Below are 72,089 nucleotides of genomic sequence, written 5' to 3' on the forward strand. Positions count from 1 at the left end.
AATTATTATTATACAGTATAAACTTCCATTAATAGATTTAATCTCATATGAGTCAAATAAATCTAAGTATAATAATTCAATTATTGAATTGGTTTGAGTTTGATTAGTTAGTTTATGAGTTGATTTAGTCTTTTTTTCTTGTTGAAAGCATTACAAATTGTTGAGTCTAAGTTGGATAGTTTTGGTAATCCTCTAACTAAGCCATTTAGTTTGGTGATGTTTCTAAAGTGAGTGTGGGACAATCTTTTATGTCATAGCCAGTTTCCTCTTTTTGTGTCAAGTGACACTTAAGTGAGGAGATGGTTACGTTGATTGCATAGATATTGTCCCTTCTAAACCCTTTAAGTCTTATGTTAGGATTTTCTATGTGCTTAATTAAGCATTCAGAGGATAAAAACTTAACCTTATAGCCAGTATCACACAATTGACTTATACTAAATAAATTGAATTTAAAATTTTCAACAAGTAAAACTTTGTGAACAATAAAATCTGATTCAAGTTCTATGTTATCTATTTCAATTACCTTAAGTTTGTCATTGTTTCCAAAGGTAGTTGTTCCTAGTCTTTTGAATGATAATTTTATGAATATTATTTGATCCCCGGTCATGTATTGGGAGCAATTATTGCCCAATATACATTTAGATTGCTACAAAGAATAGGAGTAAAAATTTAGCTTAAGTATTAACTTCACTTTGTTTAAGTTGTTATTTAGAGTTTTGCTTATGCTTATTGAAGTTAATTTAAGTTTTATTTTAATATAACTTTGATTTTAATTTAATTTTCTAATCATCTCACATAGTCTAAGTTTTTAAACAAAGGTATCCTATCATTTTGTGAGATGAGTTTAGTTAACTTTTAGGGATTGGTTTAACTTGTTAGAATAACCACATGCTTCGAGATTTTTCAAATAGTCCTGTCCAAAGAACTTAGTACAAAACTTTGATCTAATCAATTTAGATTGGTAAGGGGTAACTTTAGTTAGTTCCACTAAGTCAAATGCATCAGGTTGAACACATATGATTCTTCCTAGCTATGTATAGACAGAGCTTCTTTAACCTACTATCATCCCAAATTTTTTTAGTATTGTTTGCCAAGTTAAATTAGTCCCTAATTTATCTAGTCCTAATTACCCAGTCGAGTAAACTATTATTTTAGAGGTGCCAACTAGTTTGGTGCCTCCCCCTGAATTATTAAATTTTATTTTTAGTTTTAGGTTTGTGTCAATTTATTTTATAGTTATAATAAACTTGATTATAGTTTGAGTTTAAGTTGAATTTGTAGTTCTTTGATTTTATTTTATATTTTAGGTTTGTATTTGAATTAATAGTTTTGACTTTTATTTTTGAGTTTTAAATTATGTGGTTTATTTTGATTTGGTTTTAGGTAGTGAATTTTCTTTTTGGGTACATAGTATTGATTGGGGTCCTACTTGCTTGGTTAGACAAGCTTTTGGAACCCAAGCTTGGTTGGTTTGTTGTTTTGGGTTACGAGTGATAGAAAGGTTTTATTTGAGTTGTTTATGTATCCAAGTCTGGATTTGTTATAGACAACTATTTGTGATCCAAGTATAAAGTCTAGATTTTTAGATCTTGTTGTAAATTTTTCAAATAAGTTTTTAAGGTTTAATATTTCAGATTTTAGTGTGGAATTTTCTTCTTCAAGTTTAGTAACTTGAGTTGAATTTTCAGATTGATTTGATTTAGTTGTTAGGTTTGATTTAAGTTGTTTTTTTAGTTCCTTATTTTATTTACTGAGTGTATCTATTTGACTTTCAACAAATAATTTCTAATGTAGGCATGAAATAATTTTTTAAAAACATAGAGAGCTTAGAACTGAGTTTACTTTGGTGGAACCTTCGGAAATGAGTACGGACTCGTGGCTCGACTCGTATTCTGACTCTTCATCTTGTTTTGATTAGCTTTTCGATTCTGGTCCAGTTGTCATCAGTGCTAGATAGTTGTGCTTTGGTTCATCGTTGTCTGATTCCTCCGAAAATGACTTATCCCAAGTTGCCTTGAGTGTCTTCTTTTCTTGAGGTTATTGGGTTTATCTTCCTTGATGTTTAAAAACTCGTGCTTGTAAGAAAGTTCAAAAAGTTTGTTAGAACTAATAAATTCAATCAAACGCAGACTAAAAGAAGAAAAAGAAAAGTAAGATGCTATCATTGCAATGAAGAAGGGTACGCCTAAGACAACTGTCCAAAACTGGAGAACAAGGACAACGACAAGGATAAAAGACCAACTCAGAAGAAGCACAAAAATCTAAAGACGACGTGGGACGAAACGTCGTCATCAGATTCGGAAGTCATAGTCTATGCCGAACTTACACTGATGTCAAGTCACCAAGAAGACGATGAAGCAAGCTCATCTGAAATGAGCATCGAGAGTATCGACACAGGGGGAGCTACTTCAAAAGGAAGTAGCAATATAGGGGGAGCATCAGACAACTAGATTGATAAGGTAAGTTAGGTACAATCTCTACCTCCTGATAAATTATATAAGTTCATAAAAACACGCTTTCAAAACATTCTTGTCATTTAGAAATTGGAAAATGAAAATTTTAAAAAGGAAAATGAAGAAGTAAAAATAATTTTAACAATATCTTGTCGATTAGAAGATTTTGACAAGATAAAAATAAAAAATTAAAAATTAAAAATAGAAATAGAAAATTTGAAGAATTATACATGCTCACATATGTAATAAATCAGAAATTATCATGAACTAAATTAATATTTTAAATACCATAAGGCCAAATTAAAAAATTATCAAAAAATATATTTCTAAAATTTTTTTGAAAATCAGAAGCCGCCTTCATCTTCGCTTAATTATTTTTATATATGTGGCAAAGATGATAATACTCTTCGTACCCTGATTAAATGTAGATAAATAAGTTATGAGAGCTTTATATACAGGGAGATAAAATAACCCACGGAACTTTCACTTTCGCTGAGAATCTCTCAAATTTATGTGTGACAACACCTATTAATCATTTCTTCCCGGCCAGGGCAATTATTTATTTATATCAAACCATGTAAACAATTAAGACCTCTCAAATAAATCTACACGCGCGTTTGGCTATTCAAGCGGTCAACTTATCGTGCGAAAAATACCATGCAGCTGACAAAGACTTTTGGCATTAATTAAGTCATCGAGCTTTCATATTTATGGTCTTTAATTATATTTTCTTCAATTGAGTACGAGTAACATCAGCCGGATCCAATCAGAGGAAAAACTATAGATAAAATAATTTAAAATTTGTTGGAGGAAAAAAAACATTTATAAAGAAGTTGAAAAAATAATAATTTTATACAAATAGAAGAAGAAAAAAATAAACAGCTTTTTACTTTTTATGATAAATTACTAATAAAAATATTAAATTATTTAGTCAGCGGAGTAGGTTAAAGATGTTGAATGAAACTGATCAGTTGATCGGATAAGGTCTTAAATTTATAGGGGATTACTAAGAGAGATACGATTACATTTTTAATACATGAAGCTAGTTATATTATGTCATTTCCCGCTCAGTTATTTGTACGGCCAGAGTATATATATTCGTCAGGCTTTAAAACAAGACGGATATACATGCGCGCACTGTCACTTGTAGTTGGTCTGTTGTAGGGTGATTCACATTCCAATCAGCACGTAAGGTCGATCGACCTTAATCTTGACCAACCACCTTGAGATCGAGCTTCCCTTAAGACACTAAACTCTCTAGTTCACTCAGACCAAGGATTGATCATCTCTTCTCAATTAGATTATAACTCGATCTGGTTGAATTTAAGAACCTTAACACCGAGCGATTAATCAATGTCAGATGAAGGGATGTTACTCTTTCTCGAATATGATTACCACCTTACTTTGACTTTGACCATCCAATTATCTTGACTTTAATTATCATATCATCTTCTTGATCCATTCATCATAACTCGTATCAATGGTCGTTAATTATATTTTCTTCAATTGAGTGAGAGTAACATCAACCTGATCCAATTAGCAGGAGAAAAAAATATTGATAAAATAATTTAAAATTTGTTCAAGGAAAAAAAATATTTCTAAAGAAGTTTTATTATTTTTTATAAAAATAGAAAAATGTTTTTTTAAAAAAATGTTTTATCTTAAATTACTAATAAAAACAATAAATTATTAAGTAGGTAGTGTAGGTTAAGGTATTGAATGAAACAATCAGCGGACCGGCCGATAAGGTCTTAAATTATTTGTTGGGTGAATTAAGAATCGAATTTGCTAGAGGTAGCCAATGAGCTTTAATGGAGTGAATGGATGAAACATAAAGGATGAATTGGACAGGTGAACTAATATATTAAATAAAAAAGAAATGTGTGAATTGCGCATGTCCAATTGGCCAACCTAATAAAACAGAATATGAAAAAAAACTACTAATCTTTGAAATGATATATATATACAGGTAAAATAACTATATAAAAATAATTTCATTTCCATTAAATTAATTTTATTTGTATTGTGTCCTAACAAACATATATATATCTATGACCGAAGACTTGATGTTCCTTCTCATTCTAATTTTAAAGAATGACTTATCATGACCCAAAGCAAGTCCTGTTGCGAAAATAGTGGTCAAATTAAACAGTCATGTTTTGTTAAGTTTAAATCGAAAATCAAACAAAAGAAATTGGTTCGGTTTAATGTCAACTGGAGAATTTGTTAAAGCATCGGAAAAGTCAATAGCAAAATTTAGGTTGATTGATTGTCAAGATTTGTTATGGATAATTTAATATTTATAAATGACGTCGCGGTTAGCCCGACACTGAAGAATAGGTTTCCCGCAAATTCGCGGGGAGGTCAGGTCTCCTTCTCGGTGCTACACCATCAGTTTCTTCCTTTAAAAGAGTACTTGTCCTGCCTCGTTTGGGTTGCAATTGCGAAGGAAGAAAACATGAGAATCGCAACAGAGAGAGCAATCCGCCTTCTCCTGCTGTTCTGTACCATTGCTGCTGCGGCAGCGTGGGCGGCGGCAGCGAGTGTTAATACGACGTTACCAGGCCCAGGTTGCTCGCAGTCGTGCGGCCAACTTGCTCTCTCCTTTCCCTTCGGCATCGAGCCCGGTTGCTACAGAAACGGCTTCGCCATCTCCTGCGACCGCTCCGATCCATCCTCCCCAAAAGCTTTCCTTGGCTCCGCCGATTCCACGATCCAAGTAACCCACATCTCAGCGGAGCAGAGCCAAGCTCGAGTCCTCGTAGTCAACTCTTCAATTCTGATCTTCTTCTTCTTCTTCTTCTTAATTACATCGTAAGTTCTAAATCGGTAAGAAAAATCATAGGGTTTTTTTTTTTTAATAATTTTACAGGTCCCGATAACGTGGGAGTGCTACAATCGATCGGACTACGTCGTCGGCTCCCAGTATCCATACATTGATTTCAACATCGACGGAGCTGGAGTCTTCCGAATGGCCACCGGTCGAAACAAGCTCACTGTCATCGGATGCAACTCCGAAGGACATATCCAAAGCCAGGCCGATGTGAACGGATCCTATTCCTATCGATACTACACCGGCTGTGTTACGTACTGCAGGGACGCCGGCAGCGTCGTCGACGGCGTCTGCGCAGGCATAGGGTGTTGCCAGATCAGCTTCCCGTCCAACCTCAGCGACAGCAGCTTCCGGTTCAGCGGTTACAGTCATAGCGGGGACATGGCGGACTTCAGCCCCTGCAGCTACGTCTTCATCGTCGATAAGGACTACTTCAACTTCACCTCGGCGGATTTGAAAATGAACACCACCAACGCGTCGATGCCGATGTGGTTGGATTGGGCCTTTCGGGACGCCGCGACGTGCGAGGAGGCGAAGAACTCCTCCTCCAATTATGCGAACAATACGTGTCGAAGCCAGAACAGCATGTGCGTCGACTCCGACAACGGTGCGGGGTACCTCTGCAATTGCTCGCGGGGCTACCAGGGCAACCCTTACCTCGATGATGGATGCTTAGGTCTGCGATTAATTAGTATTTATAATGAATTTATCTACCCAATCTTCTCTTGATGCTTAGGTCTGAGATGATTGATGCTTAGGTCTGCAATTTGTATCTGAATGCAGATATCGATGAGTGTTTGTCTCCGGAGAATTATCCGTGCCATGGTGTGTGCACTAATCTTGAAGGGAGCTATCGTTGTGAATGCCCTTCCGGTAAGCATGGCGATCCATTTATTGCACCGTGCACCTCCAGAATTCCCATGATAGGGTGGTTGTTCTTAGGTACTACAGCATGTTTTCTTTCCTAATTAGTTAATCTTAGTGAACGAACTTCTATTCAACTGGTGCTTAAATTAATACGGTAGAATATATGCTTAATTACTTGTGTAGGCATCGCCTCCTGCTTATTCATCGCGATCTGTTTCATTCTGATATGTTTATTTGGGCAAAAGAGGCGATATGAAAGCATGATTAGTAAAGAAAATCAGCGACTTCGCGAGGAGAAGAGGAAGTTGATATGTTACAAAGATATAGTATCAAAATACGTGAGTACGATGATACTTTTTTCTCTGCAAGATCTGCAGAAGGCAACCAACTACTTCAACGGCCCTATACTTGGGGAGGGAGCCTACGGCGTGGTATTTAAAGGAAGATTGGAGGAAGGCCCCAGAGACGTGGCCATAAAGAAGACTCGGATAGCCACCGAGAGGCAGAGCGACAAGGACAAGAAAGGTTTCTGGAACGAAATTAACCTTCTTTCGCATATTAAGCACAAGAATGTGGTTGTGCTCTATGGCTGTTGCTTCGAGACGCCTACTCCTTTGCTGGTCTACGAGTTTGTTCCTAATGGGTCTCTCTTCGACTTGCTCCATAAGAAAAAAGGGATCATCTCTTTGAAGCGTCGCCTGAAAATAGCAGAGGAATCAGCCGAAGCATTAGCTTATTTGCATTCATTCAAACCACACCCAATCGTTCATGGGGACGTGAAGCCGCACAACATACTGTTGGACCATGATTGGGCCGCCAAAGTAGCTGATTTTGGCATATCAAAGCTGTTGTCCGAGAATCAAACGGAAGCTCTGACGCATGCGGAAGGAACTCCTGGCTACGCGGACCCTGTTCTCGTAAAAGAAGGGCTTCTCTCCACCAAAAACGATGTGTACAGCTTTGGGATTGTTCTCTTAGAACTAGTTACGAGGAAGCAGCCCGCAGACGGACTAGCATCGATGGGCAAGGAAGAAGCCGCAGCTGCCTTGGATAAACAAATTTTGAATGAAGAGAACATCGGTTTGCTTCAAGCTGTTGTTGACCTTGCAGCTCGATGCCTGAGTCCTGAAAAAGAAGATAGGCCGACGATGGAGCAAGTTGCAATAGAGCTGAAAGGATATAAAGAAACATTATCATATCCAAAGGAACAAAGAGAACAGGATGAGTTTGTTGATCAAAGCAGCAGCTTGCTAAATGGCCGTCGAACTTTTCGTCAATGATCCTCCAGATAGCCCTCCAAGCAAATGGCCGAAACTAAGATCGTTGAAGATAACTTAACCAGCCATTTGGTTGGCCATGAATTAGTCTATTGCTGCAATGAGTCTTTATTTGTAGTTATATATTCTTTATGCTGCTCTGATTATGCATGCGTTTGTATCTTGTAGTTTTGAGATAAGATGTCGAATTTCCTAATAAAGTTCAAATTTTCTGTTCAAAATTAGCTGGTGATAAAAATCAAACTATCTGATTTTATGTATGGGTTTCATATCACAATAGATGATTGATATGGTGTGTAATGGAGGACCCAGTGATATTAGAAAGTCAATAGTTAAAGGATGTTGAAGTCAAAAGTCAAGAAGAGATAACCATCAAAGTCGAGAAGTTCTTGGCCTGATCCAAAAGGAAATCAATGGTCAAGATCGGGAAATCCTTGTGGGACTTGACTCTCCCACCTTAAAATCACGATTCTTGAGATAACTCCTAGTTGGTTCCATAGCCAACCGGAACATTAGGGCTAAGTCCCCTCATCTCTCTAGGACATCGCTCCTAGTCTACTTGTTGGTTCCTTTACCGGCTGGGCCATCAGAGCTAAGTCCTCTCATCTCTCTTAGGCATCGCTCTTAGTCTACTACTAGTTGGTTCCTTAGCCGACCGGGCCATCATGGCTAAATCCCCTCATCTCTCTTGGGCACTGCCCCCAATCTATTACCAGGTAACTTCTTAGAGGGTTGAGCTACTACTAGGAGACAACATTGTCATAGAATCAAAACTATTTGTTAGAGAATAACGACTATCCGCCAGAGAATATTCCAACGCTCTGACACATGCGTAAGACGGAACTTTCCTTTACCCAATGAGAGTTCGCCGTACTTTATCCATCATTTGACATCCCCTGACACCTGATATTCTTTGATGACTCATGATTGCAGAGGTTATGAGAGGCATTATAAAGAGGGAGATCCTCTTTGTTGTCCAAGTACGCGCACATATACACACATCTACTACTGTTCATCTTCTTTTCACACTCTTTCGCTTTGCGTGGATTCTGACTTGAGTATCGGAGGGTCTGCGCCAGAGACCTCTTTCCTGGTTTTGGGCTCTAACGCTCACGTGTGATCTATTTGTGTGTGCACAAGCTTGTGCATTGGTACCCCCCAAGGGACGATCCTTCCTTTGCCTAGTGTGAAAGTCCGAGGAAGCCGACACATCTCCGAGTCCTAACCACAAAGTCCTCCCCTAGTCAACGTTTTCACCCTCGTCACTAGCTCTCTGTTTGACTCAACGTCTAGACGTGATCAAATTTGGCATCGTCTGTGGAAATCTTTTTCAATTGTTTCAAAATGTGAAGATAGATGATACTGGCAGAATCAACATGACCATGACACCTGAAGAATATGATCTATTCAAAGAGGTCAAGGTGCGAGTGGCCTTAGAAAAACAGATAGCGAATTCTCACCTACGTCGTGCACTTGCTACCTCAAAGGATGGATCTTCCACCTCGGATGGAAGGTCCAAGAGAAAGCAGCCATACGACTTCCCTTGAGCCTTCTCTCAAGCTCCGAGAGAGGGCTGTGCCAAAATGGAGCGGTCCCAGTCTTCCTCGGTCGAGAATTCGCCCCTAAGGGACCCGAAGAGACGGAAGGCTCCAGCTATTCGGGAGACGCCCGAACAGTCCAGCATGCCTTTCTCTCAAGAAGTGCTAGATAAGAAATTACCCAAGGGTTATAAGCCCCTATCTATTAGAGAATAAGAAGGTAGCAAGGACTCGGAGGATCACCTCTACAAATGCCAAAACGTCGTCCTACTGGACTAGCGATACCATAAAGTACCGAGTGTTCCTAACAACTCTGTCAGACTTGACACAAAGATGGTTCAATAGACTACTAGTCAGATCTATAACTTGTTTCAAGGATTTCAAGAACGTATTCCTGCATTATTTTATCAATTGCAGGAGGTACTAGAAGACTAATCATAGTCTATTCACCATCAAACATGGATCCATGGAGTCTCTGAGGGTATACATTAAGCATTTCAACCAGATGACATTGGATGTTCTGACCACCACCTCGGAGATATTAATATGCATTTTTTTTCTCAAGGTCTACTAGAAGGGGATTTATTCCGAGCCCTCATTCGGAAGCCTGTAAAGGACTTGGATGATTTGCTAGGGAAAGAGACTAAATATATCAATGTGGAGGACGCTCAGGTCACCTGGAAGAAAAAAAGTAAAGACCACCCACATCAATCGGTCGGACAGAGAGGAAGCCACCACCGCCTCTTGTCCACCTTAAAGATCCCCGAATGAACAATCCACCAGTCCGAGATGCTAGAGTGGCGCAATGGGTCAAAGTCGTTCAGACCCCTGTCAACAAACTTGCCCCATGGGAGGCTCGGTACTATACTTATCATCAGTCTCATATCATGATATGAGAAATTGTGTCTAGTTTTCCTGGGATTCTCGTTGAGCAGTTGAACTAGGCCTGCCCCCACCCAAAATTGTGCCAAAACTCTCAAGGCAACAGGTCACCAACCCAAATACCTCTGGCCACCCGACCAACCCTCCTCAAGGAAGGGAAGGTCAAGACGGGTGACTAGCCGATAAAGGAAAATAGCCAATGGAGTGTCAGGAAGAGGAGAACCGAGAAAATGGTGCTATCTGAGACATTGGCATGATCTCAAGAGGCCCCACTGATGGGGACTCCACCAGAGCTAGGAAGGCTTGTGAGCGTCGATTGAAAATTTACGCAGTCAGCTGCAGTAAGGAGCAGGCAACAAGGCCCCAAATCAGCTTTAGGCTTCAAGACTTATAGGGGTGGAAGTCCCTCATGATGACACACTCATCATTAAGGCCATTATCCCCAACAGCTGAGTGGCTAGAGTTTTCATTGATACTAGAGTTCTGTCAACGTGCTGTTTAGAAGTGCATTTGATAGTATGTAGCTCGATGCCAATGAACTCTGACCAATAGCCATTGCCCTATATGGGTTCACTGGCAACGAGGTGCGACCGATGGGCCAAATCAAACTGGTCATCTTCGTGGGCACCGGACCTTTAATAAGGAGTCGGAGGAGCACCTTCATCATGGTGGATTCCCCATCCTCTTATAACATTATCTTGGAAAGACCAATCCTTTATGAATTTCGAACAATTATCTCTACCTTTCATCAAAAGATAAAGTTTCCCGTGGGTAACCAGGTCAAGAAACTAAGGGGAGAGCAATTGACTGCGCAGAGGTGCTATGTAGATATAATAAAGACCAAAGCATGCAAGACCTAGAAAATCCAAGATGGTGTGGTGCATGCCATCTAAGAGGAGCATTTGCCTTTGACTGAGGAACCAGTCCACCATAAAGACGTCCAACTTTATCCCAATAGGCCAGAAAGCATCATGCGGATAGCGCCCGATCTACCACCAGAAAATAAGCGAGACCTGGTGGATTGCTTGATATGAAACTGGGATATCTTCTCCTGGTCCCTAAAGAAATTTCCAGGGGTAGATCCTGTAGTGGCCGAATATAAGCTTCACTTTTTGCCTAACTCTAGGTCTGTCAAGTAGAGGAAGAGAAATTTCTTAACTGATTAGAATAAAATCATCCGAGCAAAGGTAGACCAGCTTCTTGAAGCAGGACATGTCCAGAAGGTACAATTCCCTTCTTGGCTTTCCAACGTCATCCTGAAATCCAAACCTAATAATAGATGATGAGTCTGCATCAACTTCCGCGATCTCAATAAAGGCAATCCTAAAGACTGTTATCCACTTCCAAGGATAGATAGATGGCAGATTCTACTTTAGGGTGCGATTGGATCTGCATGTTGGATGCTTATCAGGGATATCATCAAATCCCTCTCGCCTCGGAGGATCAGGAGAATGTCAGTTTCATCATCGTAGATGATACTTTCTGTTACATAGTTATGCCATTCAGGTTAAGGAATGTAGGATCCATATATCAGCGGATGATGGACAAGATCTTCCGGGAGCAGATAGGGCAGAATGTTGAAGTCTACGTAGATGACATTCTCATTAAGTCCGCCCTGGCAGTAAATCTTATTGCAGATGTGGAAGAGACCTGCGACACCCGGCAACAGTACAGGTTAAAATTGAACCCCTCAAAGTGCTTATTCAGAGCTAAAGGAGAAAAGTTTCTGGGATACTTGGTTATTGAACTGGGAATTGAAGCCAACCTAGAAAAGGTGCAAGCACTTCGAGACATGATAATGTTAGGATGTATACTAAAAGCCTAGCTTTTGTATAAACATTTATTTTAAAATAAGAATCATATTGGTCAAATATCTATATTTATGTTAAATGTAGTTGTCCATTTAATTTATATTGTAGATAACATGGTATGTGGTGTCACACAGAAGATCATGTTATCAATTCCTTATAAATTATAAATATTAGCTCACAACTAAGATGGATTGGGACAAACCATTGGAATGGTTGTAGTATAATTTGGTATTAGTTTATCTTGACTATAAAATTACATTAGTACACTATGAGTGTATTGAGCAAGACCATTTGAGGTTGTTCTTTTATACTAACTGCATAAAAAAATAAAACCTTTGTTATTATGAAAGTGTGTGCTCTTAATTCTGATATAATAACAAGCACATATACTTAGTATTTATTTCTTTAATTTATCAATGGGTGAGATTTATTCAGTTGGATCAATAGGCCCGATAAGTTGAGAAATAATATTATTTATATGGTGTGTTGTTGATTATAGAAGGAAACTGTGTCCTAGTAATCTAGGTTGGTGATGCCCCCTTGAGAAGCTCATAAGGATTGTCATGTAAACCCTGTAGGTGGACCTAGTCAGGTATGACAATGAAGTTAAGTGGTACTACTCTTGGAATTAGATATTAATTAAGTGAGTTGTTAGTAACTCATTTAATTAATGGACATTCGATATCTTAAACACAAGGAGATTAATGCACTCATAATAAGAAGGAGCCCATAATGTAATTTGGGATTGGTGCGGTAGTTCAATAATAACTCTTTAGTGGTATGAATTATTATTGATGAACTTGAGTTGGGTGTTTAGAGCGAACACAGGAAGCTCAAACTTATCGGGAGACCAAATCCAATTTCTCCTCTCGGTCCCTATTGTAGCCTCTATAAATCCTTGTATCCACCAAGTCCACTTCTTACCCAAGTAATGGGTCGGACACATTCTTGCTTGGAGCAAGGGGGCTAGCCAAGCATCAACTTGGAGCCCAAGAGGTGGCCGACCAAGCCATGCTTGGTGTCCAAGCATGGGGCCGACCACACTATTAGATCTAAAGGGAGATTTTATTTTTTGTTAAAATCTTTCCTTTAGTAGCCATTCATGAATGGATTTAAAAGAGAAATTTTAATTTTAAAGATTTCCTTTTATAGCCATCCTCATGATTTTAAAAGAGAGTTTTAAAATTTTAAAATTTTTCCTTTTATAGCTATCTACAAAAGATTAAAGAGAGATTTTAATTTTGTTAAAATCTTTCCTTATTTGTAGTTATCTATAATGTTTAAAAGAGATATTTTAATTTTTGATAAAACTTTCCTTTTTTGTAACCATGATTTAAAAGAGAAGTTTTAATTTTAATTTTTCCTTTTTTGTAGCCTTCTACAAAGTTTAAAAGAGAGAGATTAATTTTAAAACTTTCCTTTTGTTGTCGTGTACAATAGGAAATTTAAAAGAGAGAGATTTTAATTGTTGTTAAAATTTCCTTTTTTAAAAGGAGGTCACAAATAAGGAAGTTTTAATTATGTTTAAAACTTTCCTTTTTTTGCTATGACCAAGGATTATAAAAAGGAAGGAGAGGGTGCCTCATGAGACATACAACCTAAGCCTTGCCTCCTCTCTTCTCCTCCTTGTGGCCGACCCTCTCCCTTCCTCTTCTCACTTTGTTTTTCTCTTAGGCCGACGACACCATCTTCTCCTCTTCCCTTTCTTCTTTCTAAGGTCGGCACCTATCTCATCTTGGTGGCCGAACTTGAAAAGAAAAGAAGAGATCCTTGGTGGACGATTGTTTAAAGGGGAAGAAGAAGAAGGAAATTTTCTATTTTGGCATCCCTTGGTGGCTCGAGTTTCTTGGAGGCAAAGAAGTGGTTCGGGTGGAGTTATCTTGATAGATCGTCATCCACACAACGTCCAAGAGAAGGAGAGGAATACAATAAAAGGTCAAGAGGTCTTTTATCTACAAAAAAAGGTATAACTAATTATTAGTTTTCATTTTGAATTAATTAGTTAGTTTTCTTTGCATGGATTCTGAAACACCAACACAAGAGGCTAGCGATTTTATGTTTCGATTTCATGCTATCGATTTTGTATTTCAATTTTACGTTTCGATCTTGTGTTTCTATTGTGGTCTTTGTAGTTAAACCTAGAGTTATAGTAAGAAGTTAAATATCTAATTTCTTTGAAAGACTTTGTCTAGGAAGTGGTGGATGATCCCATAACCAAGAAGGTCTAGTGCCTCGCCATGTTTAACCTGGAAGCCAATTTTTGAAATAGATATTTAATCAACTTTTGTAATATGATTTAACTTAGAAAGATCACATCGGTTAAATTTGGAGTAAAAATGTTAAATATCGTTTCCAATCCAAGTTTAACTTCTGAAGAGCAACTTGGATTAATAATGTTAAGCATCGTTTGCAATCGAAGTTTAACTTCAGTAGAGCACATGGGTAACTAGGCTAAGTTCTGTGCTTGTACAAATTTTTATACAGGGGAAACATAATGAAATCCAGGTGTAGCAACCAATAGCTAGCCCCGCGAAATCTTAGAGGCCCAAAAACTGGTAGGACAGATCACAGCGCTCTCAAGATTTATATCCCGATCGGTGGACTGGGCTCTCCCATTTTTTTAAAGTTCTTCATCGGGTAACAAAATTTCAGTGGGATGAAGAATGCAACAAGGTCTTTGAAGAGTTGAAGCAACATTTGGAAGCCCTGCCCTCCCTCTTTAAGCCCGTTGCGGGGGAACCACTCTAGATGTATTTATCTACCACCCAGGAGGCCGTGGGAGTAGTCTTGATCAAAGAAAATGATAATGTACAACGACTATTTCTTAAATCATCTATTAAAAGGAACTGAATCTCGCTACACCGTGCTCGAGAAGTTGGCTTATGGGTTGGTTTTACTGTTTGCCGCTTAAGGCCTTATTTCCTCACACACTCAGTTACGGTGCTTACCAATAGCTCGCTAGGGAAGGGCCTCACCAACCCCAAAGCGGTTGGCTGACTTATTAAATAGACCACCGAGCTAAGTGAATATGACATACACTATCAAACTCGGACAACCATCAAGGCTCAGGCCTTGGCCGATTTCTTGACACAAGTCCATCAACCTGACTCTGATGGGACGTGAAAGATCTATGTAGATAGATCCTCCACTCGATAGGGAAGTGGCATGGGGTGATTCTTATATCTCCACATGAAGACATCATGCAATTGGCTGTCCAACTAAACTTTCAGGCTTCGAATAATGAGGCTGGATACGAACCCTTGTTGGGCAGGCTACAAGCAGCCCATCACGTATGAGCCACACGGGTAATCATCCACTCGGACTTCTAGCTTGTGGCTCAATAGATGACTGACAGCTTCAAAGTCAATAGTGAGAAGCTACAGTTGTATAAAGGGGCCTATGAAAAGATGAAAGAAAATTTTACGAAAGTTACGTTATTTAAGATACCTCGGTTGGATAACCGCAGGGCTGATGAACTGGCCAAAATGGCCAGCTCATTATCCACCTGGGTCTTCGATCACCCAATAGCACAAAGCCTATTAATATCTTAGATCAACTTGCAAGCTAATATGGAAGAACCAATCGACTAGAGAGCTCCAATCACCTTATACTTACAACAAGGAATCCTACCGAATAATGTTGAAGCAGCTCGTTGGTTAAGAGGAGGGCTATCTGCTTTATTCTAATTGGAGATCAACTATACAAGTGAGCATTTTCATGGCCCTTACTCAAGTTCATGGGGCCAGATGAGGTTGACTACATCTTATAGGAAATCCATCAAGGTTTCTATGGTAATCATCTTGGAGGAAGAACGCTAGCACGCAAGGCGTTACTAGCCGGGTACTTTTGGCCCACCCTGCAGGTAGACACCGGTCAGCTAGTAGTCACTTTCCTATCTTATCAGAAACATCAAAACATCCCTCATTGACTAACTGGGCCATTGAGAATATTGATAGTCTCTTGCCCCTTTGACCAGTGAGATATGGATATTATGAGACCATTCTCCATTTTCATGGCCCAGAGGAAATTCTTGTTCATGGCGGTAGATTATTTTTTCCAAATAGGTGGAAGCAGAGGCCTTGGCCAGAATCATTGAGCGGGCCATGATCAAATTCTTATAGAGTAATCTTGTGTCGATTCGGAATCCCCCACAAGTTAGTCTCGGATAACGATCGCTAGTTCCAAGGGCGTAGAATTCAAGAATGATGTTGAGGGTTCATCATCACTCAACATTTCACCTGTGTGGCATATCCCCAGAGCAATGGCTAGACTGAAGTCATCAACAAAGAGATCGTCAAGGGCTTAAGGTCAAGCTCGACCATGTAGGAGGTGACTGGATTGAGGAACTCCCAAGAATCCCATGTGCTTATTGAATAACTCCCTAAGACTCACACCATTCCACCTCATCTACAGAAGCGAAGTAGTCATGCTAGTCGAGGTGGGGGTGACGTCAGCCCAATGGTTACTATATGACCAGAATAATATCGACCGATGAATTCTCGAGTTGGATCTCATTAGTGAGACTAGGGAGAGAACCTCCGCCCGACTAACAACATACGGACAATGAATGCAACAAAATTATGACCGGTCAATGATTCCTTGTTTCTTCAAAGAAGGTGACTTAGTATGGAGGAGAGTAAAGTCAATTAGAGATGTGACTAAACTGGAACCCCAATGGGATGGGCCATGCAAGGTCATCAGGAGGCTCGCGTCAGGGGCTTACTAATTTCAAGACGCTAATGGTAAGAGGTTGGATCGCCCATGGAGTGTAAATTACCTTCAACCTTACCACACATGAGGGGCATACAACCTTTGTATTAATCTTTATCTAATAAACATATGCTAGACTCTCATCTCCGTGATGAGTTATAAGCATGAATGGCTCACGCGTCCAATAATCACCCGACTAGGGAAACCTGGTTGGGTCCCAGACTCTCATCTTCGCAATGAGTTATAAGAGTGCACGGCTCATGCGCCCAGTAATCACTTGGCTAGGGAAACCTACTCGGGTCCCATACTCTCATCTCCACGATGAGTTATAAGCGTGCATGGTTCATACGCCCAATAATCACCCGGCCAAGGAAACTTGATCGGGTCCCAAACTCTCATCTCTGCGATGAGTTATAAGTATGCATGGCTCACGAGCCAGTAATCACTCGGCCAAGGAAATCTGGTTGGGTCCCATACTCTCATCTCCGCGATAAATTATAAGTGTGCATGGCTCACGCGCCCAGTAATCACCCGACCAGGGAAACCTAGTTGAGTCCCAAATTCTCATCTCCGTGATGAGTTATAAGTGTGTATGTCTCACACGCCTAGTAATCACCCGACCAGGGAAACCTAGTCGGGTCCCCGACTCTCATCTCCGTGATGAGTTATAAGTGTGCATGATGCACATGCCCTGTAATCACCCGGCTAGGGAAATATGGTAGGGTCCCAGTCTCTCATCTTCGTGAAGAGTTATAAGCGTACATAACTCATGCACCCAGTCATCACCTGACCAAGGAAACCTAGTCTAGTCCCAAACTCTCATCTTCGCGATGAGTTATATGTATATATGACTCATGCGCCTAGTAATCACCCGACCAGGGAAACCTAGTTGGGTCCCAGACTCTCATCTTTGTAATGAGTTATAAGTGTGCATGGTTCACTTGCACAGTAATCACCCTGCCAGGGAAACCTAGTCGGGTGCCATACTCTCATCTTCAAGATGAGTTATAAGCGTGCATCGCTTACACACCCAGTAATCACCCAGCTAGGGAAACCTGGTTGGGTCCCAAACTCTCATCTGTGCGATGAGTCATAAGCGAGCAGGGTTCTCGCGTCCAACGATCGTCAGGTCAGGTTCTAGAATCTTGTCCCAGTATGAGTATAATTGAGTAGGGCTCTCGCATCCAACGATCATCTGGTCGGGTTCCAAACTCTCACCTTAGTATAAGTTATAAGTGAGTAGGGCTCTTGCGTCCAACGACTGCTAGGTCGGGTTCTAGACTCTTGCCATAGTACCAATTATAAGCGAGCAGGACTCTTGTGTTTAATGACCGTCAGGTCAGGTTCTAGACTCTCACCCCAGTGCGAGTTATAAAAGAGTAGGGCTCTCACGTCCAATGACTGTCAGGTCAAATTCTAGACTCTCACCCTAATATGAGTTATAAGTGAGCAGGGTTCTTGAGTCCAATGACCGTCAGGTTGGGATCCAAACTATAGCCCCAATGCCAGTTATAATTGAGTAGGTCTCTCACGTCCAATGACTATCAGGTCGGGTTCCAAACCCTTGCCCTAGTGCGAGTTATAAACGAGCAGGGCTCTCACGTCCAACGATCATTAGGTCAGGTTCTAGACTCTCATCCTAGTGCGAGTTATAAGCGAGTAAGACTCTCACATTCAACGACCATTAGGTCGGGTTCTAGACTCTTGGCAGTGTGAATTATAAGAGAGTAGGGATCTCACATCCAACGATCGTCAGGTCAGGTTCCAGACTCTCGCCCAGTGTGAGTTATAAGTGAGAAGGGCTATCATATCTAATAATCTTCAGGTCAGGTTTTAGACTCTCATCCCAATTCAAGCTATAAGTGAGTAGGGCTATCGGGTCCAACGACTATCCGTTTGGGTCACAAACGTGCATAACTCACGTGTTGGGATATGCTTGATGTGGTGTGTGCTAAAAATAAGTTTCGTAAACATACATAGTGGAATACTTAATGATAAATAAACTAATTTATTACATCATACACACCACACACATGCAAGATACAATTACGTAGATAAAATCATAAAATAAAACAAAATCTAATAATAATTATTCTAGGTGTACCTTACGGATGACTTGTAATGAGAAAGACATTAACCTTTTGTAATGTTATCAAACCTCACCTCTATTAATATCCACGCTGACCTTTTCAAGACAACTCTAAGAGAAAAAGCTTCGCCTTTGAAAGGTACTAGCCATAAGCGAAGGAAAAAAGATCAAGAAGAAGAAGAAACAAAAGGAAGTCCTTTTTCTTTTGAGTGGCTCACGACAATAAGAGATGACCCTCTTTTTGTGGTTAGTGACAAGAGAGAGGGAGAGGGACAGAGGTGTTGGGTTTAGCTTTCTAAAACCTAACCAAACCAAAATCGAATAACAATTATTCTAGGTGTACCTTACAGATGACTTGTAACGAGAAAGACATTAACCTTTTGTAACGTTATTGAACCTTACCTCTATTAATATCCATGCTGAGCTTTCCAAGACAACTCCAAGAGAACAAGCTTCGCCTTTGAAAGGTACTAGCCGCAAGCGAAGGAAAAGGATCAAGAAGAAGAAACAAAAGGAAGTCCTTTTTCTTTTGAGTGGCTCACGACAATAAGAGAAGACCCTCTTGTTGTGGTCAACGATAAGAGAGAGGGAGAGGGACAGAGGTATTGGGTTTAGCTTTCTAAAACCTAACCAAACCAATAATGAATTATGTATTAATTCTCTCTTAACCATATCAATATATAGTCCTCTTTAATGAGTTAGATTAGAAAGCTCAAATCCATCCCATTATCTCTTAACTAAAAATTAGCCCATTAACCCTTGGTTTAGTTCACAACTAAATTAAGTTGGTTCATAGTTAAACCAAATTGGATCCAACTCTTTTATAAGAGATGTGGCCCATTCGAGCTTCCATTCTGACAAATATTTCCATATTTGTCTTATGTATGGTCCAACCAAATATTTATCTCTTGATTTGAGAATCCTATTCTCTAACTTGTTTTACGTCTATTAGAGACTCATTGTGCATGAAACCCAATAGATTCCTAATTTATCTTAGCTATCCATAATTAACTACTTAATTATGAAATGATTATGAGTGACATCTAGTAGTACATCATAATCCTCAATTAACTGAAAAATCACAATTGATCTCAGAACTAATTCTGAACCCTTCAGTAGCTACAGTGAGTCATGCCTCATTCCTTTCAGTTGTCTTATATCCACTTGGTTTAGGACATGGTTTATGTGTCTGCCCCCACTAAGATAACTACGTCACACATATTCCAAGTAATACTTCCTCGTTACATGGATTTAAATTACTCGTATATGTGTACAAGAGTTCCATACTCTTAACATGTGATGCTTTGACCAAAGACTTTGAGTAATAATTCTAATGAGTGACCATATGGTATACGTTTCCTCGTAAGGAGTGACGAATCCTCTAAGAGATATCCAAACACCTTCGAACACTTTGACTTATACCCAATCATCTTGGGTCCACATCTCTAAGAGATGTTTACCTAAGATGTCGAGGTATAAGTCTCCATGACCACGATGACTTGCATACTTCAAGTCAAAGGAAACTTGTACTCGAGCTGCAATAAGAACTTTATAGACATATCCATATATTTAGAGAATCATATGAAGTCTTATAGCAAGTCATTATAATGAATTAGTTATTATAACTAGCATCCACATTTAACTCTTGACATCTCAATGTCTCCAGCTAGTGAGAAACAACTACTTGGTTGAACCAAAGATTATAACCTGTGCTAGTCTTATAGAATTAATAATGTCCAAATACACCAATTTGACAACTAAGAAAATTTCAATATGTTCATAATTATACATATAGAAATAATCACAAGTTGTGATCCAATCATAAATTTTCTCATGATATGAATTGTATTATAGACATTCAGTAAATGAGTCTAAGACTATTTAAATACATAATATGCACTCAAATAGTGAATATATATTTATCAAATAAATAGTAAAATCATAAAGTAATTGTCTTAGGACATCCCTCAAAATCTAACACTCCCAACTGACATAATACTAATTGCCATGATATCCTAAATCGTAAGTATGGACCTGCCTCTTAAACTTGCTTTGTGGTAGAGCCTTTGTCAAAGGATTCGCTAGGTTCCTTTCAGTGAAAATTTTCTCAAGTTGTGTTTCTTTCCTACTAATGATCTCCTTGATTAGATGGTAGTGACGAAGCATGTGTTTGGATCACTGATAAGACATAGGTTCCTTTGCTAGGTTTTGATGAATGACAAAATAAGTTAGGTTAGGTATTATTGTGATCTAACCACTTTACCAAGTATGCAGGAGTTAACCAGATAGGTCAACGGGCCAAACGGATATCTAGTACGAAGTCCAGATAAATCAATGGGTCAACCAGATATCTGGCAAGAAGTTCAGATAGGTCGATGGGCCAATCGAATATCTAGTAAGAAGTCTAGATAGTTCGATGGACCGTCGGATATCCAGCAAGAAATCTAGATAGGTCGACGAGCCGACCGGATATCTGGCAAGAAGTCCAGATAGGTCGATGGGTCGATCGGATATTTGACAGGAAGTCCAGTTGGGTCTGTGGATTGACAACAATAAACTAGTAAGTAAAGGTAGTCACTGGAGGAGAGTGACTTAGTGAGGACCTGTCCCGATTGAGGGGACAGTAGATATCGGTCCAAGTTAGGTCCATTTCGGATCCCTAATATGAGACTTTGACTAGTTCCAGGTCCTGGGAGGACAGGAACTAATTACTACTCATTATTTAACTGTGCTAACTTTTTTTTGCAGGGTAGATATTTACGTTTTAGACTAACATCTTTTTACAGGACAAAAGAGCAAAAAAGCCTTCAGATGAACAGTACCTGAAGGCGCCTTCAATGCTGATGGAAGGCGCCTTCGCACTGTTCATGGAAGGTGTCTTCAAAGGCTTTGGAAGGCGTCTTCCGCAGGATGAACTTTGGACTTCATCATGGATAAGAGCCAGGACAATCGGGATCAGATTTCTCGAGTTGGAGGTGCCTTCTATGGCTTTGGAAGGCGCCCTCCAAACCCTTTATAAGGATGCTTGTCCAAAGCTTCAAATACAACACTCATACAAGCTTCTACGCATCCGAAAGGCTTTCCAACTGCTCCGGGCTCCTGCTATGACTCTGCTGCGAAGCTGTTGCACCCAACTACTGCTCTAAGGATTTTGGATCTTGGCCGGCAGACCGACATACAAGCTTGTTCACATCAAAAGTGTTGGTAACAGAATTATTTACTTGTATTTAATTACTGCAAAAGAATAAGTGCAGTGTGTTACACTTGTTCCATCTTTCTATACTCGATTTCCTCTTCCAGAGGTACCAGAAGAGGCTTTCAGTGGATCATCCATTGATAGCTCAGCGGGACTTGGGTATTGGAGTAGAAGTCGTCGAAGGCTCTGAAATAAGTAAACCACCTGTGTTTTTCTATGTTGTGTTACTTTTGACTTCGTACGTATTTTTCACTGCGTGTATTATTGTTTTTAAAATGATGAAATAAGTTTTTTAAAAATCACGTGATTCACCCCCTCCCTCTCTTATATGCATATCGATCCAACACAGCTGTCAGATCAGAGAAGGTGAATCACCGTCGGGACTCATGCGAAAAGGCATGTGTCAACCATCATATCAGAATGAAGTTGGTAAGACATGTGGCGTCCACCCATAAAATGACATTTATCATGAAAAAGATGAGCAAATCATTACCCTGATACACTATTGTCAGAACCCTACCATGTGTTTAAAGCAATGGGCAAGCGCTCCTTTGAGAAAGGCGCTGCATAAAGTAGCTTCGAGGAGAAGTCATTAGAATGGATGTGAGGCCAAGCAGCGAGCCAACAACGAAACTTGTGTCTAGTCAGTCGGTCATGAGCCTCCTTCAACTAAGTTTGAGGGGGAGGCTTGTGATATGGTGCGAAATTGAGGACCTCAGTGATATTAGGAAGTCAATAGTCAAGGGGACGTGAAAGTCAACATTCAAGGAGAGGTGGTAGTCAAAGCCGAGAAGTTCCTATCCTGGTCCAAAAGGTAAGCAGTGATCAAGACCGAGAAATCCTTATGGGACATGACTCTCCTACCTCAAAAACATGACTCTTGAGATAACTCCTGGTTGGTTCCTTAGCCGACCGGGCCATTAGGGCTAAATCCCCTCATCTCTCCCGGGCATCGCTCCTAGTCTACTCTTGGTCAATTCCTTAGCCGGCTGGGCCATCAGGGCCAAGTCTCCTCATCTCTCCTGGGCATTGCTCTCAGTCTACTACCAGTCGGTTCCTTAGCCGGCCGGGCTATCAGGGCCAAGTCCCCTCATCTCTCCTGGGCACCGCCCCAAGTCTATTACCAAGCAGCTTCTTAGCCGGATAAGCTACTAACAGGAGACAACATTGTCATGGAATCACAATTGCTTCTCAGAGAATAACTGTTATCCATCAGAGAATATTCCAACGCTCTGACACATGCAGAAGGCGGAACCTTCCTCTATCTAATGGGAGTTCGCTGTACTTCATTCATCATCCGACATCCCCTGACACATAACATTCTTTGATGCATCATGATTGCGCAAGTTATGAGAGGCATTATAAAGAGGAAGGTCCTCTTCATTTATAGGTACTTGCACATATGCATGCATCTATTATTGTTCGTCTTCTTCTTTCCGCACTCTTTCGCTTTACGCAGATTCTGACTTGAGCATCGAAGGGTCTGGGCTCGAGACATCTTCCCTGATTTTCATGCTCTAACGCTCCTGTGTGATCTGTCTACATGTGCGTAGGTTTGTGGTACCCTCGGGGGACGATCCTTCCTCTGCCTTGTGTGAAGGTCCGAGGTAGCTGGTGCATCTGTGAGTCCTAATCCCAAAGTCCTCCCTCACTCAATATTTTCACCCTCATCACAGCTCTCCGTCTGACTCAGCTGAACGGGATGAATGATTGAAATGTATGAATAGATGAGGGAGTGACAGTACTTCCACAGCTCCACTATCATTAGTTCAATTCTATTAGCAGAGGGTGTGACTCTGTTACGATCGATTCCTTCATTAGTTCACTAGCGGTTCGGAGTAAACAGGCGCGTACATGTGTCTAGTCACCAACATACTTATAGAGTCATTAATCTTCTACCTCAAACATGTTGAAATTTATTTCTCCGTGATTTACAAGTTACAATTTTAATACATAGTATTACTATTAAAAATTAAATCCAATAAAATGATCAAATTGATATGTTAATCGTGGACTAAATGAAATGATATGGAATTTATGTGTGAAGCGCTATGATGGGTTGATAATTTAAATGAACCTAAGGTGTATGTATATATTTTTGTTATTAGGAACACTCATTCATTTATGGACAATCCATGAGCATCTAGTATTAGTTTTTAATATTTTTTTTTAGATTTTAGGGTTTAAGGTTTAGTATTTATGTTAAAGGAAGTGAATTTGTTTTTTTTTTAAAAAATAATAATACTAGGTTCTCTTGCCCATAGATGGGTGTGCAGGTAACAAAACTCTTTATATATCCTTTAAAATGATCTAACATGATATGTTAATCGAGGATTGAATTAAAGGATATGGATTTTGTGAGTAGAAGTTTACTTGTTTTTTATTATCTAAGATGGTCTAAAAATTTAGACGGGTTTATGGTATATATAGGACTGGGTTGCCGAAGATTTAAGTAACGAAACTTCTTCTCATCCTATTGGAAACGAAGATTACAATTGTCATTATTTCAATCTTTAAGAATATCTACCTACCAAAAAGGGTTCTGGTCTTCCTAATCTTCATATTATTTCATAAACAACAAACGATGATAATGACTCCGAATTTATGTTCAATTTTATAGCCCCGTCATGGATTGGTCCGTCTGACAATTCTATTGGAAGGGAGTAAATCACGAAATCGAAATTAATCATCATACGAGAAGATAATTTTTTGATCCTTGGGGAGATTCAATCCTTATTCTATAAATTTGTCATATAATAAGTAACTCGGCTATGTTTTGATGTATCTATTTGATGTATCTATTTAAGAAGTATAATTAAGAAGGCACATGCAGCTTCAAATCAATATAGACGATAAATCTCACACATGTGACAAAAGGCGATATCGCTCGTCCCCAGTATCCCCGTCGCACCACGCCCAAGGTCTTCACGAGGGAGGTAAATCACGGTAGCCGGAGAAGTTAGTGCGCAGTGAGACGAGGTGCACAGGGACCAGGGAATTACACCCTGACTACCCCACGGTTCGAATCCATGCTCTCAAGTGGCAAGCTTCTACGTACTAACCGCTCCATATAACCCCGTGAGGCTACGATAAATCTCACACATGCTAATACGATCGGACATCCTGTGTTACTTTAACCTAAAAAGAGGTTTCTTTCCAAGCATTAGCAGATAACAAAGCTTCGTGGTTAGGCTTCTCTAGCTAGCAAATCTACATGGTTAAGTATTGCAAGCTGGTCAACTTGTAATGAGAAAATTAGAATGTAACTGACAAAGACTTGTAGCACTATGAAAATATATTTACTAGGCTATCGGGCTTTTATATTGATGGTCTTTAATTAGTAAGAAAATCTAGTAGGTCAATAGTGTTAAATGGAATCAATTAGTTGACCAGATAAACAAAATTATACAAGTTGGGCAAATTAAATCATGCTTGTTAGAGATACCCAATGAGCCTAATAAAGTAGATGAATGAGAAAAGGGGGATGAATTGAACAGATGAAATGAAAAATTAAAAATTTGAGTAAATTGAGCATGTTAAATTGAACAGATGGAATATGAAAAAAAATCATTATATCTTTTAATTAATATATTCAGATAAAATAACTAAATAAAAATATTGTTATTTCCATTCTCATTCTGTTTAGGTGCATTGTGTCCTAACATCAAAGTTAGATTTAGGTGATTGTTCCTCTCTGGGTTCTCATCAATTTCTGAAGAATGGCTTCTTTATGATCCAAGGTAGTCCTTGCTGCGAAAATAGCGGCCGACAAGCGGTGTGTTTGGTTATGTTTAAATCGAAACATCAAACCAAAGAATTTGAACTTTGAAAAAGTAATTGTTTCTAGAATAAATAAAGTAATAAATATTGATTGTCAACATCTTTTATGGATAATTTAATATTTATAAATCTTAGGAGACGTCACAGTTGGCCAACACTGAACATTAGCCTTCACGCGAATCTAGCTCGACCGTCGTCCTTTAAAAGAGTACCATATCTTTGCTTGTTAATCCATAGCATTAGCTACACGTTTGCGCTGACAAAGAAAAAAAAAACTCTTTTACTGAACCCTGGTGAGTTCGACATTGATTACGTTATTAGGAGGTTCAAGTTGAGGGTCGACAACATTATCCTCGACTCTGGCACCATCATACTATGCTAGACACTTAAGTGGTGGGCAAGTTGGGTGAGGAAATTGATGGATTACGTTAGCTTGTGCACTATGAAGACAAGGCCAATTCGAATTGTGTTTCACTGTGCTCTTGACAAAGCAAAAGGAAGAGCTGCCGGGGTTGTGGTTCTCATTTGCAGGGATGTTGTCAGGATGAGCCCTGAAAACTTGTTTAGGTGGTATAGTCGGCATGTGAAATGTAATAGTTTACAGATTTTTGGGAATATTATGCAATAAGATATTTTGGTTGGACATGATATAGATAAAATGGAATTAACCCTTATAGAGAAAAATTGCACCAAGTAATACAAACCCTAATAAGTATTAATTATATATATGAAGTGCTAAGTTGAACATTCAAATTTATATTTATGGTCATAAATCAAGGAATTTCAATGAAAGGTGATCTTGTGAGGAATCTGAGTTGGACGGACTAACAGGTGAGATGGATGGAATGTTGATCGAATAGCGACGTCTCGGAGGGGGGTATGCTAAGATGACTTCTATATTAACCAGGTCGTTAGAAGTCCTCTGGTTAACGTTACCTGCAGCCAGCGACCGGGGTACCCCGGAAGAGCGGATGAATGAGCCAGATGAAGAGCTGGATCTAACGGTGCAGAGCCAGACGTGGATGGATCCGGAAGGCGGCATACAAGTCGGGACCTAACATCGACACGTAGGCTGGGATATGACATCGGCACGCAGGCCGGAATATGACATCGACACGCAGGCCAAGATATGACATCGACACACAGGCCGGAATAAAGTAGCAGCTCATAGGCCGAATAATACCAACAGCTCACAATCATAATAGTGGTGAGAAAAACGAAACACAACAATGACATGAAGTTGGAACGGAATAGTGGCTAAATGGCTAGAACATATCAATGGCTCGAAGGCTAGATCAGTGCCGAAAATGCATGTCAACGTGGGACAGATATTGGATCGATGTCGGAAGTGTATAACAGCATGGATCGGAGGCCATTTACGACGATGGGGGATGACTACAGCTCGGAGGCCTTCTGCGATGCTGGGGGACGAATACAGCTTAGGGAAGATCTTGCGCCGTCATGGTCGGTCGGTGACTTGGCAGCGAAAATAAGGTAGGTGGTGACATCGGAGGGTAGCGTTCGACGCTGGCTGTGGTCAGTGGAGAGAAGGGGGCCAATAAGGAGGGAGAGGGAGGCGGCGTTGTTAGAGTGTATACTAAAAGCCTAGCTTTTTGTAAATATTTTATTTTGAAATAAAGAATCACATTGGTCATATGTCTACATTTATATGTTAAGTGTAGTTGTTCAATTAATTTATATTGTAAATAATATGGTGGGTGGTGTCACACACAAAAGATCATGTTATCAATTCCTTATAAATTATAAACAGTTGCTCACAACTGAGATGGAAAGGAACAAACATTGGAATAGTCGTAGTGTAATTAGGTATTAGTTTATCTTGACTAATAAATTACATTAGTACACTATGAGTGTATTGTGCATGACCATTTAAGGTAAGTTCTTTTTATACTGATTGAATAAAAGAACAAGACCTTTGTTATTATGGAAGTGGGTGCTCTTAATCCTGATATAATAACAAGCACATATATCTAGTATTTATTTCTTTGACTTATCAATGGGTGAAATTTAGTTCGATAAATCAAAAGGCCCGATAAGTTGGGAAATGATATTATTTATAGTGTGTGTTGTTGATTATAGAAGGAAACTGTGTCCTACTAATCTAGGTTGATAATGCCCCCAAGAGGAGCTCATAAGGATTGTCATGTAAACCCTGCAGGTGGACTTAGTCCGACATGACAATGAGGTTGAGTGGTACTACTCTTGGAGCTAGATATTAATTAAGTGAGTTATCAGTAACTCATTTAATTAGTGGACATTCGATATCTTAAACACAGGGAGATTAACACACTCATAATAAGAAGGAGCCCAAAATGTAATTTGGGATTGGTGCGGTAGTTCAATAATAATTCTTTAGTGGTATGAATTATTATTGATGAAATTAAGTTGGGTGTTCAGGGCAAACACCCAAACTTAATTTCATCGGGAGACCAAAACCAATTCCTCCTCTCGGTCCCTATCGTAGCCTCTTATATATAGAGAATTATACCCACCAAATACCCACTTCCTACCCAGTACCCACCCTTAGGTGGCCGACCAAGCAAGCTTGGAGCCCAAGCTTGGGCCGGCCAAAGCCAAGGGATTGAACCAAGTTTAGTGGCCAGCCATAGCTTGGAGCCCAAGCTTGGTGTGGCCGACCATATAAAAAATAAAAGGATTTTATTTTTAAAAATCTTTCCTTATGTGGAAGTCATGATTTAAAAGAAAGTTTAAAAATTAAATATTTCCTTTTATAAGTTTCTATAAAGGATTAAGAGAAAGATTTGATATCTTTCCTTATTTGTAGTTAAAAGGAAGATTTTAATTTTGAAGAAAACTTTCCTTTTTGGAAATCATCCACATGTTTTAATAGAGAGATTTTAATTTATAAAAGTTTCCTTTTATAACCAACCATAAAGAGAATTTTTTAAAGAGAAATTTTTATTTTAAAAATTTTCGGAAACAAATAAGGAAGTTTTAATTTTGTGTTTAAAACTTGCCTTATTTGGAGCATGTGAAGGGGCCGGCCATGTAAAGGGTTAAAAGGGATTTTTAATTAAATTTTCCTTATTAACTAATGACAAGGAGAATAAGAAAATTTTAATTATAATTAAATTTCCTTATATGCCAAGACCAAAGAATATAAAAAAGGGGGTAGAGGTGCCTCACCTCACAACATATCTTCTAGTATTCCCCTTCTCTCTTCCTTGGTGTGGCCGACCCTATATTCCTCCTCTTCTCTTCTTCTTTAGTGGCCGGTGCATCCCTCTCTTGGAGTTCTTGTTGGTGGCCGGTTCTTTCTAGGAGAAGAAGGAGAGAAAGGAGACTTTGCTCTTGTATCCCTTGGAGCTTGAAGGTTGGTGGCCGAAACTTACAAGAAGGAAGATGTCTTGGTGGTTCTCATCTCGGTAGATCGTTGTCCACACAACGTCCGAGATAAGTAGAGGAATACGATAGAAGATCAAGAGGTTATTGCTTACAAAGAAAGGTATAACGAGTAATTCTATTCCGCATCATACTAGTTTTCTTTGTATGGATTTTGAAATACCAAACACAAGAGGCTAGTGATTCTAGATTTTTAGATTTGTGATTCGAAGTTGTGTTTCTTTTATTTTTCGATCTTGTGATTCGATTGTTCTTTTTGGTTAAACCTAGGATTACTATAAGGAAAATTAAATATTGAATTTCGTTAAGAGGCTTTGTCGAGGCAGAGGTGGATGTTCCCATACCCAAGAAGGCCAAGTGCGTCGCCATGTTTGACCTAGGAGCCAATTTTCGAAATAAATATTTAATTGAATTTGTAACATAGGTGGATTTGAATCTATAATGTTAAGTATCATTTGTGATCCAAGTCTAAACCTCTAAGAATAAATAAGTTAAATTTGGAATCAGTTCCGTTTGCGATTTCGAATTTAATTTCTAAAGAACACAATAGGTTGTTAGGAAAGGTTTAGAACTTGTACAAAATTTTTGTACAAGGAAACCGGTACAATATTCCTAGGAGCAAACAACAGGCGTTGGGTTGCCAGCGGCCGTTGGAAGTGGCTGTGGATGTCGGCGTGCCAAGGGAGAGGGAAACAACATGCGTGGCAGCGACCTGTCCCACAATGAGGATTGCGAGGCAGTTCACGGTGGTGGCTGGAGTGCTGCTGTAGTGGCCGAAGGTTGTCAGCTGCGACGTGGGAGAAAGCGGACGCCATTGCAGCATCGGCGGTTGGGGATTGATCACTAGGAGTGGCGCCATCAGTCAGAGGCTACTCACCGAGGGCTGTAGAGCGGATGATGACGCTAGAAGGCGAAGGTATGGCTGGCAGTGTGTTTGACCAGCGATGGTGGCTGGCTGCAGTGACGAAGGAGAGGTGGAGAAGGAGGGGGTGGCGGCCGGCGTGCAGAGAGGGAGAGAGAAGAGGGAGCCACTTGCGTCTGCGTTAATGACACCAGAGGCATTACTACAAGAAAAACTCTCATAAACATCGGTGGAACAACAACGGTTTTAAGCAAAAACCGATGTCTTTGAGTATTTTACACCGGTTTTTCCAAAAATCGGTGTCTATGGGCGCAGATTTTCGCTCATAGACATCGATTTTTTAGCCGATGTCTATGAGTGCCTTTTTTTTGTTAATAGACACCGGTTTTAACAACGGTTTTTAAAACCCGGTGTTAATGAACCAAAAAATAATAATTTAATTTTTCCACCAGCCAAAATTTACAACACTTCACAAAGTTCCCTCCAAACCTAAACCAATATCGTGCCCCTTCTCTCAGCCTAAACCTAAACCTAAACCTCTAACCATCCCTCTCAGCCTCATCTCCCTCTTCCCCTTCGATTGACGCCCCTTCCTTCTTTCCCTTCGATCGACGCCCCTTCCTGGATTGACGCCCTTCCTCTCCCGAGCAGGATCAAAACCACCTGCTTCGGTCCTAAGCAAAATCGCAGCATAAATCGTTCAGTTTTGCCTCCTCGTCCGATCCTCTCTTCCTCCTCCTCCTTCCTCTCTTCGCTCTTCCCGGCTAAGGTAGGGGCCGACGAGGTCCAAACAGCGAGAGGACGCCCACGACCACCATGGCACGGTTGGTCGGCAATGTGAGGGAATTCGAAGGAAGAGAGAACAACACCGAGATCCAGGAGCTCGCTCGCTTTGCTGTCGACGAGCACAACAAGAAACAGGTCTTGCGCTCCTCCTAATTACTATTTTTTTTTCTCTCCCAAAATTGGGGCTTTTTCTCCGGACCAATGTTTTTTGATCTGTCAATGTGCAGAATGCGCTTCTGGAGTTTGCGCGTGTTGTGAAGGCGAGGGAGCAAGTTGTAGCTGGAACTCTACATCACTTGACGGTGGAGGCAGTTGAGGGAGGGGAGAAGAAGCTGTACGAGCCCAAAGTGTGGGTGAAGACATGGCTTAATTTCAAACAGGTTGAAGAATTCAAGCATGTTGGCGAACAAGGTAAATCTGGCGTCAATTCTTAGCGATGGATTTGGGTTCAATTCCATCAATAAATAAAATGAAAAATAGTATTTTGAGTATCAAATTTCTATCCTCATCACTATGCTCTATACAAAAAGATTAATATCATGTTTATGCTATACTGTATTGTAGAATAATCTAAACTAGTTTTTTTTGTTACATGTTTGTGCTGTGTATAGATCTTTACACATTTGTTGCACTTCATATCTTCTTGTGAATGTTTTTCAGTAAAATTATACAACCTGATTGTTTTTCTTATTTATTTGCTAGATCTCTGATGTTTTTAATTTTTTATTCAGAAAATTGGGTCATCTAGTCAAAGAAATGCCTTAAGGTGTGGTCTATGGTGGGCAAAAATGCTCAAGGCCACGGGGCAGTTCAAGGATGCCACAAATATATTTTTTTCGCATTTTTAATGAGGTAATGCTAAGCGTGTAAATAAAATGACTAAACAGTCTAAACCTGAGTGTCTAAGCGTACAGCTAATGTATATATTTCATCAGGAGCCTTCTCTACATGCAGCTGTGATGCTTGAACAAGCATCCTACTGCTATTTGCTTTCCATCCCACCAATGTTACGCAAGTATGGTTTTCATCTTGTTTTGTCTGGAAACCGTTACTACATTTCTGATCAGGTACTCGATTGCATGTCAAATTCATCTTCATATTGAAACTTGTGTCTCAGATATTTAAAGCATGTTCAAAGTTTTATGTGCTAATTGTAAAACATTCATTCTGTAAAATGTAGAGACAACATGCGATTCGAGCTTACAGGAATGCACTCTTCGTTATAGAGAAAATGGTTGGAGTTATATATCTGATCATGTTCACTACAATGTTGGAAGGTTCTCTATTCTTTGTTTGTATATTTGTGCATTTATCTTTGATGCTTTTGACCTTATCTCCTTCCATTTACTTACGTGGTATTCTTTTATTGGAGTTCTTGATTTGGCTATCAAGCATATGCTGGAGGTTTTGGCTTGCAGTCATCTGTCCCTAGCCACACAAAATGTATTCCTTAATGAATTTTCCCATGTTGTCCAGGTACTTCTATAGATTCTTCCTCATGATATTTTTGTTTAGTAGTTCGTAAATCTTAAAATCTTGCTATACCTTGATTCATCAGAGCATGGGAATGAAATTTGAGGTTTACAATCTTCGACTACTTGTTATCAATATGGCCTCACTCAAAGTATTTTATTAAGATTTTCGAACTTACGCATCTCCTTCAGATTTAAGTTAGTAACTTGATTTTCATTGTCTTTGAAGGACTACTGTTATTATATGTTTTCCTGGTTTCTTGTCATGGTTATTCCTCATCCTCTATCCTTTATGTACTTTCTTTTGCTTTAGATGCTAGAACAAAAAGCAAACTAATGCTTTGATTGAGGTTATGAAAATTCATAATTTTTTGTGCTCCAAAGACAAATTAATTCTTAGCGATGGATTTGGGTTCAATTCCATCAATAAGAAAAATGAAAAACAGTACTAGACATGATTTTTGTTTAAAAATTCATGCAGGCTATGAAGAATGCTCCTAAACAAGGAGACAACAACGTTAAACAAACATGTTAACAACATTTAACATCAAAATAGTGTTGTAAATACAGAAATTGATTTTCCTCATTATTATTCTTCTTCTCTGAACTTGGGATAAAAGCTACTTAGGTTCCTACACAATTGGGAGACTTTGCAAAACCAAAGTAACTAATTTATTAGATAGATAGATGAGTGATATCAGTCTTGGCATGACTAACATTTTTTTTTGTTTTTGTTTTATGTTCAAAACCTTTCATTTTGTTTTGTATGGTTCTCTCAAAGAGCATGGACCTAGTTATCTTTTGACAGCTGAATATGATTCTTTTACTTTATTTGTAACTGTAAATTCAACTTTCTGATACCTTGTGAACCACTAAAGATCCTTATTGCAAGCATTGAAGTAAGCATGCCTTGTTTACTTGTGCTACTTGAAAAACTATCAACATGATCACTAACCGAAGGTAACAAATTGTTTGATTCTTTCCAATTATCAGGTGATTGAAGAGTTTGCTAAGAGTCCATGTTTGGAGCACTACAAGAACCTTGGAGCAACTTAACATTTCGAATAAGATGTAGTAGGAGCATATAGAGCCTGCGTTGTGCTCTCTCTATAGAAAAATATTCTACTCTTAATTTCCCTTAATACTGGATATATGATGTAGTAAACTAAATTCTTGAGTAAATAAAAAAAATATTTAAGTACTAATAAAGTGCAGCTGGTTTGATATATTCCGAAGAAGACATTTGCACGAATGTTCCTATGATATAACATGGGAAAATACGACTGCGATATTGGAATTAACATGATATGGGAATCCATTAATGTAAGTAACATGATACTTTCTTATGTGATGCATTTTTTTCCTTTTCTTTTATTTATTTACTTATATATATGGTTGCATCTATATATGGTTGAAATTCATGTTGACTAGTTAGCATTTTAGTTATTTTTCCCTTGAAATAAAAACTTGTTTTGATGTTATTGTATCATTGGAAATCATATAAATGAATTGATGTTACTCATCTTTATTGCTGCTGAGGAATTTATTTACTTTTCATGTACTCTTAAGGTGCGTTTGGTTGGGGGTTATCCTTGATAACCTTGGGTATCCATCCAAGGTTATCAACAAAAATCTTGTTTGGTTTAGGTAATCGATGATTCCCGAGTAATAATTCATGTCCGACACGTCAGCAAAAGGGGCATGCAACTAGGAATCGGAAAACCTCGGAAAACTAAGGTTTTTATTGATTCCGGGGTTATCGATTTTTTTTACCCAGAATACCCTCGGATAAAAGAAACATGTGAAAAAAAAGTAAAATGTAAAGAAAAAAATGGAAAATATAAAAAATAAAATAAAATAACGTAATTTTTTTAAAAAAATATAATAAAAAATAAAAATGGCAAAAAACTTTAAAAAAATAAAAAAATAGAAAAAAACATTAAAAAATAAAAAAAAACATAAAAAATAGAAAAAACATTAAAAAAAATTTAAAAATACAAAAAAACATAGAAAATAGAAAAAACGTAAAAAATTTAAAAATGTTAAAAAACATTAAAAAATTTGAAAAATGTAAAAAACCCTAATTTTTTTTTTAAAAATAAAAATAATAAAATAATAAAATAAACTTAAAAAAATTAAAATTAAAATTAAAAAACATAAAATAACAAAATAAAAAATAAAAATATATATAAAAATAAAAAAAGTGAAAATATAGTAAAATATAATAGATTTTAAATAATAATAATAATAATATTATTATTATTATTATTCTTATTCTTATTCTTATTATTATTATTATTATTATTATTATTATTGTTGTTGTGCAAAGAGGGGGCAATACCTCTCAACCTTTCTGAACCGCGGAAGAAGAGGAAGAGAGAAAAGAGATCGCGCGGAACAACAAGACAAAGACGCACAAAAGAGAGCAAACACCAGGAAGGAGAAGAAGAAGAGAAAGAAAAAGAGTTACCGTGGTTCGGCGACTTGCCTACTCCACAAAACGGCCGAAGCTTTATTAGAATTCTCTTCTACACAAGAGAATCACATCTAATGATTTTTGTGTTGTCTGATCTACAATGGGTTTACAATGATCCCTATAAATACTGCTAAACCCTCAGACCCGGTAAAAACGTAATAGAATTTGTTATGAAAAACATAACAAAATTCTGTTATATAAAATCTTAACAGAATTTTATTACGAAAAATCTTAACAGATTTTTCTTCCATGACATCCCTTCATCCAAATATGAGCCACTCATCAACAATCTCCACCTTGGCGAATATTCACCCCTTCGAAGAATACGAATATCTGGACAAAACTCCATCTGGATCTCTGGGTCTGGGCTTCCTTCCTCTAGCATCTAGAGATATGGATCAAGTTCAAGCAATGCTTAAACTTCTCTGTGGTCACTGGCTTTGTCAGCATATCTGCAGCATTGTCTGCAGTGTGAACCTTCTCAAGTTGAATTTCCCCGGAAGCAATCAACTCTCTGATCTTGTGAAACCTCACATCAATGTGTTTGGTTCTCGCATGATACACCTGATTCTTCGCCAAATAGATAGCACTCTGACTATCGCATAACAACTTGACTCCACCTTGTTGAACACCCAGTTCTCTGACCAATCCTGTAAATCATAAAGCTTCCTTTGCTGCTTCAATTGCTGCCATGCACTCTGACTCCATAGTAGACAATGCAACAATAGATTGTATCATAGATTTCCAACATATTGTTCCTCCTGTCACAGTGAACACATATCCTGTAATAGACCTTCTGTTATCTAAATCTCCTGCATAGTCTGCATCTACGCATCAAACAACTAAAGGATCTTCCGGTTGTCTACTGAACATGATGCCATAATTAGTTGTATTTCTCAAGTATCTGAAAATCCATTTCACTGCATCCCAATGTGGTCGACCAGGATTTGAGAGAAACTTACTTACCATACTAACTGCTTGCGCCAAATCTGGTCTCGTGCAAACCATGGCATACATCAGACAACCAACTGCACTGGCATAAGGAACCTTTGACATCTCTTGGATCTCGTCATCCGTCTTTGGACACTGTGTACTGGATAACTTGAAGTGATGCGCCAGGGGTGTACTCACCGACTTTGCATTCTTCATGTTGAACCTATCCAACACCTTCTCCACATAGCTACGTTGAGACAACCATAATCTCCCTGCAACTCTATTCCTGTGAATCTCCATCCCAAGAATCTTCTTGGCCTCTCCCAAATCTTTCATGTCAAATTCCTTGCTCAGTAGCCTCTTCAATTTGTCAACCTCTCTCATCTTCTTCGCAACAATGAGCATGTCATCTACGTATAGTAGTAAGAAAATCAGTGATTCATCTTCAAGGCCCTTCACATATATGCAGCAGTCATACTCGCATCTCCTATATCCGTTTTGAATAATGTATGAATCAAAATGTTTGTACCATTGCCTAGGAGATTGTTTCAGCCCATAGAGTGATTTCTTCAACTTACAAACCAACTGCTCTTGTCCGGACTGACTAAATCCCTCAGGTTGTGACATAAAAATCTGCTCCTCCAAATTTCCATGAAGAAATGCCGTCTTCACATCCATTTGCTCCAAATACAAATCGTGATGTGCCACCAAAGCTAATACCGCTCTAATTGACGTATGTCTTACCACTGGAGAGAAAATTTCTTCATAGTCAATCCCCTTTCTTTGTGAATAACCCTTTGCTACCAACCGAGCCTTAAACTTCACTTCTTCTCCCTCTGACATTGCTTCTTTCTTCTTGAATATCCACTTGCACCCTATAGCTTTCTCTCCTTCAGGAAGTTCCACTAGATCCCACGTTTGGTTTTTATGCAACGACTCCATCTCCTCTGCCATAGCACCCGTCCACCTGTCCTTCTCAGAGCTATGTATTGCCTCCTGAAAAGATGTAGGGTCTCCGCTACTAGTGGTAAGTGCATAAGATACCAAGTCTTCGAATCCGTATCTAGTGGGTGGTTTTACGACTCGTCTCGTTCTACCACTAGCTATAGTGCGATGCTCCATGTGCTCTGAGCTAGAATCATCGAAGTCATGAGTCTCTAGCTCCACTTGCACAATATCTTTCTCTTTGTTGCTTTGTGGTGTTTCCTTTCCTTCTTCCTGAGTACGTTGTAACATAGCTTTCTCGTCAAACACCACATTTCTGCTGATCACCACCTTGTTTGCCTTAGGATCCCAAAGCTTGAAGCCTTTAACTCCTTTCTGATAGCCCAGAAAAATGCATTGCTTTGACTTTGCATCCAGCTTTGATCTTTCCTCACTAGATATATGCATATAGGCTGGACATCCAAAAACTCGAAGATGAGAGTAATCTACTTGATTCCCTGTCCATACTTCCTCTGATACTTTGCCTTCTAGTGCTGCCCTTGGTGATCTATTAATGAGATAACATGCCATGTTAACTGCTTCCGCCCAGAAATTCTTTCAGCCTGAGACATCTTGCCTTCTCAATGATTGTCCTGCTCAACCTTTCCGCTACCCCATTCTGCTGAGGTATCCTGCGAACCGAGAAGTGCCTCATTATCCCATACTGCTCACGAAATTCTTGAAACTTTGAATCATGTACTCAGTCCCATTATCGACTTAAGGCATTTGATCTTCCTTCCGGTCTGGTTCTCTACTTCAGTTTTCCACAATTTAAACTTTGCAAAAGTTTCGACTTGTGACGATAAAGTATACCCATACCTTTCGTGAGAAATCATCAGTAAAACTCACAAAATACAAGTGCCCTCCACGTGATGCTACACTGGCTGGTCCCGAGATCCGTATGTACGTAGTCCAGAATCCCTCCGTCTTGTTTGTTGCCGTCTTGAATTGGACTTTGCTCTGTTTCCCAAGAACACAGAATGCAGAATTCAAGCTTACACGTCTTGACATCCTTCAACAAATCTCTCTTGTGAAGTTCTAGCATCCCACGCTCACCCATATTCCCTAACCGCATATGCCACAAGACAGCACAGTCTGATTCAAACTTCACTGAGGCGGCTCCACCTATAACTGTAGTCCTTATCAACTTGTAGATGTTTCTTGCTACCTTTTGTCCTTTCATTAACGTCAGAGCTCCCTTGCTGACCTTCATCACCCCATTCACTGATTTGTAATTACAACCAATACCATCCAGTGTGCCTAGTAAGATCAAGTTCTTCCTTAGCTCTGGTATATATCTGACATCACATAAAGTTCTGATCACACCATCAAACATCTTGATTCTGACATTCCCTATGCCGATAACCTTGCATGATGCATCGTTTCCCATCAACACTGAACCAGAATCCACTGCCCTATAGGTGTCAAACCAATCCCTGTTTGGAGTCATGTGATATGAACATGCAGAGTCTAAAATCCATGCATCCGTTAGCTGCTCCGAACTTGACATAACTGATAGCATATCTCCATCACCGCTTTCTGAATTTTCTTCTTCAACTATGTTTGCAGACTTTGCCGAACTACTTTTGTTCTCTGCAACATATTTCTTTATCTCTGGACAATTTCTCTTGATATGACCTTTACCTCCACATTTGTAGCACGTGATCACCTTCTTCCTTCTCGACTTAGAACGAGTCTTGTTGTTGTTGTCATATCCATGTCGAGATTTGCTCCTACCACGCTCTTGGTTGCTATTTACCACAAGTCCTTCTCCTTGAGAAATTTCATCGCTTGTTTTCTTCCTTTGGTGAAAACCTAGCAATGCACTTGTGATCTCCTCCAATTTGAGAGTTTCCTTACCCCACATCAAAGTAGTAACCAAATTCTCGTACGTAGGAGATGAAGGTAGAGAATTCAACAACATCAGCGCCTTGTCTTCGTCTTCGATCTTCACATCAATCCGCTTCAGATCACTTACAATCTGGTTGAATACGTTAATGTGCTGGCTCAGATCAGTTCCTTCTGTCATCTTCAGCCCGAATAATTTCTGCTTGAGATACAGCTTGTTTGTCAATGATTTTGACATGTACCGGCTTTCAAGCTTTTGCCAAACTGTCACCGGTGACTCCTCGTCCATGACATTGTACATCACGTCATCCGTAAGACAAAGCCTGATTGTTGCTACTGCCTTCGCCTGAAGTTCTTCCCAATCTGATTTCTCCATGCTTTCCGGTTTTCTTTCTCCTAGCGCCTTCGCCATGCCTTGTTGCACCAACAAGTCCTTGACCCTTCTCTGCCATAATCCAAAGTTTCCGGTTCCGTCAAACTTCACCATATCAAACTTCGCAGAAGTCGTCCCCGACATGTTGAAGAAATCTACCAAAAACCTGGAGCTCTGATACCAATTGCTGTGCAAAGAAGGGGGCAATACCTCTCAACCTTTCTGAACCGCGGAAGAAGAGGAAGAGAGAAAAGAGATCGCGCGGAACAACAAGACAAAGACTCACAAAAGAGAGCAAACACCAGGAAGGAGAAGAAGAAGAGAAAGAAAAAGAGTTACCGTGGTTCGGCGACTTGCCTACTCCACAAAACGGCCGAAGCTTTATTAGAATTCTCTTCTACACAAGAGAATCACATCTAATGATTCTTGTGTTTTCTGATCTACAATGGGTTTACAATGATCCCTATAAATACTGCTAAACCCCCAGACCCGGTAAAAACGTAACAGAATTTGTTATGAAAAACATAACAAAATTCTGTTATATAAAATCTTAACATAATTTTATTACGAAAAATCTTAACAGATTTTTCTTCCATGACATCCCTTCATCCAAATATGAGCCACTCGTCAACAATTATGTATAGTTGGTTTTGTAACTAAGGGTAATCTAGTAAAAACTAAACTAGGTTATTCATTAAAACCTTCAAATAAACATGTTTTTGTTGCATTACCAAGATTGAACCAAACAACATTTGGTTATGTTTTATTCTCTATAACCTTGGTTATGTGATTACCTGGTAATCACATAACCAAGGTTATACATGATAACTTGAACCAAACACACCCTTAGTGATAAACATTTATGTCATTTGGGTCGACTACTAATGAATTGAATTTCCATGTAGTCTTAGTGATAAACAGTTCCCAGGAATGATAGATATATCACTATATGATGTGGTTGAGATAAATGATGAATGTGTCTCTTTTTAAGCATTCAAATTAGTCATATTGTTACCTAGTTCTCTTACTACTTTTTCAATTATGATTTTTGGTCTTGGTTTACTAATATATTATTTATGTGTTTTTACAGTTTACAAATCTCAAGTACTCCAGAATTGAAATTGATGAAGTGCGGTTCGAGTGGGTTGAATGCATGCTAGATTACATTTGAGTAGGAAAGGTATTTGATTTTTGAAAACTTTGGATGATGCATGCATTTGCATGGAATGTAAATTGCGTATATTGTCCCATGTCAATTTCTTTCTGATGGTGATATTCTAGGACTTCTGCAGCATGTATAATTCTTCTGTTTTTGTTCTTTGCTGTAGTTAAGTAGACCAAATGATACTTTTGTTTGATAGATTAGAACAGTGGATGTTTTAACTCAGAAAACTAGGCATTTGAAGGTGAAAAGCGGTGAGATTAGGGAAATGAAAGGCGCAAGAAGAATGGAGCAGTATAGCAAGTTGAACAAATTCTGATTCTCATAATTTAATGTAGCCTCAGCTTGATTTTTGACTCACGATGTTCTACCTTGATGTGTTGTTAAAAGAATGTTCTACCTTGATTCTGATATCTATTAGCTTTTGATGTAAAAAGAATGTTTGTGTATTTTATGGATACTGTTGTAAGAAGAATATTTATGTAATTTGTGAATATTTGTGTATTTTATGGATACTGTTGAATGAAGAATATTTGTGTAATTTGTGAATATTTGTATATTTTTTTGGTTACTGTCGGTTTTTCACTGTTTCGGAAATCAAATTTGTGTTGTTAAAAAATACTGATATTACATCGGTTTTTCATCGCTGCAAAACCGGTGTCATTAACTAATATTACATCGGTCGTATACCGCTATCAAAACTGGTGTTATTAACATATAATATTACATCGATTTTACACGGTTGATGAAACGGTGTCGTTAAGCGATACTACACTGGTTAATAACTGATTCGAACACCAGTGTCGTTAAGTGATACTACACCGGTTTTAACCCGATGTCTAAAATGACAGACCTTTTACATCACCTTCATAGACATCAGTCAAAAATGTAATAGACACCGGTGGAAAACCGATGTCTATAAGGATTTTTGTTATAGTGCATGAGCAGCGACAGGCGTCGGTGACGCCGGAGGCAGGAGCAGCAACGGGCGTCAGTGACGCCAGAGGCATGCACAGCGATGGGCATGCGGAGAGGGAGAGAGAAGAGGGAGCCGCTTGGGTTGGTGTCGGTGAAGCCAGAGGCATGAGCAGCGACGGGCGTCGATGACGTTGGAGGCATGAGTAGCGACGGGCATCGATGACGCCTGAGGCAGTGACGGGCGTGCAGAGAGGGAGAGAGAAGAGGAAGCCGCTTGCGTCAGTGTCGGTGATGCCAGAGGCATGAGCAGCGACAGACGTCGGTGAAGCCAGAGGCATAGCAACGACGGGCGTAGTGACGCCGGAGGCATGAGCAGCGACGAGCGTGCGGAGAGGGAAAAGAGAGGCGGCTCGACAATAGCTTCCTCGACTGAGGAGAAGGCGATGAGAAGCCGGTGTGTGAGGCGACAGCGGGCTATAGTGTCGGCGGCGGCTCCAGCGGAAGAATCTAGTATCGGTGGAAGAAAAGAGAAGATGGTGGCTAGAAGCATCTGCCCGCGAGAGGAGATGGAGAGAGGGGGAGTGATGCATCACCGACGATGAGGGAGAAGGCGGTGGCAGTGTGTGTGAGGGAGTCCCATGTCCTCATGCGGCGGAGCCCCCCTCCCACGAAGAGGACTTTCCCCATTCCTTAAAGCCCTAAATAGTGAAAGGACCAATTTACCCCTCCTCCTCTACCCTTGAGACATATCTGTATCAAAAGGAAATGTGCATTTATTTTTTATTTTTTAAATTATTCAATTAGACAATTTAATTGACTAGGAGTAGTTTTATTTAATATAATTTTCTTTCTATCTCTCTTTTAAATAATACAAATAATCTTATTTCTAAATACTAGGAAGTGTTTGGAATTTTATATTAAGATCATTCGAGTTCTATATCCAACTATTGAGAGAGTTAAAGAGGGTGAATAATGATTTGCACGATTTCATTTTGATCATTGATAGTGTATTCATTTATAAGATGTTAATGCACAGTGAAAAATAAATAAATTTTACTTGATCGTGTACGTTTTTCCCAGAATAAAAAATCCTCTCGACCTTATTGATCCAATATCAACGAAGCTCTTTATTAGTAATGTACCAATATATATATATATATATATATATATATATATATATATATATATATATATATATATATATATATAATGTTTGAGATGATAAAGATTTAAAACTAATAAAATTTGAGATAAAAATTTATTTAGGAAAAATAATATAATATAAGGGATAATTTAGAAGGAAATATATTTTATATGACATTTTGGATATTTTATCAGGATAAATCTGGGTTTCTATCCTATTTAAAATGAGAGTTAATTGATTTAAATAACTTAAGTTTAGATTCCTAATTACCAAAGTTTCCCTTTTATCCCCTCCTTTTCTTCCCTCACCCCACGCATTTGTGGCATCGTTTCGCTATGCGTTTGACTTGGTGTCCGCCGCTGCTCACATACAACTGACGCCAGCGTCGTGGTCCTCCTTCTTGTTCTCCCATGTCATCAGTTCAGAATATCTATTTGGAGTTGATTGAAGTTATTAATAACGTTTTGATTAAAATCCCAAAGTTCATTTTCCTATAACTATTCAGTGTCACTTCTCCTTACAACAATTGTGTCTGCAGTGGGATCGCCGGCATGGCCTCCGCCTACGCAAGATGATGACACCCATTCCTTTTCCCTTTGACCCGGGCACTCATCGCCATCGTTGGTCGTGCCTGCGCCATGTAGCCCCGGTGCATGAGTCATTCTCGTGCCATTCTTTTGATGCCCAACCTGTAAGTTGTAACACTGGCTGCTCATCATCATCACACCGTTCGTTCGACCAGGAATGCACTTGGCTTGCCCCCGCGGGCTGGATCAACCGGTTAAGGCGTGACATCCTTGCACAATGAGTCGCAGGGTCGAAGGTCCACGGACGTGCACTAGATGAATAATCTGGGTCGGCTGTGTTAAATTCCGGAGACACCACGCTTTACCCGGACCAGCATTCACCGCTGATTTATCTCCTAGGATTCCTGTGGGGCCAGGCCTAGGGGGCCGCTGGGCGGCGGGACCCGCCTTTTTTGCACAAGGAATGCACTTGGCTCACAAGAAGCCAATGCCAGTGTCTATTTCTCCTCCCTTGCAGGCCATCGTCACGAACAAGGGCGGAGCCAGGCTTTAGGATACCTGGGCTATAGCCCGGTGGCCCAATTAAAGTTGTGTTAATTTTTAACTTTGATTGTATTGATTTTTTTCATTCCCAAATAGAGCAAAATGGGTCTTAGCCCGGGAAACCTTTAGAGGAGATTTGTAGCCCAGGCGGGCTACAAATCCTAGCTCCGCCAGTGGTCACGAAGCCTCTGTGCCACAAAGTGCTGAAGCATCGTGACGCTACTGCCTTCGACTTCCTCAACCAGTAGCATGCCTGAGCTCTACTGACCGCTGACCACAACCTAGCCATTGTGAACCACCGTTGGAGAAGATACCGCTGATGGATTAGGGTAAAGGTTAATTAAGCTTGGATTTTTTAGAGTTGATTATTGTGGATAGAGTGATTTGATGATATTAGTTTATTTTAATTAAATCTCATCTTGATTAGCAATTTGGTAAATTGAATTATCAACTTAATAGGTTAATTGATGTATTAATTAATAGGTTGATTAAATTGATAACTTACCGATGACTGACCCTTAAGTAAGTTGATTAATTAATTATTGATGATTTAAATATTTGGTTAATAAATTCATTGTTTGATTAACCAATAGACTAATTGATAGATTGCTAAGTTTGATTAATTAAGGTGATTACATTAACTAGATGATTAAGTGGTTTAATTAAGATATTAATTAGTCTTAGATCATGACATTAGAGCAGTCTTGGGTCAACAGTGAGTAGTCAATGGAAGATTGGGTCAAGATGTTAGTAGATTAGCAAATGCAAAAATTCTTCTCTTGCTTTCCATTAATGAATTCTTTTGCTTTTACGCTGCATGGTTCTAACTCATAGGAGATTGAAGACCCACACACTATTAATCATGGTTTATAATTCTGAGGTAGTTATTTTCCTTATCACAAATTATGTTAATTTAAATAATATATGCATCTCTAATTTTTATTGTTGACATCTTTTCAAGAGAAATGCAGATAGTAGATATCTAAACTCTTATTAAGGTATATTTTTTTAAAAAAAATCAAACTTGTATTTATCCGTTTGTATATTTTTATGATAAGTAGTTTTCTACTTGTGTATATTTATTTTAACTTTAGCTTTACCATATACGTAGGATTTTTTCATATATGAGTAATTTCACCATTTTTTTTAATAACCTATCATATCCTACTTGTTGTAGGATTGGATGACGATGAATGTACTAGGTTTGAGTAAGATGTGAGATGTGTTGGATTTAAATGTGTTGGTTTTGAGTAGGATGTGTTGTTTTTGTGAAGGAATTATTTTAGAGTAATTCATGATACTTTAAATGAATAATGTAATTGTTTTTGAATATATTGTGGATGGTTTGGGAATTGTTTGTTGAATTATTTGTAGATGTTTTTGATCTTGTTTGTGAATTGTTTGTGGATGTTTTTGAATTGTTTATGAATGTATCATGAATTGCTTGTCAATGATGATGGTTTGTGAATGTTGAATGTATAATGAATGGTTTCTAACGTTGTATCGTAATGCCAGATTGAAATTAGGATGTAAACAAGATTTAAATCGTGGAATTTAGGGGGTGCTGTCAAAATTTTATTGTAAATTAGCAACCAAAATAAAAAATCATCATTGAATTTTACCCTAATTTAGCGACGACATCTTATTTTCATCGCCAAATTAGCTATGGACATAAAAAATGGTAGATAAATTATCGATAGTTTTTTTTATTTCCATCTCTAATTTCAGGACGCTAAATAAAAAAAATCCATTGTTGAATTTTTCCCTAATTTAGAGACAAAAATAAAAATCCATCTTTTGAATTTTATTTCTGTCACTAAATTAATGATAGATATAAAAAAGTGGTGATTAAATTAGCGATGAAAATATTATTTTTAATTTATTTCGCTAAATTAGCGATGGAAATAAAAAAAGACGTCGATAATATAGCAACCGCTTTTTTTGTCTCTAATTTAGGGATTGAAGTAAAATACTTATCGCTAAATTTAGCGCTGAAACGAAAATTTCAATCGCTAAGTGATGTCAACAACCAAAAATATTACGAATGAAATTTTCAATTGCTAATCAAAGTTTTCCTTGTAACTCGTAGTGACAAATACTGAATGCGTCAAATACAATTTTCGGTTGCTAATCAATGTTTTCCTCACTAATGTTTTCCTCGTAGTGTCGTATGCCACCGCCATGTCTTTAAACATCCTTCTCTTTTATTTTTTTCCTCTTCTTTCTCATTTCCTTCTTCACTTTCTCTTCTTCAATGGTAGTAAACCTACAATTTTTTCTTCTCCTATTCTCAAGCACAAGAGCACTCTTTTGTTTTCCTTTCTCTTCTCTAGCAAGTAAGAAATGCAGCATCAACTGCTGCCCTCTTCTAGCAACAAGAGCAACCCTCACATATTCTTCCTCTTCTCGTATTTTCTAGGGTTTTGTTAGCATCGTAAGAGTAGTCCTATTTTGTCTTGCTTTGCTCTCTTTGAATCATTGTTAAGTTCACTGAATCTAGTCGAGGAAGCTAACGAAGAAGCTCAAGTTCTCGTCTTTTGGTTCTTCTTCCATATCTTCTCTTTTCTTCTCTGTTTTTAAAAAACAACGGTCTTCTTTTTTATTTTCTTTTTCTATAGAAAATTTCTTTACAAGCATCTTTTTTTTTTCCTTTGCCTAATCGCAATAATAACTAGAGAAGTAAGTTATTCCTTTATTCTTTAATGTTTCATTATTGAAATTCATATTTCATTAATTGAAAGAGAGTTATAAAATATAAACTTTATTTTATTATGTTGCTAGTTATCATTATTATTTAGATTGGAATGAAAGTCATATATGTAGCAATGCTAAATATTATGACAAAGTGATATCACAATTGATTTTTTTTTTTTAAGTCATAAACTACAAGGATCGATAGATCATTGTTTCAACTAGAATTAATTAAGGGTTAAAGCCAAAATTTTTAAATTTAAGTTCGTTTTTAGCTCTTTAAATTTAAAATTTAAGATTTTGAATTGTGAAAATTCACCTACATTAATCTATATATATATATCTTAAAAATATTTTTGAGTTTTTAAAGTTAACTCGAGTTCTTCACACGAATCATCTTTTCAAGGAGTTAGCACATGCGCTTCAAGTACCGAAAGAAGAGGAATTAGGTCTCAAGGGCTCACTGATGCTTATAATCCATCCTTAATTTAAGGAAAGGCTTCTAAGCCGCCAAATAATTTTATTTTGTGTTGAATTAATTTTGTTTATTTATTGAATTTAGTCCCGCCACTATTATAGTGGCAGGACTAAATTCAATAAATAAACAAAATTAATTCAACACAAAATAAAATTATTTGGCGCTCAAAAGTCAGTCTAGGTCTTGGTCTGCCTCTCACTCATTTGCATCGTGGTCTGTAGTGGACAATGTCGGCCGGCTTAGAAACCTTTCCTTAAATTAAAGGAGGGATTATAAGCATCCGTGAGCCCTTGAGACCTTGTTTATTTATTGAATTTAGTCCTGCCACTATTCTGAATAGTGGCAGGACTAAATTCAATAAATAAACAAAATTAATTCAACACAAAATAAAATTATTTGGCGCTCAAAAGTCAGTCTAGGTCTTGGTCTGCCTCTCACTCATTTGCATCGTGGTCTGTAGTGGACAATGTCGGCCGGCTTAGAAACCTTTTCTTAAATTAAAGGAGGGATTATAAGCCAGGTGTAAATTTTCCAGGCGGGCTACAAATCCTGGCTCCGCTAGTGACTATTCATACGTATTGATCTATATAGGAGCAACATTTGATAATGGAGGTTGGTTAGTAGATATCTAGTAAGTATCAGGCCAATCCACATTATTTGAGGAATCTCCATTATCAGCAATGAGAAAATAACTTGGAGGCATGCTCCATGGATTATGAATGCATCAAATACAATTAAAACAATTTAATTAAACTTGGAATGAGATCAAAGTTCCTTCCAAATAAATATCAATTAGTCAGAAGGAGTTGAAGAACACTTACACTTGTTTCCTTTTAGAATCAATTAATTATATAATAAGCAATTAAAGATATTTTTTCCATTTCGAACTTGATTTGGACCATTAATCTAATTGATGAGATGCCTAACTCCCATTAATTTCCAATTATACGCTTAGATTTTTCTTTAAGTTAAATGCGGTTCCAAATCTCACTTCCTTCCAAATTTTATTCAATCAATCTTATCATTAATTCCCATTAATTAAACTTCTTTATTCTCCCGTTGAATCTCTCTATAAATTCACGGACTAGTTGAAAATGTGTATATCTTCATTAATATTATATCAATGGCGGCCATTAGTATCTTCTTCCGCCTCCTCCTACTGATCTCCTTCGTGCCAGCACTTGTCCCGCAGGACACTATCTTCGACGTCGAGCTAGTCCACCGCGACTCCCCGAAGTCGCCACTGTTCAACAGCTCGATGACACCCTTCGATCGCCTGCAGGCTGCCGTCGTCCGCTCGGTCAACCGAGCTAGCTACTTGGACAACCGCATCGACATGAAGACCTCCATCAACATAGAGCTCGGCTTGCGTTATGATGACGGGGAATTCTTGATGCGGTTCAGGATGGGCACGCCAAACTCGCAATCTATGTGGGGGGCATCGTTGACACTGGTAGCGACCTAAACTGGGTCAATTGCGTTGGCTGCCAATGCTTCAAGAAGAAGACCACCACCCTATTCAATCCTAACGCATCCCTCTCCTACAAGAAGTTATCTTGCTTTTCCGATGAGTGCAGGAGCTTTAGACTGGGTCATTGCAATGATGATCAGATATGCCAGTACCATGCCACCTACGGTGACGGCTCCAACATTGACGGAATTTTCTCCTCGGAAACCTTTAGTTTCACCTCGTTAGGTACAAACCAAAATACCTTCATTCCAAATATGGTATTCGGTTGCAACTTCCGGTCCTTGCACATCCAAATTGACGACCCCGGCAGCTTCATTGGGTTGGGCCCCAGGTCGCCGTCTCTGATCCATTAGCTCGCCCCTAAGTACATTAGTAAGTACTTCTCCTACTGCTTGGACATGCTCCGTGGGGGAGATGCCAGCAGGCTCTTCTTGGGACGTGGCAAACAGATAGTCACCGGAAAGACGACGGTCACGCCGCTCATGACGCAAGATGGCTTCAACGCCGTGCAACTTAACACCATCTCAATCCCGGATGAGTTCGACATCTTGCTTACTAGGAGGTCCAAGTTGGGGGCCGGCAACATCATCTTCGACTCTGGCACTGTCATGACCATGCTCAACACTCAAGTGGTGGACCAGTTGGTGAGGGCATTGACGGATTACATTAGCTTGCCGACTGTGAAGACGGGCGAATACAAATTGTGCTTCAATGTGTCCTCGACAGAGCAAGAAGAGCAGCTGCCAGGGTTGTGGTTCTCGTTTGCTGGGACATTGGGGAACTTCAGGGTGAGCCCTGATAACTTGTTTAGGTGGTATAGTGATCAAGTGAAATGCATGGTGATACTAGGAACGAGTGGTACACAGATCTTTGGGAATATTATGCAGCCAGATGTTTTGGTTGGGCATGATCTAGATAAAATGGAATTGACCATTATAGATAAAAGGTGCATCGATTTATACAATCCCCAATAAGCATGTATTATGTATATGAAGTGCTAAGTTGAGCATTCAAATTTATATTTATAGTCATAAATCAAGGAATTTCAATAAAAGGAAATGTGCATTTATTTTTTTAATTATTTAATTATATAATGTAATTAACTAGAAGTAGTCTGATTAAATATAATTTTCTTTCTATATGTCATTTAAATGATACAAATTAACTTTACATGTTACTTTTAAATAATAGGAGGTGTTTGAAATTTTATATTAAGGTTCGACATGCCCCGTGGCCACCTTCTTTTCCTCACCGTGCCCTCAACACCATGTTTTCATAGTCGTTGTCGTAGCCACCGGCGATCTTACAGCCGCCCTTCCTTCTCGAACATGAAACTAACCTCCCTCAAGAAAGCATCACTGCGAGGTAAAATACTAATAATTGATTTTCATTTATTAAATGATTAATTGATTATAGTGTTGATTGACTAAGATTAATTATAGTAGTAATTGAATTGACAATTTTTTTTTTTTAGTATCCAAGCCTTCATCTTAATTAATCTGGATGACTAGTCCAGTCTAACGGAAGTTCTCCATCAACCATCTCAGTAAATCAGAGAAGTTCACATGTGTTATGCTACCGCAAGTGCACGGTTGTTATCAAGTAATAAAAAAGTGATCCCACGAGGATTGATTATAAGTAATAAATATCTCTCATGGAGAATTAGCTAAACAATCGTTGGTTGCAAGTTACGGGCTAAGTAAAGAGAAGTAAGACTGAGAAGAGGAAAGAGAGAAAGAAACTTGGTTTGGGGAAATATTCTATGTGTTCGGTTTCATTGTGATATTTATCAATGTATTATGGTTGACCAATTGTCTATCCTCAATTCATATACACTTGTAAGAAGTTAGATTTATTACTGGCTCTCTCCTACAGTGATTAAGTCAGCAAGTTATTTGGATCAATATCCCTTTCTATTAAATAGGAATGATTTTTATGAAGTATGATAACAGGTTATCCCTGTCACTAGGGCTCCTCCATCATAAATCACAAGAACACACTCATATTCAATAACCATAGAGATAAAAATAACAATTACGTACAATTCCCTACGTCCTTGTGGGCAATTACTTCTCATTTCAATGTGATGCTCTAGACGTCTGAAAACGAGTTACTTTTGTAACTAAGGTCCCTCGGTCATACAATCTAAGACACCCCCCCCTACAGGATCAATAATTATACACAACCATTCAATTAAACATGAGAATTAAGTTCAAACACCATGCATACACATAAGATCAAATAGATACAAGACATGATAATGTCATCTAGATAGAAAATTAGCATATCCACGAGTTCTTACATCAATCAACACCACAATTACTTCCTTAATCCTAGAACAATAGATCTACTCCATGGCAAGAAGAAAAATATCCAAAGACATAAGAATTACAAGCATCAAAATTCAACTAGAAGAAGAAGAGAGAAGAAGCTTATCCAATTGTGTAGAGTGATTTTCAGATCTAATCCTTTGCTTTCGGAGTCGATGAGGTGATGGAAATGACTTCGGATCATCTAACAAAGCTCGAGAAGGATGTAGATTAGCACCAAGATTGATCTCCCAAAGGGAGAACCTTCCTCCCCTTGGAAAGGGGAAGAGATCCCATTAAATAGTGTTTGGCATGGGCCTGGCATGGCCCGTGCCACGGCCGTGTGGCATCCACATGACCAGCGCCTTCTTGGCCTCGGATCAGGTGACACGGCTATGTGGGTTCACATGGTCGTGTTCTACTTTGTCTCTGGATTGGTGGCACGACTATGTGGATTAACACTGCCATGTTCTGCTCCTCCTCTGGTAGGTCACACAGTCACGTGACTTCACACGACCATGACCATTTTCTTCTCTGCTTCTTTGGCAGGGCCGTATGGAATCACACGGCCAGAGTCTTTTGTCTTCGTTTGTTCTTCGGATCATCTATGAGCGTCGTTTTCACTCCAAGAGTGGCTCCTGTCAATAGAAAAGCATACAAAGAATAAATCTATGATAAAAAAGATTAATTATGCTAAGAATATGACAAGAGGTATAAAAATACACAGATCAAACATAAATAAAGTATGTGAATGCACATCAAAGCATGCATAAAAGTGTATATAATCTACGTACATCAAGATGAAGACCCATCCTGATAGCCAGCGTTCTCGGATCCGCTTACAATTACTTAATTGATTTGATGTAATTAGTGAAATTGATTAATTAATGTTGTGATTGTCCGTTTAACAGATTAATCAATTAATTACTAAGTATTGATTCAGGAGATTAATCTAACTTAGGATTAACCGTTATTAATGAATTTAAATAATTAATTAATTAAATTTTGATTTTTTTGTTAATGAAATGATTAATTAGTGACAATTAATGATTTATCATTCACTGGATAGATGGTTAATTCATAATTTAGTCAAATAAATTATTTCAATGAATGGTTTGGATTATATAATCAATTGAAATAAATATATCTCATAAATTAATTAACTAAGCTTAGTTGATTTATTGAGTTGCTTACCTATAAATTAATTTAGATAACTTAATTAAGAGATGGGTGATCTAGATTTGAATTATTTAATCAAGTAATTCGATATTTATCACAATCTAATTATTTAATATTTATCCATGAGAATAAATTGTTGATAAAATTAATAATTGAGACTTAACTATGTCAAAGGATTAATTAATAGATTAATTAATGAATAAATAGAATTTGAATATTGATTAATAAATCCTTAGATTCTTCATATTCTTTACTCGTAGGATTCAAGCTTGAGGCAGACCTTTGACTTAAAAATGATAAGGATATTCTCAGTGTCTTACTTGAAATTTTGATGGCCTGAGTTGAACTCCGCCTGAGTAGCTGGTAACTCCGATTCCTTGGTGGCTAAGGTAGTAAGCGATTACTAGGCCCGAGCGTAACACGTTCCACTCAACATCTTGAGCCACTAACTCAAAACTTTGGCAACTAACTCGGCGTCATGAGTAGCTTTTTGCTCCTTTAGTTGAGAGGATAGGCGGTTAGATTATGCAATTTTTTCATCCAGCTTTGCCTTTATATTCGCCTGGATGGTTGTCTCCGACTAAAGTTTAGCTTTGGCGGTGTCCAGGGCTATCTTTAAGTTGATTGCCTTCTCAAGTTCGGTATTGGCCAATCAACGAACCTCTTGGAGCTGAGTGTCTTGTTCACTCAACCGCTTAGAGGAAGGAGATGTAGCAGCCTCAGAGATTTTTTGTTTCAGCAATTCATTTTCCTGCGCCAGGGAGTACAATTGTTGGGCGGTGCTCATCTCAATCACTCAGCTCTAAAGGAAAGGACAAACAACATTTGAAACGCCCAATGTGGGAAGTGGTAGGTTAAAATACTTCACCTTGGTTTGTACAAAGGTGTATTCATTTGCTAACTCCCTAGGACTTAGCTTGCTGAGCTGATTTCCAGCTTCCTCCCAGGCCTTTGTTAAACGACCCTTAGAAGTATTTGGCCGGTCGGGGTCATCTAGGGAGAAGTCATGGCCTGCGCGGACGGTACATCAAAAGCAGCTAAAAATTGGTGGGGTCGTCTCTGCCCAGTAGCGCCCGAAGGAGTCTTCGTCCGCGGAGATATGATGAAGGCGGGATATATCGACTTGTCCAGTAGGGAGATCACCTCTTATGTTCAAGCAGGATCCGACGTGGGGCTAGTAGAAGGAAGAGCGGGCAGGGTCCTCTTGAGCGATTTCCCTTGTAATTCCTCCTGGATGGGCTCTTCTTGGGAGAGAGATATTTGAGTGGAAGGCCTTTCACTGTACGGTACTTCAGCAGTGGTGCTTGTCCTTTGGGGACCTGGGCATGGACAAGCCTACGCCTCTTGTGTCTCTTAAGGGGACCTGCCTCCCCCTCCAAAGGAGAACCCGTGGATACTGGAACTGAAGTGGCAGGCAACTCTTCAGAGGCGCCGACCACACTCGACTCAGCCGCTCCACTAGCAGGGGCGATTGGGTGTAGGCCTCGCTCAGCCTGTAGTTCTCACTCCTTAACATGGATCGCCTCCTCTTCTAGGTCGATTGGCTCATCGATCAGAACAAAGAAAAGGATGTTCATTGCATAAAATAAAGAATATCTTAGTTAGTGATAATGTAGTGACCAAGTTATCGAAGTTTACCAAGAGTCTAGAAGCCTCTTTTAGATAGGACTCAAGACAAACAAGTGTAGGAGGCCTTCGCATAACCACCAATGGATCTTAAACTGTTGGCCGCTCAGTATGGGGGAAGTACGATATGTAAGTAGCATCATGCTTGTAATTCCCTATGTTAGGAAGGGAAGGAGGGGAAGATTATCATTCAGTAGACCAAGATGTGGGCTCAGGCATTTCAAGGAAAAAGAAGTACGACTTCCAACTCCTGTTCGAAGAAGGCATGTTTTCAAAGAACACCGACTTCAGACGAGATTGTAAAAGGAAAATGCCCAGTTCTGATTTTATGGGATAAGAAAATAGAAAGAAATTTTGAGGTGTAGTGGGAATACTAAACAAGCGTAAATAAAATGAATGTACCACACAGGGCCCGGATGGCATTCAGGGTGAATTGTTGTAGAGGGATATTGATGTTAGAGTGTATACTAAAAGTCTAGCTTTTTGTATAAACATATAAGAATCACATTGGTCAAATGTCTGTATTTATGCTAAGTGTAGTTATCCATTTAATTTATATTGAAGATAACATGGTATGAGGAGGCACACAGAAGTTCATGTTATCAGTTCCTTATAAATTATAAATAGTTGTTCACAACCAAGATGGAATGGGACAAACCATTGGAGTGGTTTTAGTGTAATTAGGTATTAGTTTATCTTGACTAATAAATTACACTAGTACACTATGAGTGTATTGAGCAGGACCATTTGAGGTAGTATCTTTTTATACTGGCTATATAAAAGAACAATACCTCTGTTATTATGAAAGTGTGTGCTCTTAATCATGATATAATAACAAGCACATATACTTAATAATTATTTCTTTGATTTATCAAAGGGTGTGATTTAGCTCGTTAAATCAATAGGCCCGATAAGTTGGGAAATGATATTATTTATATGGTGTGTTATTGATTATAGAATGAAACTGTGTCCTAGTAATCTAGGTTGATGATGCCCCCTTGAGGAACTCATAAGGATTGTCATGTAAACCCTACAGGTGGACCTAGTCCGGCATGACAATGAAGTTGAGTGGTACTACTCTTGGAGTTAGATATTAAATAAGTGAGTTGTTAGTAACTCATTTAATTAATGGACATTCGATATCTTAAACACAGTGAGACTAACTCACTCATGATAAGAAGGAGCTCATATAGTAATATGGGATTGGTGCGGTAGTTCAATAATAACTCTTTAGTGGTATGAGTTATTATTGATGAATTCGAGTTGGGTGTTCGGGGCGAACACAGGAAGCTCAAATTCATCAGGAGACTGAAACCAATTCCTCCTCTCGGTCCCTATCGTAGCCTCTTATTTATAAAGTCTTATACCCACCCAAACCCACCTTCTTACCCATCCTTAGGTGGCTGGCCAAGCCAAGCTTGGAGTCCAAGCAAGGGCCGGCCAAACCAAGCCTTGGATGGAATTAAGATGTGGCCGGCCTAGCTTGGAACCCAAGCTTAGGTGGCCGGCCACAATAAAAATAAAAGGGATTTTAATTTTAAAATCTTTCCTTATGTGGAAGTCATGATTTAAAAGAGAGTTTTAAAATTAAAATTTTCCTTTTATAGTTTCTACAAAGGATTAGAAGAAAAGTTTGATATCTTTCCTTATTTGTAGTTAAAAGGAAGATTTTAATTTTGAGAGTTTTAAAATTAATTTTTTTCTTTTATAGTTTTTACACAGGATTAAGAGAAATATTTGATATCTTTCCTTATTTGTAGTTAAAAGGAAGATTTTAATTTTTGGAGAAAACTTTTCTTAATTATAATCATCCACATGTTTTAATAGAGAGATTTTAATTTATAAAAGTTTCCTTTTATAACCAACTATGAAGGGAATTTTAAAAGAGAAATTTTTATTTTAAAAATTTCCAGAAACAAATTAGGAAGTTTTAATTTTGTGTTTAAAACTTTTCTTTTTTGGAGGACTTGTAGTGGTCGACCATTGAAAGGTTTATAAGGAAGTTTTTTATTAAATTTTCCTTCTTAAACATTGGCAAGGAAAATAAGGAAATTTTAATTATAAAACTTTCCTTATTTGCCAAGACCAAGGAATATAAAAGAGATGGTAGAGGTGTCTCACCCAACAACACATCTATTATTGCTCTCCTCTCTTCCTTGGTGGTGGCCGACCCTCATCCTTCCTCTCCTCCTTTTCTTCTTTGGTAGCCAGCGACATCAACTCTCAAGGAGATTTTGGTTGACGAATTTAGCTTGGAGAAGAAATAGAGAAAGGAGGCTTTGTTTCTTAGCATCCCTTGGAGCTTGGTTGGTGGCTGAAGTTCTTCATCTCAAGGAGATTGTTGGTGGCCGAAACTTGCAAGGAGAAGAAGGAGGCTTGGATGGATTCTCATCTCGGTAGATTGTCGCCCACACGACGCCCGAGATAAGAAGAGGAATACGATAGAAGATCGTGAGGTCTATAAGCTACAAAAGGTATAACTAGTTATTAGTTTCCGCATCATAACTAGTTTATTCTTTTGTTTAGATCTTGAAATACCAAACACAAGAGGATGATGATTCTAGGCTATCAAATTTATGTTTCGATTTTGTGTTTCTTTTGTTTTTTGATCTTGTGATTCGATTGTTCTTAATGGTTAAACCTAGGGTCACTATAAGGAGATTAAATATTGAATTTTGTTGAAAGGCTTTATCTAGGAAGTGGTGGATGATCCCATACCCAAGAAGGCCTAGTGCCTCGCCATGTTTAACCTGGAAGCCAATCTCTGAAATAAATATTTAATCAAATTTATAACATAGGTGGATTTGGATTAATAATGTTAAGCATCGTTATGATCCAAGTCTAAACCTCTAAGAATAGATAAGTTGAATTTGGAATCAATAATATTAAGTTTTGTTTGCGATTCCAAATTTAATTTCTAAAGAACACAATAGGTTGTTAGGAAAGGTTCAGGACTTGTACAAAATTTTTATATAGGGGAACCAGTACGATATTCCGGGTAGCAACCAACAGTTGAAGTATTGACTCACCTCCAACAAGAATGAAGGGATAGAAAAATGAAGGCCATCTGCTAACTGGTTTGTAAAAAAGATGATGTGATTATTAGGAGGGTGATGAGGATGGGTGTTTGGAGAAGGGATGAAAATTTGATAGCTCTTAGGGATTTCATACCGATCACAAATGTAAGTTTTTTCAGCGACATCAAAGGCCGAAAAGGTCAGGGTGTACCAAGGGATGAAGGATTCTTCTGCCATGAGAAAATAGGAAATAAGGAGAGAATGAAGGACTTACTGATGGCCAAAGGGGAAAGAGAGAAGAACACCACAAGTGAAAGGTTGTCGGAAAGAAGATTGGAGAAGACAAAACACAAAGTGACAATAACAGAGAGCGGTTAGGGTTTTTATAAAGTATAATTTAATTATTGTCATTGGATGGAGAGGGCATGTAATGGATTGTTGATCTGTATGAAGAGAGAGACTGTTTAGCTATATGAGGAGACGTGCGTTAGAAGTCATTTTAGAAAATAAAAAGGGGGGGGGTCATGTGACATCAACCCATAAATAAGCATTTATGATGGAGGTGACAGCCAAATCATTCCTTTATCCAGGCACCTCTACAACTAGGCAAGAGAAATCTCGATAGATCGTGAAAGCCAGGTAGAAGTATTTGGTAGATCTTGAGGACCCGATAACGAATCCTTGGTGGGCCGATCCAATGTTGAGTCTTGGCGAGTGAAGTCAGGTGGAGAAAACCCTAAAGGGAGGTAACTCTAGGTTCTGGCGAGTGATGCTAGATGGAAAAAAATCTTAGGCGGAGGCAACCTTAGGTAACGAGAATTCTAAGAGGAGTGAGCTCCAAGCAAGGTCACACGGTTGACCGGGCCAGTGAATCTGGATAAATCTAAGTTTAGTTTAACTATAGTGTTTGGATTACTATTATTGTTGCTAGCTAATTTAGTATTGCAGGAAAAGTCTTAGTGGATCAGGCGATCAAACACTAAGCAGAGAAAGTCCAAACAAGTATGGAGGATCAATATTTGGTAGGTAGGTTGAGGTAACAAACTGGAGGAGCGACGGTGAGGTCGTGTTCCAGAAAGGAATAAGCTTAGGTCGTTGATCCAACTGAAAAAACTAGAAAGGTTTCCAAGTTGAGATCAAGATAGTTCTACTATCAATTGCTACTCATGCATCATACTATACTGTGCTAACTTTGTTTTAGAGGAGTATTCGAACTAACTCTATTTTGTAGGATCCAGGTGGATTGGTCAACTAAACCCAAGGATCAATCGATTAAACCAAGCTGACATGCATAGAGTGATCTAGTAGAACACATTTGGAATGCAAGGGGATCGGTCGACCAAACCTAATGATCGATCGACCGAACATTAATTAGCATTGATGACAAAGCAGATTCGGATCCAAGCAAAGAAGGTAGTTTGAGGATTGGTCGATCGAACAGTGCTATCAGTCGGCCAAACCTTTAATGGCATTAATTACGTGAAGATCAGATTTGTCACTTAAGGAAATCACAGTATTCAGTTGACCAATTGAGCGTTTGGTTGATCAAACTGATCAGTCGACTGAAAGGCTTTTCGATTGACTGAACCTGGCTTATAAAAATACCTCAACATCTGAGCCGACGAGAACAATCCTCTACTGGGCATATTCACTGTTCTACTCTGCTCATGCTTCTGTCATTCAGCATGTCATCCTGCAGGTATGGTTGCCCAATAAAGATCAGACAGCACCTCCCCTATAGCAGTGACAAATGAAACATGTATACAATTCCATAAGGTTGCTCATAAGCTATCAACAACCCACACGGCTAGACATAAATATAACCATGCAGTTTATAAGAAGCCCACATGGCTGAAAGTAAACACAACCATGCAGTTGATAAAAAATCCACACGGTTGAAACAAAAAACAGCGAAATCACAAAATAACGAACGATATGTTGGAACCCCAAGGTGTTTTGATGTGATCAAACAAGTTAAATTAGGTCCTGTTTTGTCTAACCCTTGTGTCTAAGTGTGCAGGAGCTTAGGAACACAGGAAGTCGAGCGGAAGATGCGACTAGCGAGAAGGACGGCACGAGGAGAGAGTCGACGGGCTCGGTGCATCCGAGGGACGAGGTGACCACGGAAGAGTACACCGGTGGACGAGAAGAACGTGCACGGCGTTCGAGGGACGAGAAACCAGGAAGGAAGGCTGCTCGAGGAGAAGGCCGGAACTTGGGTTCGGGTGAGCCCTATTCCGGATGGCCGAGATCACTCAAACTAGTGGAGCCGGAAGTAAAGACCCGGACTGAGATATGCTAAACCGGAGCAGTGGAACCGGACCACAAAAAGTCAACAGGGTTGACTTAAGTGGTCCGGGCGCCCGGAATGATTCCGGGCGCCCTGGGCACCTTTGAGGGTCCAGGCGCCCGGAACCTAAAACTTATCCACGATGACGTGGGCATTGACTGAACATTGGGGGATAAAGTTTTATCCTCCCCAGGGCGCTCGGAACCCTTCGGGGCGCCCCGAACAGTGCTATAAATATAGCACTGATCTGCACAGATTTCTAATTCAACTTGTAATTCATTTTTCTCTGTGCTTTATTTTCTTTTGTACTGTCAACGCTGTAAGAGGCTACTCCACCCAGAGGAGAATCAGATAGTGCGCCATCTTTGCCTTGGATTAGTAATCCTCTAATTGCAAACCAAGTAAACCCTCTGCGTCTATTTTAGATTCTATTTATTTAGTCTCTGTTTTTTTAATTACAAGTTCCTTAAATTAGTTGAATATTCGAGAAAGATTTTGTGTTTATTTTTGTAGGGCAATTCACCCCTCCACTCTTGCCGGCCTCCAAAGGGACCAACAAGTGGTATTAGAGCAAGGACGCTTCAGGAGGACTAACCGCCGATCGAAGCAACGAGATGGCCGGACCAAGCATCGTTCTACTAAAATTTGAGGGGGACTTCATAGACTGGAAGCGACGTATGGAGGTATTCCTAAGAACTGATTTTGAAATTTGGTTTATTATGAAGTATGGTTTTGTAGCTCCGATGAATCAAAATGGAGAAAAAAAGAAGAAAGTCATTGGACAAAGAAAGAGCAGAATGAATTTATAGCGAATAGCCATGCGAAATATCACCTGCTGAGCGTGTTGCCGCCTCAAGAGGTCAATCACATCGCAAGCTATTCATCTGCTAAAGAACTCTGGGAGAAGTTCCTGGAACTCCACGAAGGCACGTCCGAAGCGAAGCTCGCTAGAAGAGACATCCTCCGGAACAAACTGATGAACATCCGTTTGGAAAAAGGTGAGAAGGTAACCGGTCTACATACGAAGGTAAAAGAATTAATTACTGGTCTCGAGAACCTCGGTGAAACGGTAACAAACCGGGACACCATACGCTACGCACTCAACGCATTTCCTCGAACTCCGGAGTGGACATCAATTGTCGATGCCTACTATATTTCAAAAGACCTGGAGGTAAGTACTTTAGAAGAGTTGTTTTCTACTCTTGAGTTACATGAAACCAGGTGTGCAGCTACAACAAAAGACTCAAGTAAAATAATGGCAATGAACGCAACCAAGAAGAATGAACCCGAGTCAGACTCCGAAGAAGACCAAGAAGCATATATGGTAAGGAACTTTAAAAAGTTTTTTAGATCTAATAAATTCAAAGAAATGCAGAATAAAAAGAATCCAAGAAATAGAAGAAGGATGTGTTGCTACCAGTGTCAAAAGGAAGGACACTTAAAAGAGGATTGCCCAGAACTAAAGAAGGACAAAGGCAAGATTCCCAAGAAGCACAAGATCCTAAAAGCTACTTGGGACGACACTTCATCATCTGAGTCCGAGATTCAAGAATATGCCGGGCTAGCGCTGATGGCAAGCTACGAAGGGCAAAGCACATCAGAACCTAGCATCGATGAAGGGGGAGCGACCTCAGATGAAAGCAACGAAGCAGGGGGAGATTCAGGCTTCAAGTCTGATATGGTAAGTGAGGTATGCCTCTTACCCCCTGATCAACTTTACTTTGGTATTAAGGCAATGGCTAAATCCATGTATAAATAAGAAAATAAAAATACCAAATTAGAAAATGAAATTTTAGAAACAAAAAGAATTTTGGCAAAATCATGTCTTATGGATTTAGATAAATTGAAAATTGAAAATGAAAAACTAAAAGATGAAATAGAAAGATTGAAAAAGTCTAATGGTTCAAATATTTCTACTTTTAGAAATTATAGAGGACTAAACTGGTATTATAGATTTCACCAAAATCAAATTAGAAAAATATCAAAGGCCTATGTACCTAGAAAATATTTAATTAACCCTGTAGGAAGGAACCTCTATTGGGTTCCAAAACCCTATTTAATTTAAAATTAAAATTAGACTTAGCATTTTCAGCAAGGAAATTAAACAACTAATTTCTTTATGAGACTTTGTCTAAGGAAGTGGTTGTTGCTCCAATAACCAAGAAGGCCTAGTGCCTCGCCACGACCTGGAAGCCAAAATACTGAAATCAAATGTTTAATTAACTTTCTGAAAAAAGTATTAAAGTTAGAATTAAATAATACTTAAAAGTTGTTAAACATTGGTTTTGAAAATTTTGTTTAACTTAGAAAATGTTTCTGATAAAAAAACATATTATTATTTTTGGAAATTAAAATTTTCCCCATGTTTTTAACTTAGATTTTTTTTTAGAAAATTCCTACATTGCAAATTTAAAAAAAAAATTGCCTTAGAAAATTCTTTTTCTTAGAAATTTTTTTAACTTGACTCAGAAAATTTTTTTTGCCTTAGAAATTTTTTTATAAAAATTGCTTTACATTTTTTTAAAATTTTTTTTAAGGTATCTATTCTGTTGCACAAAATTTTGTTTTACTTAGAAATTTTTCCAATTTGCCTTAGAAATTTTTTCCTTATGAATATTTTAAACTTAGAATTTTTTTTCACACTTAAGATTTTTTTTGAGAACTTATCTTAGACTTGTTTAGGAACCCCATTTTTTTATGTGATCAAAGGGGGAGAAGTATGTTAAGTCTAGGGGGAGGTACAATTTTTTAATTGAAAAATCTTTAGACTTATTTGCAAATTAATTGCAAATTAACTGTTTTTATTGCATTTGTTTACCCTATCTAAACTTGGGTTGCTCACATAAAAAAGGGGGAGATTGTTGGAACCCCAAGGTGTTTTGATGTGATCAAACAAGTTAAGTTAGGTCCTGTTTTGTTTAACCCTTGTGTCTAAGTGTGCAGGAGCTTAGGAACATAGGAAGTCGAGCGGAAGACGTGGCTAGCGAGAAGGACGGCACGGAGAGAGCCGACGGGCTCGGTGGTCCGAGGGACGAGGTGACTGCAAGAGTACACCGGTGGATGAGAAGAAAGCCAGCTCAGAGACGAAACCGGAAGGAAGGCTGCTCGAGGAGAAGGTCGGAACTTGGGTTGGGTGAGCCCTATTCGGATGGCCGAGATCACCCAAACTAGTGGAGCCTGAAGTAAAGACCCGGACCGAGATGTGCTAAACCGAGTAGTGGAACCGGACCACAAAAGTCAACAGGTTGACTTAAGTGGTCCGGGCCTCAAAACTTATCCATGATGACGTGAACGTTGACTAAACGTTGGGGGATAAAATTTTATCCCCCCAGGGCGCCCGGAACCCATTCGGGGCGCCCCCCGACCAGTGCTATAAATATAGCACTGATCTGCGCAGTCAAATCAACTCACTTGTAATTCATTTTTTTCTGTGCTTTATTTTTGTTTGTACTGTCAACACTGTAAGAAGCTACTCCACCCAGAGGAGAATCAGATAGTGCAACATCTTTGCCTTGGATTAGCAATCCTCTGATTGCAAACTAAGTAAACCCTCTGCGTCTGTTTTATATTCTGTTTATTTAGTCTCTGCCTTTTTTAATTACAAGTTCCTTAAATTAGTTGAATATCCGAGAAAGGTTTTGTGTTTATTTTTGTAGGACAATTCACCCCTCCCCTCTTGCCGGCCTCCAAAGGGACCAACACGTAAAACCATAAAATAACTAACTACGAGTCGGCTCGGCTTGACACTACAACATCAAACCAAATAAAAGAAACCATAAAGCTAAACTCCAAGTCCTCATCAAGTTATTACAATACCAAATTCACAAATTCAAAGAATAAATAAAACAGCAAACAAAACTAGAAAACTGTCCTCAAATGTGACATGAGGGTGGCAGTCAGGATCCTCCAAGTGTCATGGTATCATCTGTTAGTTAGAGCCCTAGAGCCAATCATATGATGATTGTTGTATGGACTCGATGTATCATATTCCTATATACTAATAAATACATTTCTTTATGATTATTATACTTACTTGTATTGGTGCCAAATAACTAAGTATAATAGCATCCTTGAGTAGAAGGTTCTTATCTATATCAATTGATTGGTTGAATTGATAGTGAGGTGATATAGAGAACACTACTCTTAATCATTCCTAGTCAAATATTAACATTCAGGGACAATGTTAATGCGATGAGACTAGCATGTAGGTCAACTCGATGACTTGATCTCATAAGTCATGGATATAGAGATATCAAGTTGACACATGGGTATGCATTGGAGAATGTATACTGAATGACCCGCCATGAGAAAGTATCATGGATCATTATATGAGTGTCATATACTTTCTCATGTGACTATTAGTATGAATATGAGTCCTTGGACCTGAAGTCACCATGGTTCCCTACATAAGGAGTTGCATACTTTGGCTTCGTCAAACGTCACCCGTAACTGGGTGGACTATAAAGGCGATTACTAGGTATGTAACAAATTATGCGGAGGGATGTGAGTAATGTAGATGAGATCTATCCCTCATATATGACGGGAGTGACATCATGATTCTTGATAGAGTGAGACCACTAAGTGCATGACCATGCCCAAATGAGTCAATATAAGATATTGAGCTCATTTGATTAGAGTGAGTCTACTTGGAGTTCAAGAAATAGATTAATTAGAGGATGACACGGTCTATGTCTCAATTTAATCAATCTAGATGTCAAGGATAGAAGGGCATTATCATATATTGTGAGAGTCACAATTAGTAGTCACAAAGGTGATGTTGGATCTCAACATTCTTGTAACTTGGGTAGTAATGATGTGTTGCTAGATACCACTCATTACTTATATTTCTAAATGGGTTTAGGAGCATCAACATTACAAGAACCTATAGGGTCACACACAAAGGGCAATTAGATGGAGAATAGGTTCATATGATGGACTAAGAGGATTAGGTTCATGTGATGAATCAAATTGGATTAAGAGTAATCCAAATTAGATTAATTGAGTTGGACTCAATTTGATTCATGTATCCAATGAGTCTAATTTAGATTATGATTCATTGAGTCAATTTAAATCAATGAATAGAGATTCATTAAATTAAGTTGACTTGAATCAAAGGTTGGATTTGATCAACCATGGGAGATAAGAGGTCAAGTTTGACTTGACTTGAGAGGGAAGATGAAGGGTCAAGTTTGACTTGACCAATTGCCACCTCATTGTGACTTGGCATAGGGCCGGCCAATGATGATGGTCCACATCATCAAGGCTACATCAATTGTGGGCCACCTCATGAGGGAGACCAAGAGTCATGAATCTTGGTATTACATGGAGGTTTTAAACCTCTCAAGAGTGGCCGACCACATATTGATTGGAATTCAAGTTGGAATTCAAGTCTTCTTCTTCCTCCTCTCTTCTTCCCTCTCCCTCATCCTCCATTGCCGAACCCCTTGAGAGTGCTAGCACACTCTAAGTGGTTTATCTCCATCTCTTGTCCGTGTGGATACGTATAGAGGAGTGTTCACTTGACACTCTACGAGATCCGATAACTTTTGGACGAGCGGGATAAGCGAAGGGCTTCGCTACAAAGGTATAATCTCTACCATGTAGATCTAGTGTAGATCTAGGAGAAAACTAAGTATATGTAAATTTTTATCTTCGCACGGATCCGTGGCATGAACTTCGAGGTTTTCCGCAATGCAAAAAGCGATTTTTGCTGCTCGAAAGTTCCTACATCATCTACCTGCTCCCTAGTAAAAGAAAACCAGTTCAAGGGGTGGTGAGTGCTGGGACTCAGTGGGTAATAGACAAATAGTGCATGAGCATAATATATATCTAGAGAGCCAAAGGTATATAGTCTCATAGGGAAAAGTAACATGAACTACAGTATAATCATAATAAATATCCATACCTGAATCTATATACTAAACTAGTAATAGAAAGTCAGGGGTAGTGAGAATCTGTAATAGTACTGCTCATAACTACAAGAGTATCATGTGAGGTATATACATACTAATGATAGATAAGCCAGTGTCAAACCATATGCAATAGGTATATAACTCAACATATGTAAGCATATCACATAGATACAATAAGAGAACTGCATAAGAAACAACCAATAGCATAAGAAAGTTAAATAATAACAGCGTATGCATGGATGGTTACTCTGCCCACCCCTCTGTACAACGATCCCCGTATGGTCGAGAGGTTAGAATAATGACAACTATACAACACTCTAGCCGCCACTACTCTCTAGGGACCGAGTGGACAGTTTGCGTAGTAGCTAACTAGCTACATAGAAATGGGGGTCTCTGCTGCTTGCATCTCTAGCCACCACTACCCATGAGTGACCGAGTGGGAGCACTATAGGACAAGTGACACATACTCCAGCTACCACTACCCATAAGTGGCTGAGTGTGCGACCTTGGTCAATGACTCTCTCGTCGACAAGGGAGAATTTGTCGTTGACATGCATGCAATGATATGATGTGCAAGATGCAACAACCATCACATATATAAATAGCAATTAGCTATGCTACAATAAAACCAACATGCTCAATAAGGTACATGTATAAGCAGCAATCAAAGCAAGTAAAAATGGTGTCTACTATCTGCTAATTATCATGGATGGCAACAAAAGGCTGTACAGATATCAAATCAATTATCTCAAAGATCGAGTAGATAAATATCAAGCTCAAGAAAAAAATATGAGTGGAGTCAAAGTAAATATAGTAATTACCCAAAAATATAGCTCATGCACTAAGGTCAAACTACTAAAGAATCAAGGTAAGAAGTACCCGCTTTTATTTGTTGATCGTACTCAACAATCCCACGTTGAGATGCTCGTCTCAAATTAACATACTGCAAATCACATGATGTACAGTTTAGCTAATCACATATACAACAACTAGTTAAACTCAAAACCAATCCTAATTTGATTATGTAACCATGTTTAATTCCACATAATGATCCAAATCTAATTAAATAACAAGTCCATCCTTAATCCACCAATCAACTCCTTAATTCTCACCAATCAAACACTAATTAAACCCCATCATAAATCATTCTAAATCCACTAATCACTAATTATCCCTAACTAGCACCTAGTATAGCATCCACACCCCAAATTGTGTGCTTAGAGATGATCGATTACCTCAAATATAATAGTCGGCAACAATGTTCCTAGTGAATAGTACTCCTTGAACAATTTGGCCAAAATCTTCTCCTCGGAACATAAGGTAGGATCATGCACCAGTCACAAAGGTGGACAGTGGCCAGGATCTAGTAGTGCACATGGTCTCCACAACTATGGATCTGCAACTAAACATGGTGGTCAGATAACATTAGTGACCAACGGTTGAACCAAAGGAAGGGCAGAGATAAAGAAACTCATTGTTCTCTCTGTGGATCGAGAAACGTGTCTCGACTACGATTTTAGGAGATTCTGGATGAGTGCTTCACGTCAAAGTAGGGGAAAAAGATTCGGCAGAAGTAGTGCGGTCCGATGGGTGCAGGCGAAATGCATAGACGTGTGACAATAGATATCCTATGGCTGACGACATCGACAATGAGGAAAGGAGAAGAAACTCTTGGTCGACAGTGAAGCAAACAACTCCAGCACAATTAGGTGGCAGTGCGGTGAGATCGCGAGGGAGGAGGGCGGTGAGGTCATCCTCAAGATGGTTGGTGGTGTTGTATCTTTGGAGACGTGTGGGTGACTGCAGCTGAGGAGAAAGGAAATAGGGGGGATCGGGAGGAATCAATCGGGGCACAACTGAAGGGCGATGGCACGCAACGGGGTCATCACTCTCATGGCCGAAGTGCACAGTGACCGGCGTTGGATTGTGGTCATCGGCAAATTGGGATCAGGCAGGGGAAGGAATCGGGAGAGGTTGAGGTATCGGGAATGAAGGCGCCGGCAAGACGGGAGAAAGAAGAGTTAGGGCTCGACAATTAAAACTTAGGTACATATATATAACCTTAGGTTAATTAATCTCAACCTTAGGTTAATTGAAACAATTAACTCCCGACTAAATGGGTATTCCAAACAAGTTTTCTCTAAGCCTGATCGATTCATCCCCTTAAACGTGTCATACAAATTTTGTTTAAATCTAGAAAAGTTCTAAAAATTTTCAAAAAATTCTATAAGGTTATTACTCCAACAACACTTATTATTTATTTGTCGTATCTTACATAGCGCCTCAACTTCATGTGCAAGCTACTACGTTAAAAAGTGCCAACAAGCTTCAACATCTATTTCTATTGTTGGTATATTTTTTTTGTTAAGCTTGCATTGTTTACTTTCTAAAAGATAATAGTGTGTTACTATCTTTCATCTGTACGAATTACTTCTTTTTGAAGATTTTGGAAAGAAGAATTATAGTGGATTGTCCAACGGTGCGATCAAGGATCGCAGGTCTTGGAGTAGAAGTTGACATATGCTCTGAACAAAGTAACCAAAACAAGTTCTTTATTTTCCACTGCACTACTCTTGTTTTAACGATTCAAAAGAAAAAATTTTAACGAGCGATATCCACCCTCCCCCTCTGTCGCTTTTTTTCAATCCTTCAATTGGTATCAGAGCAGGTCACTCTAAAATTACTTAACTATTTTTCAAGCAAATTTTAAAACTTTTTATTTTTCTTTAATTTTTTTAAGTAATATTCTTCTACTCTATATCTCACACTACTAATCCCAAGACGCGAGTCTTGGAAAATTGTTCTTCTTTTAATTCTTTGATTGCAAGAATGTTGATGTTATATCATGAAGGGCGAAGCATCTATGACCCAACACCATACGATCAAGTCTACTTCAATTGCTGGAGATGGGGAATGTAATCTTTCATAGGAAGTGAGAGCTTTGATAATTGGATTGCATTGAAACAACTTTTTAAAAATTCAGAAGCAAACACAAAGGTAATGAATATTTTAATTAGTGTTTTTCCTAACAAAATTATGTGTATGCTAGAAAATATCAAGAATGCATTCGAGTTGTAGACCCAATTAATCAAGCTTCACAAGATACCATCGAGGCTAAAAGATCAAGGCAAAAGTGATTTCTACCCCGAGTATGAATCCAGAGAGTTATCCTCAGAGTCAGACTCAGAAGAACAAGACCAAATCCACTTAATTGCACTAATGGCCAAGGAGGTGGTTGATAGATCTGAACTTAAGTTGGAATAAGAGTTTGAACCTAAATCCAAGATGGCAATAGTCAAGAGGGAGAATCCTATAGAGGATTCAAAAGGTAAAATTGTCAATTTAAAATTTAAAGATTACATAACATGTTTCAGGTGTAGTTAAAAAGGGCACTACAGAAATAAGTGTCCTACTTATAAGAGTAGATCCATACAACTGGAGGCAAAGGAGGAACTGATGCATGGAGTCTGGAAAAGGAAGGACCACATTGAATGCTTTAAGTGCAAAAAAAGGGTCATTACAAATTTCAATGAACGGAACGATGACTCAAGTCCAGGGGAGCGATTAAGGTAAATAAATTATATGAAAATTTGTATGCTTTAGATCTTTCTTGTTTAGATTTTACCATGAATTTAAAAATACATAAAAATCCTACATTGACATTGCTTAACAAAAATAACTCAATTAATAAAAAGTTAACTAGTTCAATTTTAACAAACATTGATCAAATTAACCCAAACCTTAATAAAAACTTAGATCTAGTTAATCAAAATTTATTTATTTAAGATAATTTAAATTCAAATGATAATTTTCCAAAATTAATTAATAATAAACAAAATTTAATTAAAAACTTGGAAAATAAAAATAAGAAATTAAACTATAAAAATTCAAAAATTAATCCTTTAACCTTTGAAGAATTTGGAAAATAAACTTTCAACTTATAAAAATCAAAATTCTACCTTGAAAATAAATAAAAAATAAAATAATTTTTCTAAATTTAAAAATACAAACTTAAATTTTAGAAAACTAGAAAAAAATAATATTATGAAAAGTAAAATTGATAAATTAGAAAAATTAATTAATAATTTTACTAACTCACAAAATCTAGACTTAGGTTACAAGTCTATGTCAAATCTAAATAAAAAACTTAAAATTTACAAACTATGTTATAATTAATTATATTTTAAATATGAAACATAATAATAATAATAATAATAATAATAATAATAATAATAATAAGACTTGTTTGAATTGATTGTCTTGCCATGCTCATGCATATTTAAATTACTTGTTATATACCATGTCATGCATTTGATCCTTAGTATTTAATTGATAACTTAGAAGGGTTAGTTAAAAATGTTTAATTGACGCTAACAACATAGTATCAGAATGGATTAGGATGATAGTACGCTAAGGAAACTTTATCAAAAGCATGTGCAAGCTGAATTATGTGTATTCTACTTGGTGCACTAGACATAGTGTAAGATCTGACAATTAAGTAATAAGTGTTATTGGGGGGAGGGGGGATAACACTATTGGATTTTTAAGGAATTTTTAATTTTTTTTTTGGGATTTAAATGGAGTTTGTATGATACATTTAAGAGGATGAAATGATTGGGTTAGAAGAAAACCTATTTAGAATATCCCTTTAGTGGGAGTTGATTATTTTCATTACAACTAAAGTTGGAATTAATTGAGCTAGGTATAAAACTAAACCTAGGTTTAGCCGATTCATTCCCTTCTCCCATCTCCGCCCAATCTTCCTTCTCTCCCGAGACATCTCGTGATTTACCCTCACCTGATTACCGACCGCCGGCGTCACCGTCTATGCCGACCATCATCAGTACAACCCTCCGCAGCCACCGTCATCGTCTTCTTGCCACGACTGTTGGGTTTTTCGGGCCGCAAAAACCGCTTTTTGCGTTGCGGAAACCCCGAATCCCATGCCACCGGATCCATGCGAAGTTATAAAACAAAAATTTTCTATGTGTACGAGTTTTCTAACCTAGATTTACACTAGATCTACAAAGAAAAAAAGATTACCCTTGATGCGAAGCCCTTCGCAAATCCCGCTCGTCCAAGGTTCGCCGGATCTCAAGGTTGTCAAGTGTACAACCCTCTATGTGTATCCACACGAACAAATTGATGGAGAGAACCTCTAAAGATGTGCTAGCAACCTTAGAGGATCAGCAATGGTGGAGGAGAGGGAGAGAAGAAAGGTAGAGAGGAAGAAGAAGGAGGTTACCAAAACCAAATGAAACTCACCTTGAGTTAAAGTGCACGGCCACTTCAAGAAGGCTTTTAAACCTCCATGGGATATCAAGAGTCACAACTCTTGATCTCCCTCATGAGGTGGCACACACATGTTCTAGCCTTGATGATGTGGCACATCATAATTAGTCCACTTAATGTCAACTCACAAATGAGGTGGCAATGGTCAAGTCAAACTTGACCTTTCATCTTCCTCTCAAGTCAAGTCAAACTTGACCACTTCTCTCCCATGGTTGATCAAATCTAACCATTGGTTCAAGTCAATTTTAATTTAATGAATCTCTATTCATTGAATTAAATTGGCTCAATGAGTCTAAGTCCAAATTAGACTCATTTAACACATGAACCAAATTGAGTCCAACTCAATTAGTTTACTTTGGATTACTCTTAATCCAATTTGGTTCATCACATGAACCTAATCCTCTTGGTTCATCAAATGAACCTAATTTCCATCTAATTGCCCGTTGTGTGTGACCCTATAGGTTCTTGTAACGTTGGCAATGCTCCTAAACCCATTTAGAAGCATAAGTAATGAGCGGTATCTAGCAACACATCATTACTACCCAAGTTACAAGAATGTTGAGATCCAACATCACCTTGTGACTACTAATTGTGACTCTTCACAATATGTGACAATATCCTTCTATCCTAGACATCTAGATTGATCAAATCTGAGGCATAGACGGTGTCATCCTCTGATCAATCTAAATCTTGAACTCCAAGTAGACTCACTCTAATCAAATGAGCTCAATATCTCATATTGACTCACTTGGGCATGGTCATGCACTTAGTGGTCTCACTCTATCAAAAATAACGATGTCACTCCTGTTATATAGGAGGGATAGATCTCATCTATATCACTCACATCCCTCCGCATAATTTGTTACATACCCAATAATCGCCTTTATAGTCCACCCAGTTACGGGTGACGTTTGACGAAGCCAAAGTATGTAACTCATTATGTAGGGAACCATGGTAACTTCAGGTTCAAGGACTAATAGTCATACTAATAGCCACATAATAAAGTATATGACACTCATATAATGATTCATGATACTTTCTCATGGCGGGTCATTCAGTATACATTCTCCAATGCATACTCATGTGTCAACTTGATATCTCTATATCCATGACTTATGAGATCAAGTCATCGAGTTGACCTACATGCTAGTCTCATCGCATTAACATTGTCCCTGAATGTTAATATTTGACTAGGAATGATTAAGAGTAGAGTTCCCTATATCATCTCACTATCGATTCAATCAATCGATTGATATAGGTAAGAACCTTTTACTCAAGGACGCTATTATACTTAATTATTTGGCACCAATACAAGTAAGTATAATAACCATAAACAAATATCTTTATATATACATAAGAATATGATACAACGAGTCCATACAACAATCATCAAAAGATTGGCTCTAGGGCTCTAACTAGCAGCGACACCCAGAACTCTATGTGTTGCCGCTGCACTAGCTGCTTGTCTCAAGTCGTTGATTCCCTCTTTTGATCTATCTCTCTCTCAATCTCACGGCACCACCCGATCATCGTTAGCCTCGTCACGTAGCCTGTATCGACCGATGCCACCGATGCCACTTACCTCTACAACCGATCACTGTCAATCTACCTTATGCCCTAGTTGCCACCATCAGAGAGCTTCCATTCCAATCTGAGGCCATCACCCATTCCATCGTCGGTAGCTCCTACTTATCTCGTTCATCCATGGTGTTGGATCGAATAAGTGCGATAGAGGGGGGTGAATATCGCACTCTTTTAAAACCTTTCTTTTTCTTTGGAAATTAGAATCGTGCAACGGAAAGTAAAATAAAAGACAAGTTTGTTTACTTCGTTTGGAGTCTAGGTCGACTCCTACTCGAAGGCTCGCGACCCTTGACCGCACCGATGGGCAATCCACTATAACCCTTCTTTCCGAAAACCTCGGAAAGAAGCAGATCGTACAAATGAGAAAGATAGTAACAATCCTACTATCTTACTAATGAAATAATACAATGCAAGCTAAAAATTAATATACCGACAAAATGTAGAATTTGAAGCTCGGTCGGTACTTCCGGATGAAGTAGTTTGAAGAGTTGTAGTGAGCTTGTAGTACGAATCATCTTGCGCAAAGGTGAGCCTTTATATAATTAGAAAGTTGTTCCTGCCTCAGACCTCGAGCCCCTTTTTATAAGTGTCTTTGAGGTTCGATCGACCGATCCCTCTGTTCGGTCGACCAAACCAGCTCCCTTCCTTCTTGGTTGGAGTTTGATGCTGGCTCGATCTTTTGCATTAACTACTCATTAAGGGTTCAGTCGACCGATCCCTCTTTTCGGTCGAACGAACATGTTCCTTCCCTATTCGTCGAGATTTGCCAAGATCCTCATTTAATAGTGCTTTAATGTTGATTGGTTCGATCGACCGATCCCTACATTCGGTCGACCGATCAGCTCTTTTTCCTTTTGTTTCTGATCGATGCTGATGAACTGGCCTGTGCTGAGTCATCATGGTTCAGTCGAATGATCCCTACGTTTGGTCGATCGATCCGGCCGAACCTACAACACAGAGTTAAACAAAGTATCCCTGCAACACAAATGTTAGCACAGTAATATATATAATGCATGAGTAATATAAGACAGTAGAACTGTCTTGATCTCAACTTGGAAACCTTCCCAATTTCTTCAGTTGGATCAGCGACCTAAGATTGTTCCCTTAGGGAACCCGAACTCACTGTCACTCCTCCAATTGTTTACCTCAACCTACCTGCCAAACTTAGATCCTCCAGATTTAGTTTGGACTTTTCACTTAGCTTTGATCGGCTCGCCAGGACTTTTCTCTTGATCTTCGGTCCTCCAAACCTCTCGATCACACCGCCAAGCGTCAGGTCCCCTCGACCCACTTGGACTTTCACCTGGGTTCCACGATCAGCTAAGATTTCTCCTGCCTAGCCTCCAACTAGGTCTTTCCCGGTTAAGTAAATAGCCTGCACACTCAGTCAAT

The 72,089-nt window shown here is 38.7% G+C and overlaps 4 protein-coding genes across 4 annotated transcripts; all 4 read left to right on the plus strand.

Annotated features, from left to right (window-relative positions):
* The first annotated feature begins 4,737 nt into the window (after positions 1 to 4,737).
* Positions 4,738 to 7,651, plus strand: LOC121978096 (wall-associated receptor kinase 5-like). The gene is made up of 4 exons (XM_042530476.1): positions 4,738 to 5,214; positions 5,326 to 5,962; positions 6,070 to 6,228; positions 6,337 to 7,651. The coding sequence occupies exons 1-4, from the start codon at positions 4,738 to 4,740 to the stop codon at positions 7,431 to 7,433; spliced, it is 2,370 nt and encodes a 789-aa protein (XP_042386410.1). The 3' UTR covers positions 7,434 to 7,651.
* A 22,847-nt stretch (positions 7,652 to 30,498) lies between these two features.
* Positions 30,499 to 30,970, plus strand: LOC121978097 (cysteine proteinase inhibitor A-like). The gene is made up of 2 exons (XM_042530477.1): positions 30,499 to 30,603; positions 30,696 to 30,970. The coding sequence occupies exons 1-2, from the start codon at positions 30,499 to 30,501 to the stop codon at positions 30,900 to 30,902; spliced, it is 312 nt and encodes a 103-aa protein (XP_042386411.1). The 3' UTR covers positions 30,903 to 30,970.
* A 16,170-nt stretch (positions 30,971 to 47,140) lies between these two features.
* LOC121978098 (probable aspartic protease At2g35615) lies at positions 47,141 to 47,841 on the plus strand. Its single transcript, XM_042530479.1, has 2 exons — positions 47,141 to 47,470; positions 47,629 to 47,841. Exons 1-2 carry the CDS (start codon positions 47,141 to 47,143, stop codon positions 47,839 to 47,841), a joined length of 543 nt encoding a protein of 180 aa, XP_042386413.1.
* A 45-nt stretch (positions 47,842 to 47,886) lies between these two features.
* On the plus strand, positions 47,887 to 48,462 carry LOC121978099 (aspartic proteinase nepenthesin-2-like). The gene has a single exon (XM_042530480.1). The coding sequence runs from the start codon at positions 47,887 to 47,889 to the stop codon at positions 48,460 to 48,462; it is 576 nt and encodes a 191-aa protein (XP_042386414.1).
* The last annotated feature ends 23,627 nt before the right edge of the window (positions 48,463 to 72,089 follow it).

The sequence above is a fragment of the Zingiber officinale genome, chromosome 4B (genome assembly GCF_018446385.1).
Source record: "Zingiber officinale cultivar Zhangliang chromosome 4B, Zo_v1.1, whole genome shotgun sequence".
Classification (NCBI taxonomy): Eukaryota; Viridiplantae; Streptophyta; class Magnoliopsida; order Zingiberales; family Zingiberaceae; genus Zingiber; species Zingiber officinale.

Excerpts from the sequence above, each read along its gene's own strand:
- LOC121978097 (XM_042530477.1), top strand. The coding sequence starts at position 30,499 with ATGGCACGGTTGGTCGGCAATGTGAGGGAATTCGAAGGAAGAGAGAAC. Across the intron at positions 30,604-30,695 it reads ACGAGCACAACAAGAAACAG|AATGCGCTTCTGGAGTTTGC; the intron begins GTCTTGCGCTCC and ends GTCAATGTGCAG.
- LOC121978098 (XM_042530479.1), top strand. The coding sequence starts at position 47,141 with ATGGCGGCCATTAGTATCTTCTTCCGCCTCCTCCTACTGATCTCCTTC. Across the intron at positions 47,471-47,628 it reads GGGGGGCATCGTTGACACTG|ATATGCCAGTACCATGCCAC; the intron begins GTAGCGACCTAA and ends AATGATGATCAG.
- LOC121978099 (XM_042530480.1), top strand. The coding sequence starts at position 47,887 with ATGCTCCGTGGGGGAGATGCCAGCAGGCTCTTCTTGGGACGTGGCAAA.
- LOC121978096 (XM_042530476.1), top strand. The coding sequence starts at position 4,738 with ATGGATAATTTAATATTTATAAATGACGTCGCGGTTAGCCCGACACTG. Across the intron at positions 5,215-5,325 it reads AGAGCCAAGCTCGAGTCCTC|GTCCCGATAACGTGGGAGTG; the intron begins GTAGTCAACTCT and ends ATAATTTTACAG. Across the intron at positions 5,963-6,069 it reads CCTCGATGATGGATGCTTAG|ATATCGATGAGTGTTTGTCT; the intron begins GTCTGCGATTAA and ends ATCTGAATGCAG.